Consider the following 70,298-nt stretch of genomic DNA (forward strand, 5'->3'; position numbering starts at 1 on the left):
AAACTGTCTTTATCTCAGCTCACGGGCTTCACTTTCCATTTCTCTCTCCCGTCCCAGAGAGGGAGGGGGGAGGGTGAGCGAATGGCTGCGTGGTGTTTAACTGCCGGCCGGGTTAAACCACGACAGTCTTTTTGGCGCCCAACGTGGGGCCCGAAAGGTTGAGATAACGGCAGATCTGATCAGAGTGTGTTAAACTAAAACTGGTGTAAGGATTAGACCTGCATAATAGTCACTTGTCATAATGCTGATTGCTTTAATCTCAACTCTGCTGCGCCTGTTTTCCAAATTGAGTATTATAGTACATTATTTTCCGTATTTGCTCTCTGTCGTGTTGTTTATCCTCTCCGGGCCCTGGTTTCAGATCATTATGGTACTGTGTGTTGTAGCAATGGCTTATGAGACGATGAAATATGTGGTCATGACTCTAACTTGTTATTTGTATTCAGTAACATCGTCGACTCTGTACTTTGGAAACTGTATCTTGGAAACTATTAGCAATTATTCCTATTGTTTTTTTCCATTAGGGAGTCAATCTGTGGAGGGGAAAGGGGAGGATATTTTTCCTTACTTGCTTACTCTCCCTTTCTCCTTCACCACCCCTGTATCCTCCTGGATCACTCTGCCTTCCTCCTTCACCACCCTCTTATCCCCTGAGCTTGTCACAATAGCTCTCCAAGATATTGAATATTCTTGGGATACTCAGACCACCATAGTCTTGTTGTTCTGCCTCCTGAATGCACTTCAGGTTCTGCTTAAAGTTAAACAATTACTTAGGAAGCTCATCCGGAGATCTGCCCGGAGGCAGTATAGTTGTGGGTGGCAGGGAGTATGGGTGGATATGGGCAGGCATCTAGAGCAGTTGGCACCCCCAGTGTGTTGGAAATTCACCCCTGAACAATGGCAAAATCCTCAAAAACTGGCAGAATGCTTGAAAAAAAGGTGTCATGATTCTGGCAGTTCCAAAGTAACACAAATCATTGTAACGTGCTGGGGCCTGGCTCATGCCTATCGAGCTGCCATTGATACTGCTATCAACTTAGTGACAGACCCTGCGGCCACTCCAAGCCCTGTGACAGATCCAACGGCCACTGTGACCCCTACGGTGGACTCTGCAGCTGCTCCAGTCCCAGTTCCTGCAGCCGCTCCAGTCCCAGCTCCTGCAGCCGCTCCAGCTCCAGCTCCTGCACCCGCTCCAGTTCCAGCTCCGGCTGCTACTCCAGTCCCAGTTCCTGCAACTGCTCCAGCTCCAGCTCCTGAAGCTGCTACAGCTCCGGTTCCTGCAACTGCTCCAGCTCCTGCAGCCGCTCCAGCTCCTGTGGCTGTGTCAGAGAAACGAGCTGTAGCAGTGCAAGTTGACCCTGCAGAGGGTATTCCAACCTCTGTGGCAGACCCTGTAACAAAGTCAGAGAAACGAGCAGTAGCAGTGCAAGCTGCCCCTGTAGAGAAGGTGAAAAAATGGTATAGAGAGTCAGGTCGTTTAGAACGCAGAGAGTCTTCTGCCAATCCAGGTGAGGCTTCTGCCAAAACTAGGTATAGAGATGACGAGGATGACGACGATGCTGGGCCATCAAGGATTCAGGAGGAGGAAGATGAGGATGCCGAAAGAGCAACAGTAACTACCCGAAGCCTAAACGAGCGCGAGCTACGAGATGTGCGAAAAGATTTTGGTCGCTGTATAGGTGAGCAGCTTGTCACCTGGCTGCTCCGGTGCTGGGACTCTGGAGCCAATTGTGTGGAATTAGACGGCAGGGAAGCCAAGCGGCTGGGATCCCTTGCTCGAGACGCCGGCATTGACAAAGCAATTGCAGATGGAGCACAATCCACCAGCCTCTGGAGGCATCTCCTCAGCTGTGAGGGAAAGGTATCCCTTCAAGGAAGAACTTTTATGTCTACCAGGCAAGTGGACCACTATGGAGAAGGGAATCCAGTACCTGAGGGAATTAGCCGTACGGGAAGTGATTTATGACGATCCAGACCTCAGACAAACATCCAAAGATCCAGATGAAGTCAAGTGTACACGACCCATGTGGCGGAAGTTTGTACAGAGTGCACCATCATCATATGCCAGCTCATTGGCAAAAATGGCCTGGAAAGAGGATGAGGAACCCACAGTGGATGAAGTGGCTAAACAACTCCGGCAGTACGAAGAAAGTCTCTCCTCTTCCTTACAGGCCTGCGTCTCAGCTGTGGAGAAACTTTCTGAAAAGGTTCACCAACTTGAAGAGAATCTATCTTCCTCCCCACCTGAACCAACCAGTGTCCAACGACCGAAAGAGAACACCTGGGAGAAAACACTTTCTGAAAAGTTTCACCAACTTGAAGAGAGATTATTCTCCTCTGTACCTGTACAGAGCAGTGTCTCAGCTATCAGGGGTAGGCGTTCATCTACACAAGGAAGACGGTATGGTGGGTACTCACCCCGTGCCACCCTGTGGTTTTACTTACGAGACCATGGAGAGGACATGAGAAAATGGGATGGAAAATCTACCGCGACCCTAGAGGCACGGGTACGTGAGTTGCAAAAGAAAACAATCAGGAAAAAGGGATTCTCTGAAAAGTTTGCTGCTCCAACTTCCAGCAGACAGTCCTTCAAACACAGAAACGAAGAAGATTCTGACCAGGATTAGGGGGGCCCTGCCTCCAGCCAGGGGGAGGAAAGGGACAATCGAGTTTATTGGACTGTGTGGATTCGATGGCCTGGCACGTCACACGCACAGAAGTATAAGGCTTTAGTAGACACCGGTGCACAATGTACTATAATGCCATCGAGCTATAAAGGACCAGAGCCCATCTACATTTGTGGAGTGACAGGGGGATCTCAGCAGTTGACTGTATTGGAGGCTGAAGTGAGTCTGACTGGGAATGAGTGGGAAAAGCACCGCATTGTGACTGGCCCGGAGGCTCCATGTATCCTTGGCATAGACTATCTTAGAAGAGGATATTGCAAGGACCCAAAAGGGTTCCGGTGGGCTTTTGGTATAGCTGCCTTAGAGACAGAGGGCATTAAACAATTATCTACCTTGCCTGGTCTCTCAGAGGACCCTTCTGTTGTGGGGTTGCTGAGGGTCGAAGAACAGCAAATGCCAATCGCTACCACAACTGTGCACCGGCGGCAATATCGCACTAACCGAGACTCCCTGATTCCCATCCATAAGCTAATTCGTCAATTGGAGAGCCAAGGAGTGATCAGCAAGACCCATTCACCTTTCAATAGTCCCATATGGCCAGTGCGAAAGTCTAATGGCGAGTGGAGACTAACAGTGGACTATCGTGGCCTGAATGAAGTGACGCCACCACTGAGTGCTGCAGTGCCGGACATGCTGGAACTTCAGTACGAACTTGAGTCGAAGGCAGCCAAGTGGTACGCCACAATTGATATCGCTAATGCATTTTTCTCCATCCCTCTAGCAGCAGAGTGCAGGCCACAATTTGCCTTCACTTGGAGGGGAGTCCAATATACTTGGAATCGGCTGCCCCAGGGGTGGAAACACAGCCCTATCATTTGCCATGGGCTGATCCAGTCTGCGCTAGAGCAGGGGGAAGCTCCTGAACACCTGCAGTACATCGATGACATTATTGTGTGGGGTGACACAGCAGAGGAAGTTTTCGAGAAAGGGAAGAAAATAGTCCAAATCCTTCTGAAAGCCGGTTTTGCCATAAAACAAAATAAAGTCAAAGGACCTGCACGAGAGATCCAGTTTTTAGGAATAAAATGGCAAGATGGACGTCGTCAAATCCCAATGGATGTGATCAACAAAAGAACAGCTATGTCTCCACCAACTAACAAAAAAGAAACACAGACTTTTCTAGGTGTTGTGGGGTTTTGGAGAATGCACATCCCAAATTACAGTCTGATTGTAAACCCGCTCTACCAAGTAACCCGTAAGAAGAATGAGTTTGAATGGGGCCCTGAACAACGACAAGCCTTTGAACAAATCAAGCAGGAAATAGTCCATGCAGTAGCCCTTGGGCCAGTTCGAACAGGACCAGATGTAAAGAATGTGCTCTACACTGCAGCCGGGGAGAACGGCCCCACCTGGAGCCTCTGGCAGAAAGAACCTGGGGAAACTCGAGGTCGGCCTCTGGGGTTTTGGAGTCGGGGATACAGAGGATCTGAGGCCCGCTATACTCCAACTGAAAAGGAGATATTGGCAGCATATGAAGGAGTTCGATCTGCTTCGGAGGTGGTCGGTACTGAAGCGCAGCTCCTCCTAGCACCCCGATTGCCAGTACTAGGCTGGATGTTCAAGGGAAGGGTCCCCTCTACACATCATGCAACTGATGCTACATGGAGCAAGTGGGTTGCACTGATTACTCAGCGGGCTCGAATAGGAAACCCCAGTCGCCCAGGAATATTGGAAGTGATCATGGACTGGCCAGAAGGCAAATACTTTGGGATATCATCAGAGGAGGAGGTGGGTCGTGCTGAAGAAGCCCCGCTGTACAACCAGTTACCAGAGAATGAAAAGAAATATGCCCTGTTCACTGATGGGTCCTGTCGTATTGTGGGGAAGCATCGGAGATGGAAGGCTGCTGTATGGAGTCCTACGCGACGAGTTGCAGAAGCTGCTGAGGGAGAAGGTGAATCGAGTCAGTTTGCAGAAGTGAAAGCCATTCAGCTGGCTTTAGACATTGCTGAACGAGAAAAATGGCCAGTTCTCTATCTCTACACTGATTCATGGATGGTAGCAAATGCCCTGTGGGGATGGTTACAGCAATGGAAGCAAAACAACTGGCAGCGTAGGGGCAAACCCATCTGGGCTGCTGCATTGTGGCAAGATATTGCTGCTCGGGTAGAGAACCTGGCTGTGAAAGTACGCCACGTAGATGCTCATGTGCCCAAGAATCGGGCTACTGAAGAACATCAAAACAACCAGCAGGTGGATCAGGCTGCTAAGATTGAAGTAGCTCAGGTGGACCTGGATTGGCAGCATAAAGGTGAATTATTTATAGCCCGATGGGCCCATGACACCTCAGGCCATCAAGGTAGAGATGCAACATACAGATGGGCTCGTGATCGAGGGGTGGACCTGACCATGGACGCTATAGCACAGGTTATTCATGACTGTGAAACATGTGCTGCAATCAAGCAAGCCAAACGGTCAAAGCCTCTTTGGTATGGAGGACGGTGGCTGAAATATAAATATGGAGAGGCCTGGCAGATTGATTACATCACACTCCCTCAAACTCGCAATGGCAAGCGCCACGTACTTACAATGGTGGAAGCAACCACCGGATGGCTGGAAACATATCCTGTGCCTCATGCCACCGCCCGGAACACCATCCTGGGCCTTGAAAAGCAAGTCCTATGGCGACATGGCACCCCAGAAAGAATAGAGTCAGACAATGGAACTCACTTCCGAAACAACCTTATAGACACTTGGGCCAAAGAACATGGTATTGAATGGGTGTATCACATCCCCTATCATGCACCAGCCTCCGGGAAAGTTGAACGATACAATGGCCTGTTAAAGACTACCTTGAAAGCAATGGGCGCTGGGACGTTCAAAAACTGGGATACGCATTTGGCAAAGGCCACCTGGTTAGTCAATACTAGGGGATCTACCAACCGAGCTGGACCTGCCCAATCAAACCTGTTACGTACTGTAGATGGGGATAAAGTTCCTGTAGTGCATGTAAAAAATATGCTGGGTAAAACAGTCTGGGCTACTCCTGCCTCAGGAAAAGGCAAACCTATTCGTGGAATTGTTTTCGCTCAGGGACCGGGATACACTTGGTGGGTGATGCAAAAGAACGGAGAGGTCCGGTGTGTACCTCAAGGAGATTTAATACTGGGTGAGAATAGCCCATGAACTGAATTGTACCATGTTAATTAGTATATTATACTGTATGTTATCACTACCATGATTACTATAGGTGACTAATTAGAATGTATGGAAAAGAGTGTAACCTGAGCATGACATAAATGGTATGGAATAAGGGGTGGATAGATGTCCTGGTTTCAGTTAGCACAGAATTAATTTTCTTCCTAGTAGCTGGTGGAATGCTGTGTTTTGGCTTAGGATGAGAAGAGTGCTGATAACACCCCGATGCTTTAATTGTTGCAGAGCAGTGCTTATACCAAGCCAAGGACATCTCAGCCTTTTGCTCTGTCCTGCCAACGGGCAGGCTGGGGGTGCAGTAAGAGCTGGGAGGGGACAGACCCCGGACAGGTGACCCAAACTAGCCAAAGGGGTATTCCATACCATCTGACGTCATGCTAAACAATATATAGGGGTGGCTAGCCGGGGGGAGGGGGCTGGACTGCTCGGGGTGAGGCTGGGCATCGGTCAGCGAGTGGTGAGCAATTGCATTGTGCATCACTTGTTTGTACATATTATTATTTCCCTATTATCACCATTGTATTATTATTGTTATTATTATTTTGTTATTATTATTTTCCTGTCTTATTAAACTGTCTTTATCTCAACTCACGGGCTTCACTTTCCATTTCTCTCCCCCGTCCCAGAGAGGGAGGGGGGAGGGTGAGCGAACGGCTGCGTGGTGTTTAACTGCCGGCCGGGTTAAACCACGACATTACTGCATGGGATCAATCATGCACGAGGAAGAGAGATTCCTTTTGAAGCTCCTGCTTAGAATAACAGTAGGGAGCGCTTCAGAAAGCCCAATGGATGTAGCTGTAGGGGGAAGGAGCTGAGCCTAAAGCCTTCCTGCCTCCAGCAGTGGCAAATCCTGAGCTCAGTTCCCACCAAGGTATCAAAACATGTAGTGAGCCAAGCTGAGTGTGGTCTGGTTGTAAGGTTAGCAATGAATATGGTCAACTGCTGTCCTGCCGGGCGGGCTACCCTCCTGGTGCTGCAACCAGTGGGGACAACACGGTGCCAGTTCCACAGAGATGCTGACCAGCGTCAAGGCGCTTGACCTGGTCTGCATGAAGGCAATTTCACATCACGAAAAGCAAAGATTTCCTCCAGTGACTCCTGAGCCAGCTCTCAGGTTCTCCTCTGCACCAGCGCTAAGACTTTTAATCCTCAGCCTGGCAGGTGTTGACAAACTTTGTAATCCTCGTCATTTAAAAAGAAGAGGGGAAAAAAATGCTGTTTCTTCTTATGGAATTAAAGCCAATGTGTAAAGAAATCCCCATTAATAGGGCAAATAATAAAACAGAGGGTTAACTCCGGCAGGGTGTCAGGTGGCTGCTGCTTACAGAAACAAGGTGGATACTGATTAAGGAGGTATTGGGGAGGCATTGGGGAGGCAAGGACAATCCCCAGACATGGACTGTATATCTCGAAACAAGACACTGGAACTCATGATAAGGAAGCGGCAGACGGACAGAGAAACAAACGTAAGGACTATAAATCTCAAAATTGGACATTGGAATTCATTATAAAGATACAACAAACGGAAGAATTGGCAACAACCAGCTCTCGCAATTAAGAAACGTGCCAATTCAGCAGATTCCTGACCAAAGGTGAAAAGTACACTGTGAGGAAGACTCGGGGTCTTCCTCCCAAAGACCCCTGCCCACGTCCCAAAGACCCCTGCTCACAATTCTTGGGAGGCTCTACGCAGGCGCAAGGTGCCAAAAGGCTAATTAGCATGAGAAGCGAGGGAAGGCGGGGATAGGTAATGCATATGTATAGGCGCTTGTAGAATATTGATAGATTGATTGTATAAATTCAAGACTGCTTTCCGCTTTGGGTATGCACGATAGGTGGAGAGATCCCCCGTGCATCCAGCGCTGCAATAAAGAATATACCACTTAAAGGAATTTCGGCTTCGATCTTTGAATCAATACTTTATTATTATTTTTTTTTTTATAAAGGCGGGAGGAGTTGTGGGTAGTGCTTAGGTCCAGCAGGAAACTTGTGCATGTCAGTGGGACGCTAGAGACTGAGGAGGGGATGAATTTTTAACGCAGCCTGTCCACAGAGATATCACACCGTTTGGGGACAGCCCAGTGGCCTCCATTTGACCAAAGTGCCTGGAACTTGCAGAAAAGCGAGAGGGGCACACCTCCAGCAAGCCGCGGGGCAACCGCCTTACGGCTTACAAAATTAAATCAATCAATCCAAAAGAATAAGTTACAGCTCGTGTCTCAAACTCTGCAGCCTGCGCGTCTTCAGGGCTGCTCCCAGCTACTTTCTGAGGGACCCTTTGCAACCTCAGTTCCTAAAGCCCTGTCAGGGAGCCCCAGCGGCCGCCCCGCGCATGCGTCACAGCCTCGCCCCTCCCCTCCCCGCACTGTGGCAACGGCTCCTGCGCATTCAGCGGGGGCGTGCGCAGTGTGCGCAGTGTGCGCAGTGTGCGTAGCGCGCTGCGTGCGCGGCGTTCCTCGGGCGCGGCCGGTGCCCCGCCTGGAGCTGTTTGTTTGTGCCGCTGCGGCGGCGCGGCGCGGCACGGGAGCGGAGCGGAGCGGAGCGGAGCCCGGCCGGGCTCGGCGCTGCTGCGGTCGCCATGTTGAGGCGCAGCAAGGCCGAGGTGGAGCGCTGTGTCGCCTCCGTGCAGGCCTCTGCGGCTTCTCGGAGAGAGGTGAGCGAGGCCTCGCCGCTTCCCTTGGCCGGCGGGGGGGGAGGCGGGGGGGTCCCGGTGGGGGTCCCGGTGGGGTCCCGGTGGGGTCCCGGTGGGGTCCCGGGTGGGGTGGGGGGCTAGGGGGGTGGCCGGCGTCGTGAGGGGAGGGTTGGGGCTGCCCCTGCCCCTGCCCCTGCCCCTGCCCCGCGGCGCCTCACGGACAGGAGGGGTTTTATAGCAGGGCTTTCCTCGGGGCCGGAGCGAGGGAGAGGTACTTTCCTTCACAAACGAAGCACCGCGCCGCCTTCAAGTTTCAGTGTCCTTTCCGTGCGGCGCCGTGGAGGTTTCTGGCCGGCCGCTCGCTGAAGCGACAGCGCCGAGCGAGGGGGGCTGGGGGCGCACAGCTCCGCTCCCTGTCAGCCAGCGGGCCCGGGGGTGACAAACGCCACCCGTGCCCATTTTAGCTGGGAAACGCTCAGCCGCCTGATGCGATTCAGCGGGCCCTAATCCTGAAAGATCCCGGCCTGCCGCTCGGAGTTGCTTTGAAGCGGCGTGAATGTGCCCGAGCTAAGCGTGATCCGGTAGGGACTGCGTGCAGGGGCTGTGCCTTTGGTTGGTGCCTTTCCCAGCAGCAGCAGCAGCAGCAAAGCTGTCCTGTGACTTTGTGGGTTCGACTTGGGCACTGTTTGGGCTAGACAGCGTCAAGTGCATCGCCGCCAGGTGCACAGATACGTTCCCACAGTGTTGATACTCCCCGGTGGCCTCGACACAAAATATTTCCTCTCCTCTTCTTGTGCTCAAGGCCACCGGACGCGTTTAGTTTTGACTTTCGAGCGATGCTTACAGCTGACTGTGTAGCACAGTCCACCGAGGGAATAGTTACTGGTTTCCTTGTTGTGTTGATTTCGGAGGGAAGGGTCTGCCAAGGCTGCAAGCGTTTCTTTTGAGGTTGCTTTTCATCCCTGTCCGCAAGGTGTCAAGCGTGAGTCCGCTCTGGCGTGTCAGTGATACCTGAAAAGATGGACCGAAAACGCGGAGGCCTGTTTTCATTGAAATTCGCTTAAAGTTTTACATAGATCACTTGGGGGTGGGGGAGGGGTGGGGAGTAGCAATTTGAGTGTATTTCGAATGCAGACCGTTGATTCATGTTTTGCGTCGTTGGGCCTAACTACCTCCAGTAGTTTGGAGTTCACAGACAAAACCTGCTTTTTGATCCGATGTTGGGAGCTCGGATTTTAAATACATATTTAAAAATAGCTTCTAGTTTGATATGAGAATTTGATATGAAGCCTGTCTGCAAAACCTGCTATGAGAAGCTTCCTCTAGAGCTGAAGAAAAGACTGAAGAAACTAGCTGAAACTTTGGGAAGGAAGTGAAGACTTTTCTGCTCTCCCTGTTCTTTATGGAAATGTTATACATCTTACTCGTGGGGAGGGACTTTGAGGCTGCAATGAGATAATAGATTATGATGCATGCCTTTCAATCAGACTGAGATATTTTGAAATTTTCCATTCTCTGTACGTGTACATGTATACTTATTTGTTGATAAATAGACCACACTTATAGACTAAATTAAATATCAGCTCACCTGAAAGGTTTCAGACCCTGATAATGCAGTAGAATTGGTACAAGTGTGCCACTGTGCACAGTAATCTCTGTGGAATTTTAGATGGAGAATATGCTTGTGAATACCGGCAAAGACACACTTTGCAAATGTGTCCAATGTTACGGACACAGAGTGTCATTTATATTAATGAAAGTATTGATGTGCAGATTAAGCATGAATATAAAACTTCAAGTGTCTAGGGCAAGAAACCAAACATACCTCACCTCATGGAAAAACAAAACAAAACAAACATGCCCGGATTTCAGGTCAAATAGTCTCATTAAGGAGCCTGGTTTCAGATGGTTTGAAAAGTATCTTATTTCTAGATACAGTCACTGTACAAATGACCTGCTTCTGATCGTTTGTGCTTACATGATGAATCTGTACATCGGACTTAGCATGAAATATCTGTATGAAGTCTATATTCCTACTGCAGGAAATGAGCATGCTCAGAACTACTTGAATTTTGCTATATTCCATTCAGAGTAACTCATTAACTTTTATATATGCTTTTGCATTGTATTCACTTTTTGTGCCTTGTTCTGCTGGACCATACATAACAGTGTTCCATTAAATATATATATATAGTTTTATTTTTATTTCATATTTTTATGCAGAAACTATATACAAGGTATTTTCAAAAGATAACATACTTTGCCTTAATTATTCAGGATGCAAGAGGAATTTTGTTACAAATGTGAACACCTGAGGTTTAAATTTAGCTTCTTTAACGTCTAGAACAGTAATGGAAATGCATATTTCAATTAACTGGCAATATTACTTTTACACTGTGAGTGTAAATATATGTGGTTTGATTCTGCTAGGATCTATTTCTTTAGTCATCCTCAAGAACTGAGTTCACAAGTCATCAGAATTCCTTATAACATACACCTGATTGTTTTATACCGTTGAGTTCTGTTCATGCACACCTGTTTTATTTTTCCCTTTTCTATTGAAAATGCAGTTGCTCAGGAATTCCTGATGGTACTGTGTTACCAACTACACGTGTTTGTTTTTTCCTTTTTATACTAGTGACTTACACAGATTTTATGTAATTACATCATAGCAAGCAAAATTTCCTTTCCTGTTTATGGAAAACTGGTTGCTTCAAAACATCTTTCCAGTGTCATCAATAAAGGCTATGTTATTAAGACTTGTATCAGCTCTCTTCAATGAGTGTTTGAGATGGATGGAAAAGCAGCAAGGCAGCCTTTCTTCCCTATGCTTCTACCTGTGCCTATGTAAATACTTCCTTATCCTGATTTAAAGGAGACACACACCTAACCTATGTATGCACTTTAGTTATTAGGTTTAAGACAGAAACTGCAGTTTGCTTCGTAATGAACAACTTGGTTCTTCTGGCTGTTTTCTGAATCGGCACAGTCAGGAGGTTTTCCTAAAGAAAATACCTTGTCTGAGTTTAAAATGCGTACCTTCCTACCACATCTTTCTCTCTTGTTTTCAATGTAATGCGGCTTTCACCTCAAGCCTATAGTTTAGTGCTAGGTAAGGTCTTTTTGATTGTTATTATTTGTTATTATTGTATGTAGTTATTCAGTGCAGTAACAGTTCAGTAGCTGAATGCAGTCCTTACTGTGTTCATGACGAGAAGCCCTCTTCCCCCCCCAAAAAAAGTTTATATAACTAGCCTGATAACACCGTTGGGATTTCGGACTGTGCCATGGGTTCGGGAGACCACTCTCAGCAATACTTCCTTTAAATTGTAATTCAGTTCTTCTAGTTTTTTCATGCTCCGCTGACCGTATGCGCAGCCCTACTGTGGGTGGAAACAGCCCCTGACCCCAAGGGGTATGGCCTGCCTTGTGTGGTTATATCCCAGAACGTGGCAGCCTCGTTTGCACCTCCTCCAGGCTCCGCAGTAACCCCGTGGCCCGAACTCCATGGTTTTTGCTGTGTTTCCACGCTCTAAACTGAGAGTAGGTGGGATTTCTTAGGTGGGAAGAAAACATTTTACCTATATTGAAACAGTTGTGAGTGATATGTACTAGACCAGGACTAAGTACCATCTTTTTTGTTTACTCTGTCAGATTTTAGGGGTTCTTTTTGCAACATTGTTACATTGGGGGAAAAAAACAGGCTGTACTTTAAATGTAGCAGACTCTCTTCTTCTACTTCTTCTACACTCTTCAGTAAGAAGTGGTTGTGAAATGTCACAAGTATTAAGGCTTGTTGCTTGCTTCACCAGTAACCTCAATTTCACATTTGTAGCCTTGGCCAGTTACAGGAAAAGCATTGTTTTCCAAATCCCACATCTTTCAAAAACAAAACTTTGGTTATGAGGAGCGGACTGGAGCTGATAACTAGTTATCAAATTCAGTCTCTCAAAAAGTATCCCCATAATTTCTGAAGGCATAGGAGATCGGTATCTGCTCACGTATACCTTCCCTTCGTTCCTAAAAGTCTTCCAAATATTCAGTAGGAGGTATAATGACTTAAAACAGGTAAAATAAACTGAATTCCTTACATGCTACAAGAATGCTTTTGCATAATGCTACATCCTTCAAGGCAGGGCACAATCGTTTCCAAATTCAGAAATGGATAGCAATATACAAATGGCTTGTCATCAGAGTGAAAAACTCTCCAGTCTTGACTGGGTATTAAGTGAATCTGAAGTATGACTCTCCTTGTTCTTTTCTTTAAACTTTCTGCACAAAAGCAGGAAAGTTCTGATCAGTGGTACCATGACTTTTTCTGGGTGGTCAGTTTTGTGCCTGCAGGGACTAAGTGAGAATAGAGATAATCGTGGTTGCCAGTTGTAAGGGCCGAGTGAAGCAGGAAGCAGAAAGTGGGAATGACCCGCTTAGAGTAGTTGCCATGTGGAACAAAGATAAAATGCTGTGTTCAGGATAAACGAGGAACATTCCAGTAATGCTTTGTTACCACGAGCAAATCTGCTGAAGGTGGAAAGCCTTATATCCAAATAACTATAGTACTTGTGATAACTAAGAATGAGGTTTTACCTGTGTTTTTTGAACAAAAACTCTTATTTTGGAAAGAATGTAACTGTGCTATTGGTCGATGTTCTTGAACATCACGATGTTCGTGATGATCTTGTTCTTTGGGACTTGAAAGTAAACGCTGTGCTTTTTTTTTAAGGGAGGTGATGTAACTAACCATGATGGAACAGGTGGACGGTCTATTTATGGAGATGCATTTGAAGAAGAGAGCTTTGAAGTGAAGCACACGGGTCCTGGATTGCTGTCGATGGCAAATAGGGGTCGGGCTACGAATAACTCTCAGTTCTTCACAACACTCAAAACAGTAGAAGCCTTGGACTTTAAACACGTGGTGTTTGGTTTTGTGACAGATGGAACGGATGTTGTGAAAAAGCTCGAATCCTTTGGTTCTCCCAACGGGTTAGTAAGTGGAAGAGTTGTCATTACAGACTGTGGGCAAATAGAGAATTCTGGCTTTTGAGTATACAGATGTTCTAGCAGTATAAATCAGTATTTAGATGTTATTGATTAATTATTTCCACTTCCTTAAAAAGGACACTTCTGATGTATAAATGTAAAATTGCAGCTTATGGTTGTTTTTTATGTGTTCTAATTGATTTTTTTTGCATGTTAAATAAGTTCAGACACTGGCATATTTTGGGTGTATTTGTGTTATGACATATTTGTATGGAATGTCAAATTTTACAAATTAAATCTTAGTCTTGTCAAAATAACTATTGTCTTCACTTCGGCTTGCTGAAGAGCAATTTGCATCGCGTTGTGTACTTATTTTGAACGTGCTAATTGATGTTGATGGTCAGTAGACTGAAGGCCTTTGAAATGTCATTCTTCCTCTGATGAGCAGTGAGGAAGCTGAGGCAGCTGGGCAGGTGCTGGTCAGGTGGATGCTGTTTTGTGCTGTCTGCAGGCTCTTGGGCACTTGAGGACTTTGAAAGGTAAAGAGCAGTTCTTATGTGCAGTCTGCCACAGGATTTAGTTCATACTTGCTCGGGAGATTACCTTCCAGACCCACGTTGTTTTTGTACATGGTATGTTAAAGTGGCTGGTAACTTTTCGTGACAACCATCTCCTGGAGTGTTATCTGGGAAGCTGTGGTGCAGAGGGGGAACGTGCATGGGTAAGTTCTTTTTAACTTCTCTCTTACAGCTCGGCGCCAGGACTATCAGTATTTTTTTCAGAACAGCCGACTTGCTGGAAAAGCATTGTTTTCCAAATCCCACATCTTTCAGAAACAAAACTTTGGGTATGAGGAGCGGACTGGAGCTGATAACTAGTTATCAAATTCAGTCTCTCAAAAAGTATCAGAAGGGTCTTCCTATGCAATTACTTTGAAAGTGTTGTACATCTAAAATGTGCTTGTTGTGTGTTTTCCGTTCAGAAATCGTTGAAAGGATTCCAGTTCGCTAAGCTGTATTTTGAAGTAAAGGAGTATGAACTTGCTAAAAGGTAATACGCGTTGCTGTATTTTGCTATTCTGTTCTCTAAAGTACTTTAGAAAAGCTAAGTGAATATGAAGTAGACTGGAGAAATCAAGATCACTATCATGCTGCTTTACAGTAGCAGTAGATGTGGGTATCAAGTGCTGTTTAAATCTTTATAAAACAGCAACTTAGATAATAATTATTAACTAATAATTAGTTAGGCTTTTATTCCATTGTATTATGAAGTAATTACAGTTACAGTTTCTTTCTCTTTTTTTTTTTTTTTTTAGTAAATACCAATACTTTGTGGCAAATAAGTAGCGTCTGTACATGTAAAAATAATGTTGTTCTGTACTTTAAGGTCCAGACCAGGTATCTGGAACCAACCATGACTGCATTTCCTGTATCACATGTTAAATTCCTGCCCTGCTTCCGTGGACACTGGGGGGGGGCGGGGGAGGACAGAGGGACTCGTATTATTGAGGAATATTGATCCTTTTTTTCCTGCTCCATAGGTATATATCTACATACCTCAGTGTGCAAAAGAGAGATGCGAGAGCACACAGATTTCTTGGACAAATTTATGAAGCTGAGGACAACATAGAAGAAGCTTTTGGATGTTACAGGGTAAGTACTCCACCGACCTCCGATGTCCTGCTTTAATCCATTGTAAAGGGACTTTTAAAATCATTCTGTTCTGGACTTTTCTTAAATGCATAGAAGAAAACATGTTTGTGGAAGAAGTGTAATATGTATGCTTTCTGTTGCCAAAGGTGTATATGACGTACTGCAGAGGGGATTCTTCATTTGATGTGTTTTGCTTCATCAGTATTTTTTTTTAAGATGATTCTTTTGTGACCTAGACTGGGTCTTTGTGCTAGCTGCTACTAAATTCTTTCCATATCTTACATTGCCCTTTGGATTAGGGAATTTGACAGCAGTGACAGATTCTTAGCAAGGGCTCAGGTGACAGCAGTAATCTAGTTGCTACTGGAAGACTAGACCTAGGGTGTTTTCTAGTTGTTCGTATTTATTGCTTTTTTGGGGGGTTTTGTTTGGGGGGGTGTGAGATGGGGCAGGGCGAACATAATTGACATTTATTTGTATGATTGCCCAATGAAAAATTCACCATCAGAATGCCTTTGTTCAGGTTTTGGGGAGGGAGAGGATGTGCTCAAAAGTTTTGCTGCCAATACATCCCAGCTTGTCGTAGGGTGTGACTTAATTATATATTTCTTCAAAAATGTCTATATGGAGTTAGACTAAAGGTACGTAAGAGTCCAGCTGCCTGCGTATAGCTGGTGGTGGGGGCAGAGTAGCTGGCTTCTGCGTTTTTTCCCTTGGAAATTCTTTCTTTTCTGAATTTTTGCTCTTTTGAGTTGCAGCAGATGTATCTGGGTGCTGTAGACTAGTGATGCATTTAGCAACTGAGGTCTTTCTTAACTCATTCAAAAAGTATTTACTAATAGATCTGTCTAATTTGAATACCTGTGTCTTTTCAATGACTGTTATAATTTTCTTTCCCATTCTGTGTGGATTGCAAGATCAGGTTACCTTTTTTTTCCTGCCTTTTTTTCCAGTGTGCGTGCATGGGGAAAACTAGCGTTCTGTGGAGTTGAACCCAATGCAGAAAGATCTAGTACTGAAGATAGCGGAGTTACTGTGCAATAATGCCGTCACTGATGAAAGAGCAAAATACTGGGTTGAAAAATCCGCTAAGTTGTTTCCTGGAAGCCCTGCTGTTTACAAGTTGAAGGTAAATGCCAATTTCCAACCTCTGTTCTGTGACGTTCAGAAGCTTCTAGCGTCTGACTGGAGGAGCACTTTTCCCGTGTCATCTTCTGTAAAACTTCCTGGCTAAATTATTTTAGAATCTTGAGTATTAAATCTAATGGAATTAATATTCTTTAGATGTAATTCTTCTAGAATGTATTCTATTTTTCTAGATTTCCTATTCTTCTATTTAAAGAAATGTTAATTTCTCTGCCATTTGACACTTCGGTCTAGCTTTCAAGAAAACTGCAACTGCAGGCTTTCGTACACTTGTCAAGGTTTCAGGGTTGACAGTCTTCAAAAATGCAGGAAAATCATGTTAGTAGTCACATCCAAGAAGTTAAGACTAGGTAGGCAGTTCTCTATTTATTGTGTGACTGGCAGGAAGGTATCAGGCCTGAGAACTCAGACTTCCTTGCCCTCTATGCTGCTTGTTTGTTTTCTAAATTTGGATTAAATAGAGCAGAAAGTAAGGAATGCTCTAACTCTCGATTGCTGCGTAAAAGCCTTCAGTCGCACAGTCTGACTTTTGCACAGGTATTAGTTTTGTGTAACACAGCAGCAATGACACTTAGTCTTAAGATGTTTGTTTTAGACAGGCTATTCTGTGGCAGGGTATGCTGCCTTTGAACCAAATGGTTTCACAAGCTGAACATGCCATCCATAAGAGACAAATTCTGATTTTTTTTCCCTATTTGAAATGTTTGAGTGTTTCATTAAGCTTCGTAATAACTGGAAGCTTTTCAGCTTTAATAGTTTAAGTAATGTAGTTTGTGTGGTGGAGGCAAGAGTTGTCTGTTAATGTAGTTGTTGAAAAGGCCCACATGCAAGATGAAATATTAATGCGTTGCCTTCATGTTCAATAGGAGCAGTTGCTGGATTGTAAAGCACCATCGCTAGCGGAACTTCATAAATATGATGTTGGTAAGAGGCGTTACTCTCTGAAACTCAGCATAAACATGACTGTCTGTACCAGAGGTTCTTCTAGAAATACTTCGTATTGCAGTAAGAGACAGATAGCAACACTGAACAGCTAGTATGGCCCTAATCACTCCAAAAGAGGAGTGAATATGTAAGGAGTTTCAATTTATGCTGTAACATGTTGCTGAGAAGCAGTATTGTTATGCTTGGTTCTTAAGAATCTGTCACATACTTCCCTACTTCTATCCTTTCTGTGTTCTCTAGTCTGTTCTGATCCATTTTCATTTGCTGCTGCCTGTTTAGCTCTTTGTGTTTGGACATCGGTAAGCGTCAATGGGAAGGCAGGTCTGTCTTCCTATGTGACCTATGAATATAGGCTCCGAATATGTTTCTAACCACCTAAGAATGAATTCAGCTCTGTAATAATGGCAGTGTCGGACTAATACTGGTTTGGAACAATGGGCAGTAATGTTTGTGTTATCGTCATTTGTGCCAAAGATGTACACTTGGGTCTTCAAGACAGAACAAGGGAGGACCAGGAATGACAAAAAGGAATTTGCATTGGGGCTATATGGGTGCTCACGCTCATTGCTAATGTAGTCGGTTAGGTAGGACTAAATATTCGAGCAAGAGGCGTATCTATTAGTATTTTTAGAGTCGAGTGTGAGGCAGCCTTTATCAGAAATGAAAGTGCTCAGGTTCCCTAAATGGTGGACTGGCTTCTCTTTATTCTAAACTAGATTCTTAACAGAGAAACTGTGACTATTGTACATCAATTCTCATTGTATACAACTAAATTCCTCTTAATTTACTCGGTAGCAATTTGTTAAATTGCAGTTCTGAAGTGTTTCACTCAACGGGAAATAGGAGAGGTCCGGGTCTATTCAGCAGTTAATCACTTTCCTGAAGCCATAACAAAAAGGAAACTTTGGCTACCTCATGTTTCAGTCCGTGCATAGATTGATTCAAACAAGTCATGGAACAAAACTTTGAGCATTTCTCCGTAATTCTTTAGGAGATTACTTTTTCATTTCAATATGTCTTGCTTTATGCTGGTCGCTGTAAACGCTTAAAATACACTTTCGCTGGTTTGGATAAGCAGTCTTTATTTATTTAAGACTATATTTTTAATGTAAAGTGTGTTCTTTTTCTCCACAGATAACACCTTACCATCCCATTTGGGTAAAAGTCAGAGTAATAGCGAACTGCAAGTCGCCCGTCAGAATCTCCAGGTAGGAACTGTAATGGCCTCAGACATTTTGTAATGATCAGTAATGTTACAAAGATTCTCACTTTTGACAGAGAATTCAGAAATTACTAACTATATCACTGTCATCATCCACCTCTTCCCCTAAATTAGTTCACTGACTTGGTAATGACATGGGTAGTGGTTAGATCAGATATTTGCTCTGCTGAAGGGAGTTTGAACACAGTGCTATTATTCCAAGAGTTGTGTCTTGTGATGCGGCGTTGGCATGGAGAGAAACACCTGCAAGCACTGCTTTTCCTGACAGCACCTGAAACTATGCTCTTCACTCTGGGCATTCAAGAGCACTTGCCCTCTTGACTTGATCTTCTGTGAAGACCATCCCTTCTGCCTTTACTTTTCTGCTGCTGGTGACTCCCAATAGTTTATCCACCAGCAGGCTTGGGCCACTAACTAAAGAGCTCCCAAACCTGCATTGGTTTTATTCTGTAACAGCTTCTGTGCTTCTGCTAGATTTCCTGCTGGGACTGTCTTTTGCACCATCCAAGATGAAAAGAATTGTGCGTATCTTTTTTCTCACCACTTTCCTAGAGGTGCTTTCCACTAACTGAAGAAACAATACAGCAATCTAGTGTTTAGGGCACTGGACTCTTTTGTCTTACAGATAATAGCATTATCCAAAACTTCTGGAAACAAAATCCTACTTTTAATTGTCTATGCTGTTACTTGAACAGCCATGCAGAGTTGAATTCTGCATTTTGGAAGGCCAAGCAGTCCTGCCGCAAATCCAATTGAATGTAGATGGCCATTAGGATACTTCTAATTAGTCAGCTATTGTGTAACACTATAATTAAAAACAAAACCTAAGCATATCTGCAGAGGAAAGAATTCTAGTTCACTATAAATCGGTAATTTCATGTGTTTCGAAGGCGTTTCAACATTTTTTTTCCTTGGTATAGAGGGAGCGTTCAGCACAGGAGAAATATGCACTGGAACTTGAGAGACGAGAACGTGCTCTAGTTGAGCGAGAAGAATTGCTTCACAGATGTGAAGCAGCTTTCGCTGCAATAAAAGATGCTGATGAAGACGTTTAGGCAGTACTTGGAACTATGAAAAAAGTACAATAACTTACTTAGTGATTCTTATTGTTCCCCATACATTTTAACTTGCTTGTAGTTTCCTTAAGCCATCATATGTTTGCTGGATATAATGCTTATTTCTTTAAAGTGTTTGAAACCCCCAAATGAAAGATTTAGCATAAAAAGTGCCAAACTGTTGTTAGTGAGTTTGGTGTGGTTTCCAGTTCAGAATGGTGCAATGAATTGTGGGATGTGTAGGTACAGATTACTGTTGAAATTTGGGAAAACTAGATTAAAATGAAGCAGTTAACCACTGGGTTAGAGAGGTCAGTAAGACTGGTGCTTCCAGTATTTGCAGGTCTTCGGAACAGACTAGACAAACATTTGGCAGGAATGAAGTGATGCACTTTATTATGATACAGATGGTACCCGATTTGATAATGGAATTGGATGGTTTAGACATCCTGGCACCACCTACAACAGCCCTGTGGTCTGTGAAATTATTGCCAAATCCCTGAAGAACTGTGAAATTATTGTCAAAACCCCAAATATGCAAGCCTTATAAAGCATTGTGTAATGTGGTTTGGAGAAATTGAGAATATTAATTCTTTTTTTTTTCCTCTCAAAACCTTTCACTTATAATTCTGCTGTCCCTGACTGTTTTGAAAGTTTATGGTCAATTTCAAGCCACCTTGCTCCTGTTCCATCCCAAGCTGGGCAAGCTTTTCCTAGGCTTGGTTAACTCTAAAGGTTTGGCCTTTTCAATGGAAGTAATTGAGCACTCCGTTTGGAGCCTATCTGTAGCATTTTCTTTGTTGATGAGATCATTTCTATATTTACCGCTTAAGTCCTTTTTGCAGCATGATAACAGTCTGAGAGTGAGGCTTAAGAAAATGTAGTGGATGGTTGAATTCCTAGTGCAGAAGACAACACTTCTGAACAAAAAGCTATTTTCACATAGAAGATTCTCACGGTTTCTGAGAAATGGAATGTTATTTTCTGAAAACATTTGTTTTATACTCGGCTTCAAAGCCTCAGTGTTGGTTTTTTTTTTTCCAGAATCTGCTGGAAAATATTTAATTATATTTCAAATTTCCAGTGAAGGGGAAAAAAGACATATTCCTTGGTTTCTTTTTCAAGGCACGCAGGTTTTTGACTGTTACAAGTAATTGTCACTTCAATTTTCCTTTGCGGTTTCTTTTGTCTGTTTTTGCTTATATTTTAATGGTATGTACTGGTATTAAATTATATTGTGGACTAATAATAATAACAAATATTAAAAGATTACTATCTTGAGTTTCACAATTATTTTTTTCCAATTCGATGAAATGTAGCACGTATTGGATACATTCCTGGACATTGCAGGACAGGTGTTTAAGTACAGGTGAACTAAAGCATCTTAACTATCAGCAGTGAATAGTTAGAATATTTGAAAGATTCAAAAAAGGGAGAATTGGGCATATTTGTGGTTAAAATGGATGCTAAAAGAAAAAAGAGCTAAGTGTAAACAAAAGCTTTGACATTTGTTTTCATTCACAATTCTTTCCCACACCTGACTTAACTGAGGAATGTACAAGAGGATCAATGAGAAGATCTAGGTATTTTCTGGAAAAAAAAAAAAAAAGATCCATAGGCTGTACACCATGGCTCCCATTTTCTTTATATTTCTTCTTAATATGTGGTGTGGATGTTGCTTTCTTCACTACTGGTGGTATGTGCAGATTGGACCATGAAGAATTACAAATTTGATCTTTGAAAGTTTGTCCTATTTTTTAACACTGAAATGGAACTTAGTTGAGAATTATTTCTAAAAAGACTCTCTTGTTAATCACGTTTTAAAATTTGATATTTCTTTAGCAGCATGAGACAAAAATGAGCCAACTGAGAGAAACCTTGAGAAAAATGACTGATGAAACTAACGAACTGAGGTCATCGCTTAACTCTCTGAGGGAAAATATCGAATTGCTAAAAACCCAGGCAAGATTAATTATTTCCTGTTACTAGCTTTACGAGTTACAGTCAAGTAGTCAAGCAGTACAGTCAAGTTTATAAGTAGCTTTGCAAGTTACAGTCAACAATTTTAAATGTTTGAACAAGTTGTTTGCAAAATTGCTGATTTTGTTTCTTTAAGACAAGAATTGTGTGAATGGTTGTAAATACTTTCTGCTTCGTTTTCTAGTACATGAAATTTAGTCTCTCAGAGCTTTTGCAGTATTAAAGACTTTAGAGTTAGTTATTTTTGAAAGTGTTAATTAAAGGAGTATTTTCTCTGTTCTTAAAGGCACGCTGAGACAGTGGTTCACAAGAATACAAAGTTAAAGTTTTCTTCTCACTTGACTTAAATCTGACCTAAGTGCTGACAAGCAAATTGCTGCCTAAACTCTTTTGACCGTTGCTCCTTCAGTGAATTGCAGTTCTGATGGACTTGAGTATGATTAAAATCATCTGCTTCCTAGTCTCAGTAAAATCTTTCTTTCTCTTTCTCTTTTGTGCAAACTGAAGTATTCATAGAGGACTTACATGATGATCAGGATGCTTGTTGTATCCATAGAGTATGCTACTTATATTTAAATGGTGGTTATAGTTTGCCCCATATTCTTTTCTCACAGTCGCAAGTGATATATGAGCAGTATCAGTAGTTAGAATTCTGAGTGAAGAGAAGAACAGTTGTCTGAAGGTAGATACAAAAAAACTTGTGAAGGTTTTAGAGAGATGTTCGTGTAGTTTGTCTTCAGGAACGTCTGGATACCTTTCACAGAGCTTTTCTGTACAGTTGTAGCAGAGGGACAGAATGACAATTTCACGAAATCTTTATTCTTCCAACAATGCTAGTTACACAGTTAAAATTTAGCCTAAGTAGATTGTATGAAATAAAGCAAAGGAGTGTATTAAATGTATTAAAATGAGGATCATGCACAGATCATTAAATATTTTCTTTCTCCTATGATCCATTTAGTTAGAATTATAAAATAGAGTGATTTTGTATGTGAAAATCTCTTCCCAAGGCTTTCATAAACATTTGTTTAAGCACAAAATAAAGCATGTGCGTATTACTAATGTACTCGTATATTTTAGTCTATTGGTATTGTGGTTTAGAAAATCATAGACTTGAAAACTGAAATAACTGATGTTGTGGATGTGTTACAGTTACTACGGATTTCAAAAGTTTACGACCCCTTAACTATTCTTATGGACTGGATCTCAGACCAACACCTTAGCAAAATAGAAATACATGAAGAGAGAGAGGGCAGTGAGAAACCTCAGTGTGCTAAAGAAAACTACACTCTAGAAAATTGTATGAAGGTAAAGGCATTTGAATTTGTTTAGGTTGAAATGTTAAGATTCTTTGTATTATTTCTGAGTGTAACAGGTCTGCCTGTTTTACACACGCTTTGAATACATGAATTAAAAGAAAACAGCAGTTAATCCATCAGTATTAATTCCAACAGTGAGATGTAATAGATAATTTTTCATACAGATATTTATACAGATCATTTTTAAGGAAATGTGTAGTGTGCAGTCTGACCTTGAGATTCCACCTGTCTTTCTATTTTAAGTCACTTTTCTCAGCTGATAATTTATCTCGTGTTTTATCTGTAATACTGTATGTAATTCCTTTTTCCTAAGGAGACACACACGTCTAATTTAAAGTATTTTAGTGCTGATACTAGGTATTAAAAGTTCAAGTTATGTCTTATAAAAGATGATACCGTGCTATACTTGTAACGCTTTTTTGGGATACCGAGGCTTGGAAATCAGTGAAGCGTTCAGGAAATCTGCTTTTTCTGTTTGTTTGTTTGTTTGTTTGTTTAATTATTATTCTATCTAAAATTTGTAGCCCTTGGTATTAGACTTCAGAGCTTGAGCTCACACAATGTCTTTCCACTTTTTGTGTAAACCTGTGTAAAATGTAAATTCAGTATATAATTCTGTTACCTGTACCAGATCTGCCCAGTGAGTATTTGTACATGTAGTCTGTTAAACTCCGGGAATACGTTGATTTTAGTTTGGTTTAGTTTTGCTTAGTTTGCTTTTTACTTGTGGTTAGCTTGTACTGTAAGTTCGTATACTGCACGTAACTTTGCCATTCTGTATTTTTACAGCTTTTGCCTATGGTCACTGGACAGCTCCAGTGGATGCCATTTGTGGATCCTAAACTACATATGTCTGTGATTCAATTTATCTACTGGTCTCTAAGGCAGATAGACACTGGTAGTCAGGTAAATTCCCAAGAGATATTTTGCATTATAAATGAGTATGAAAAGTAGATATTTTCAGGGAGTATATATAAAAGAAACTTTGCTGTCTTTGCAAAGCATAAATGCCTACCACAGATACATAGCAAATGAAAAACTAATTCTCACCAAATTAACTTTCTCACATTCGTTGTAATATTTTGCACCGTGTCTGTAAACATATTTTTGCACACATATGTGATCTTTGTTGCAGTAGTGTGTAGCATCTCAGAAATGGTATTTTCCATATGTGCTTACAAAACGTGTGAACTAGGAAAAGAAATATATTTTTGTTCGCTTTATGCATGAGATTTGTTGAAATTGATGGCAACGTGTGGCAAAGTAGCAAAGGTATTTTGATTTCTTTGTTCTCTACTCAGTGTCTAACTGAATAGAACTAAGCTGGTGGTTCCAGTGCTAATGAGAAGGTATTTTAAATGAGCTTGTTATTAAGTTTGATTCTGAAGTAATATTTCTGCACCGGTTTTTGAAAAGTCCAATACATCTTACCTGTACAGTATTCTTAAGGGTCATGTTTAGACCTTAGTTCTGTAAACGCTTTTGTAGGACCTAGCTTCAGGCATCTTCACAAAAGAGGGTAGTGTAGTAGGCAGCACTGATTAAAGCTGAGTTTGAACTGACTTTATTCTGGAACCAGAGGCAAATTAAATAATGTCAGCATATCAGGGGCCCTGACTACCTTGTTTCTTTGTGAAGTGTGTGTTGACTAGGCCCTGTGCTAATGTTGTTCAACTGCTTGTGGAACGCAAAGTAGTATCCCATGTACAGACTATATTGCAATACACGGTCACGACATCTGCTATTTAATATTTAATCCTTAGGGGAACATACGTACTTAGCAGACAGGATTTTCATGTATTTTAATGTTTACGCTAAATGTGCACGTTGTTTGAAACAGGATGCAAGCATGACAGCAACAATGGAGAGACTTGCAGAAGTTATTCTCAAAGGCGCAGTACAAAAGGGAAGCATGCAAAAATGGACTAAAAAGTCTACACAGAGTAAACCAAAAGCTGCACATTTCTTTAAAAGCTCCTCTATGCCTTTGAGGTTTCTGTCAACTTTAGTTGTGCTTAGAACAGCAAAACGAAGTAAGTTCTGGTTTTTATTATGTCTTTTTTAAATTATCTTTTTCTTTTTCTTTTTTTTTTTTTTTTTAAATCTTATTTTCAGGTATGTGCCCAGACAAAAAAACAAATGTACAAAATGCAGCAGTTCAATGATACTGTAGCATCTGTAATGCTTTAGTAGTAAAGGATGTTTTATTTGAATTTTACCACCTGATGAAGCATAATATAGGGAAGCAAGTATGAACCTTGCTATTATTCATGTCATAATTTGTGTGGTCATTTTAATATGCTTTATTTATGTCAGTGAGATCAACGTATTTTGTGACAAAGGGGAAAAGAGATGTTGGTAATTCTCTCAAGCAATCACCGTAGCAGTGATTTGTTTGTCAAGATCTGCACTGCATATAATGGTACAGCTAATTGCTCCTCAGTAAACTGAAATCAGTAGCAAATTCAGAACAGTTCTAGAATTTCATTGCTTTGTCAAAGTTTAATGTAAAGCTCATACTCTATCTAGCTCTTACCTCTCTGCTGTCTCCCCTTTTCTCCTACCAAGTCTGTCACTGCAAGTGGCTACCCATAAACATTATCAGCATTGAAGAATGCTACCATATGCTGATGCAGTATAGTAATGTATTTTGTTAACAGGCAAAAGCAAATGAGGTCGTACTTGTCTGGAGATATCGCAGTTCTTAGTGACTTTTGCTTCAGTTCATGAGAGTTACTCCGCTTGTGCAATTTCCAGGATGCCGTAGTATCTCTTCTCAGCAGCAGTTTCTTTAAAAACAAACAGGGCCTGAAAAGACAAAAAACGTTTTCTTTGAAGTGATGACAAAAATACTGACCTGTGCAGTATTTATACTGGTAGTACTTAGAATAAGTAGGATTTAAACATTCTGGAAGACCACCCTGTCACCATTAATAAACAAATACAGTATTTCAGCTGTTGGAGGGAAGAATCAGTGTATTTTCAATTTCAGTATCATATAGTTTCAGTCAGAATATTTTGGTGAAGCATGATTACCCTGAAATTGAAACTCACATTTCTAGAAATGTTTGATGAAAATGATGCAAATGAATTACAATACAAAAAAAGTACTTATTGCAGAGATTAACTATAAGCAGATGAAAGCTGTTGATCAGAATGAATCAGTTTAGCTTCTCATGGTCGGTTTTTACTGCGAGCCTATAGAACATGGAAAAAAATTACCTGTTAAATTTATGTTGAAACTTACCGTGTATGAATTTTCATCACTGACCACATGTCTAATGATCTAGCGATGACAAAGCAGCACATTCAGTTTAAACATATATATCCTGTTCCCTTCAAGATGCTAATATCCAGCAGATGGCACTGTAATTAAACTTTTGCTATGTGATAAATTTTTCCCTTACTCTTAATTTTCTGTGCTCCAGATGATCAATGCTATTCCAAGATATTGAGGAAGATTTGACATCATGAAATTAAGAAAACTGAATTGATTCACTTAATCTAAATTCTCTGAATAATTTAGTGTTCTCCAAAATGGATGCATATATAACGTGGATGCATATATAACGTGGATGCATATATAACTTAAACTACAGCTTTTTATGGAAAGGAATGTGAATAGTTGCTGTCATGACAGTAATTGCAGTTATTCAGATGAATGAGCCTTTTACTCCTTTATTAGAGGCTTCCCAGATGTTGAAACCAATATAGTCCCAAACTATGCAGCTTGTGATTTCTTTTCTCTCTTAAGGAAGAGATTAGAAAGGTGTTATATTTGCAAATATATTTTGCTCAATTTGTGAGTTGTAACTTGTCTTTTTTTCCACTCACAACAATTTTTGTAAGGAATAAAAATAGGCAGAAGATGCATTTAAACAAATAAGTAAATTAATATTTTCAGCCATTTAATTTTTTTTTTTTAATTAGTATATATCTGCAACAGTAACTCTTAGGATAAATATTCATGTATTTGTGATCATCTAATGGAACTGTGATTACATAATTTTTATTCCCTGTTTTCTGTTATCTTTCAGTGAATTACCTGACTCAGGCATTTCGTTCCCTTTGCGTGGACTTGAAGACAGATGAAGGAAAGATCTTATTTTTGCAATACCGATGTGTGCCTATCATACTAAGCCACTTAACTATATCCAAAAAATGTCTCCTTTTTATTGCACTTAATGCATTAGTTGAGATGGCCATGAACAACGATAAAAGTGAGTAATTGAAAAAAATACATACAAAGTTATGATGAAAGTAGGTGAGGTAAGCATAAATACCAAATCAAAAATAACGTGCTGCTTCTCTATAAATAACCTGATCTAGCATTAGCATTCATTTGTGTCATTTAAATTCATTAGAGATATAAAGTATGTTTCTGAATTGTCCGTCTCTTCTCACTGTCAGCATCCAAGCTTTACATCTTGTCCTGGTTGCTTTCTTAGTGGTGTGATTTTTTTTGATGTTTAGTTTAGCTTTTCTGTTTATTCCACTGGTTTACCTTGCTGATGTTTTGCCAATGAGTAATTTTCTTTTGAAGTAAGGCTGTGCCAGGGCAGCCATTTCATGAAATCCTGTTAGCAGGTGGAGATAAAATAAATAAATAAATAAATAAACTTTTATCTTTTTTTACCCCCCTAATGTGAACAGCTCACCCCTAGCCATTTTTCACTTTAAAGTAATTGGAAATGGCACATCTGTAAGGGATGGTTATGTTTCAATGAGTTGTACTGTGGTGTGGTCCTATAAAAGGGTTAATAGTCTCCTTCACAGTGGTTTTCCAGGTGACACAGGCAAAGAATCAGTTGATAACAATCTGGATGAACACACAAGTAGTGAGCCATTCCAGTGTCATGTGGAACAATCCTTGTTAATTTTCTTAAAATAAAAAGTATTCATTGTTTTTTGGAACAGAAAAGGGAAGGAGAAGGGACTGCTGCTATTTGTGAAATGTATATTGTTGGCTTGGGGTATTTTGTTACCATGTACTATAGGGGCAAAAACAGAAAGCGTGTTTGACTTGGGATGGAACAACGTTGAGTTAGAAGGCATTTTGTAGTGAGATAAGTGGCAGAAAGATTTACCTGATGTTGTTTTCATCCTTTCAGACCGTGTGGTTAGTTTATCTATTTGTTTTTTTTACACTAAAGTATTTCTAATCATCATAATTTTGATCGGTATAGTAACTGGGAAAGAAAAACCTAAGCAGGGTTGATGGTATCTGACATTACTTTGAAGAAAAATTCCACTAACAGTACATGTTCTGTTATCTAGTAGTAGTCATTTCGATCTGCTGGATGCCTAGATTTGGAAGAATAATGGAGATAAATTGTGACAAGTTCACATTTTGCCATGTTGCTTGTAACCTTGTTGCATGTCAAATGTAACCGTTCAGGTATTGGTACCATCTGTTTCCTATCTATAGGTAGTATCTTAATGACAAATTAGAATTAATAGTCTTATTGCTGTTCATCTTTACTGGCACGCAGCTTTTCATGTACCCCATCCCTGTTTGGTTCAGGTGTTTCACATCCAGAATCCTGTCAATCTGTCTTGTTATAAAGGTAGTTCCTGGCTTCCAAGGTGTAGGTTTTTGTTCTGGTCTTTTCTGATCTTTGTAAACTTCTGTTCAGTCCAACTTACTTCTGTGACATAAGGAATCCTGTTCTGTTTTTAACCTTTTTTATTGCTTTTTTTTGTGTGTGTATGTTTGTGATGGTCATTTAAGAATGAGGGTGGCCTCCCGTACATCCTGTGTCATAGCTGCGTGAAGGTCTTGCACATCTAGGAAGCTGAAGAACAATTGATACCATCCTGAGGTCAACATGTACTGGGTGATGGGCTGGACCTGTCCTTGGGCTCTCTTAACTCGGGGTCACCCACGAAGGCATCCACACTCGAGGGGCCTTGCACTGACTGTTACCTCGCCTGCCCTCCGTTGTGCTATAACCACTGGCTCTTACCAGGCCCAGCTGTTGACGACGAGAATCAGTTAAACTCAGCAAATGGTTCCAATCTTGCCAGTGACTGTGTAAGAGACAGCAGCTCATCAGCAAGCTGTTCAGTGTAGTTACTGGTTCTTTTTCTGTGGTCCTTATGTAACTTTTCCACGAGCTAACTCTCCATCACTCTGTTGGGTTGGTCCGCTCTCCTGGCAGATCCACATGCAATTAGAAACGAGGCAAAACCGTAATGGTTAATTTGTTAAAACATGAACTTCAAGCTGGTGTTCCTGACAGTCTTCATTTTCTGAGGTGACAGAGCTTTAGCTATAAAACAGAAATTTCTGAATGACAATAGCTGGTGAGACTTGATGCTGTGAGTGACTGATCACTTTGAGGGTAAATTTCAGATGAGTTCTGTCAACAGTGATAAATTGCTCATTGTTCATTACAGTCTACCAATGAAGTTAAGTTAATGTAACTACCAAATGCTGCAATTTTTTATGGCTCCTATGGGAGGCTTTTGCAGATTATTTAAAATTGTGTCAAATCCTGACCGGATAGATTCCAAGTTAGTTTTTCTACAGTAGTTAATAAAAACAAAATCTGTGCAGAGATGATGCAGAAAAATATGTAAAAATACACAGTTTTTATTCTTCTAGTTCATCAGATAGACAGGCATTTAAATTATATGCTTATTTTGTACATTTGTGATGATTTAAAATCTATTCTGCAAAAGCTTATTTGAAATGAATATATAAAATGAATAGATAAACAATGTAGGAAAAATCTCTTTAAATGCATGTCTTTATCAGTTTGCTTTCATGTGATTGAACTTTGTGAAACTTGAGGTATTATTTCCACTTTGGCTCTTCTGCTTTATGGTAAAATTCCCTCAGCGTATTTTTTATATTGTTTTATAAACCTCACAGTTAAAACATTTTACAGTGTATCTGTATGTATATGTGTGTGTGTATATATATTAATAAAGTTTTTTTAAGATACCTTAAGACCGGTATTTTTAATAATAAAATAATACAGTATTATTGAGACCAGTAAGAACAAGCCAGCAAAGAAATGCCCAAGTAAGCAGAATATGGTATTTGTTTACACCTACAAAAAGGAATTTAAGGCATTTTTAGATATTTATAGGAATAAATTGTAGGACCTCCTTCTTCTACAGTAAAAGTAGAATAATATTACAATAACTATTAATTTAATGGCATATTCTAAGTAACTATATCCTGGGGCATACCAAGTGTGTTTATACGCTAAGGGCAGAGTGCAGTGAATAGTGACTTGTTTTGTTGGATTCCTAACAAATGTGTTCAGTTCTGTGACCTATTAAATCGGTACTTATGTTCTTTATGGTGTTGCTCTAAATCAGTCTGTACTATTAGAATCAAGAGTGAAATAACACAAGGGAACAGATTTTACTTTATTCTGAATTGACTAAGTTTTGGGGAGCAGGATAAATAGAAAAGATTATACTATATGGCCATGTTTAAAAATTATCCAGCATTTTACAGGAATTGTTTTGATATTCAGGTGTTCTTATCCAACTCTGACCTCTCAATTACGATTCTGCCTGTCTTGAAACGGTACGGTGACAGTTTTGATAATGAAAAGCTGTCTAGTCATCAGTGTCTACATGTACTATTTCCGTACGTCATTTTGCAGCAGCTTAAAATATTTCCTTGTCAGTTTTTTTAGCATAGCTTAGTGTTCTCCTCATGTCATCATAAGAAAAGGAGCATTGAATAAACATGTTGAAGATGAGATTTTTTTATCTGAGTTTAAAATTGCTCAGTGTCCTGTTTTCCTTTGTTCTCAAGGGAATAGGCCTTGTTTTAATACCACAAGTGCTGGTAATATCAGAATTCTTAGGAACTTGGGTGAGTTTTGTTCGCGGTTTTACCTGATTTTTGCATCACATGCCTAGAATATACCCAGTTAGTACATTGTTCTCATGGTTGCACAGCATGAGGCGCATATAAAACCCTCAAAAGCTATAAATCAATGATTTAGTTTTCCATGAGCCAAGTGCTGTGATTAAACTTTTTAACTATTTTCTTTTACAGTTTACTTAAAGATTTTCCTGGAAGACTGCAGTAATGAACGCTTTTTCCATACTTTGGCTGCATTGCTTCAGAATCGCGAGCTAGACATTTCGATTTTGGAAAGGATTTGTTTTATATTACAGAAACTCTCCGAAATAAAGTAATCCTTTAGTACCGTTTTTCTGTTAATTGCCATTAGATCACTGAACTTGGGGACCTTTCTCTTTTTTTAAAAGCTCATCTCTGTTTTGACGTTCGTTTGCTCCAATACAAATAATGCTGGACTTTCATTGTTAGCAATTATGTTTAAAATTTTTGTCACAGATATGTAAGATGAATCTCTCAATTTGCCTATATATCTGTGTAGTTCAGAATATGAACTAAAAAATAACTAGCCTAAAGAACATATATTCCTCATTTATTTAGATGACGAGAATGCTTAGAAGAAAACCCTTCTTTTCTTCCCCCGACCTTCGGTTTTACTGAGTTACTTGGTAAAAATGTCCTCTGAAAATTGTTTTGTATGTGACTTAAATTTCAGTTTTGTCAATTTTCATCTCTATCAAAACAAACAAACAAAACAAACAAAAAAACAACACACGGTTTAAAGTCTTGAGCCATTTAAGACTTTGGGGGAATGTTAACCTTTACAGAATAGGTTTCTGTTGCTTACTGGTTACTAATTTATTATAACAAAGAGCTTCAGCATGTCAGTGGTAGAATGCTGCTGAGTTCCGTTGATGTACATTATTTAATGGGATTGTTTCATTTATAAAAGCAGGTATTTACACTAAACTGTTGCTTACATTAGAGTTAGTTATTTACAAAACTGAGGGTTTTGTTTGATTTTTCTTAGGAACAAAATTGAACTCTGGGGGAAAAAAAAACAACAAAAAACTTCCTGTAAAATACTCTAATTTAAATCATATTTTTCATCGGAAATAAACTAAAAGTGTACTCAGAAATCCAGATTTTTTAATTTGTTTAATTAAAAGGCAACCTCACAGGTGGTGCCATAAATCTTAAGAAATGAACCTTGAAATATTCTTTAATTTTTTTATCCTTGGTTTTGTAATAGTTCATTACTGTATTTGCCTCGATGTTATTGTGGATTTTCTGTACACGTCCTGTTTCTGAAATCTTGCTTCTCACTGGGGAAATCTTTTTACAGGTTTTCCTTGATCTTCCACTGTACTACATGTAAATACCATTTAGTCAAGAGAAAGCATAGTTCTTGATGTGAGGAATGTTTTAACAATTCCAATTCGTGTCCATAAATTCGTGTCCATAAAGAATAATTCTGTTTGAATCCTGTCTGCCTCTGGGCCCTGCACTGGCAATTTAGTTCTTGAACCACAGATGCAGTGTGTCCCAGTCTCCCCCTCATTCCAGTCAATTTATCACGTCTTCAGAAAACACTCCTTAAATTTATGAACCTGTTTGCTTTTGTTATTCCTGACTTCTAGTTCTAACAGTTACAGTTTTTTTTTTCTGTCTTCTTCGAGATTGATTTAACACTGCTATAGATGTTATGTAGATGACTGTAAATAGCTGGGAAAGAATGTTTTAATTGCTCGTGAGTCGTCAACCTGTTTGGGAGTTTCAGAACAACTGATAATAACTGGTGACTGCTGGTGACTGTTATGAGATCCTTGGTATCTGGCCAGGGGGGGCCAAGAGATTAAGAGGAAGGAAAAAGAAGCTGAAGGACGGTTGGGAGACAAGACCTGTGGAGAGTGTACAGAGAGTGTTCCATAAACTTGGAATAGTGCCGAGTAAGTACAAAGGGTGAGAGGAAGACTACGAGCCTTCAGCATGAAAGACCCCTAGAGACCCCCAGAGGAGACTGATGCGCATGCTCCAGTAGGAGGAACTGGACCCCGGAAGCTAATTATAATAATCTATTTTTTTAGAAGTAGTAATGAATATGTATTAGTCTAGGAGCATAAAAATCAGCTGCTTGATGTAACTGGTGTGCGTCTTGGTGGAGCGGAGACTCCCGGTGCAGCCAGCGCTGTTTGCTTACCTCTATTCCTTTATATTCTTTTAATAAATCCTATTTTTTTATTTAATCCTAATTTGAATCCTGAGCCATTTATAACAGGCATACTCGGGTTATTATGTAAAGCAATGTTCTGTATACATGTATTTAGAACGTTTGATGTTTGTGTGTGAGTGTTGGTGGAGCGTAGACTCCCTGCACACCCAGCGCTGTTTACTTGACTTTTATATACCTTTAGAAATATTTGTTTCATAAATATTACAAAATTCAGACCTCATTTATAACAGGAAACAAATGGGGATACATAGGTTTTTATATCTACCTGGATCTCCAAAATCTCTATTAGGTTGAGATCTGTTAGAACAACTAGAAGCAGAAATTATCTTCGAAAAAAGGAAAATGGAATTAAGGATAGGAGAAGAACAACTAATAAATGTGTTAAGCCTGGCACTAATACAAACCGACCCTAAAAGTGAAATACCCTTAGAGATCATAAATCAAGTATATCCAGGAGTTTGGGCCACTGAAGTCTCTGGAAGAGCTAAAAATGTGACCCCAATAATTATTAAATTAAAGCCAGGAGAGAAACCCATTAAGGTTAAGCAATATCCTTTGAGGATAGAAGATAGGAAAGGAATTAAAGAGATAATTGATAGATTTATACAGTATGGATTATTGATTGAATGTGAATCAGAATACAATACACCCATATTGCCAATTAAAAAGGCAGATGGAAAAAGATATAGGCTAGTTCAGGATCTGAGGGCCATAAATAAGATCACTGAGGATATACATCCAGTAGTGGCAAACCCTTATACTTTGCTGACTAAATTAAGGAATAGTCAAGTCTGATTTACCGTACTGGATTTAAAAGATGCCTTCTTCTGCCTACCTTTAGCCACTGAAAGCCAAAACCTATTTGCCTTTGAATGGGAAAACCCTGACTCAGGCAGAAAGACACAGTTAACGTGGACAGTGCTACCACAAGGATTCAAGAATAGCCCCACTATTTTTGGAAACCAATTAGCAAAGGAACTTGAAACTTGGATACCTCCGGACACTGAAGGGGCTTTGTTACAATACGTAGATGATCTCTTAATAGCTACCGAGACTAAAGAGAGTTGTATTCAATGGACTATAAGTCTCCTTAATTTTCTGGGTTTAAATGGATAACGAGTCTCTCAACAGAAAGTCCAGCTGGTTCAACAACACGTGACCTACTTGGGATTTGGAATTTCGGGAGGTCAGCGAGAACTAGGAACTGAACGTAAGGAAGTCATTTGCCGGACTCCAGAACCCCAAACGGTAAAGGAGCTACGAACCTTTTTAGGAATGACAGGTTGGTGTCGCCTTTGGATTTATAATTATGGACTAATGGTAAAGCCTCTATATGAATTGATAAAGAGTAATCAGTCAAAGTTAGTCTGGACTGGAGAAGCACAAAACGCCTTGAAACAACTTAAACGAGAATTGCTGCAAGCTCCAGCTTTGGGATTACCGGATCTTTTGAAACCCTTCTGGCTGTTTTCTCATGAGAGACAAGGGATAGCTTTGGGAGTACTAGCACAAAGATTGGGTCCCTATAAACGAGCAGTAGCTTACTTCTCTAAACAATTAGATGAAGTAAGTAAAGGATGGCCCGGATGCCTTCGAGCTGTTGCAGCTGTTGTTATCAATATACAAGAAGCTCGGAAGTTTACAATGGGACAGAAAATGACAGTGTTAGTCTCCCATACGGTCTCAACAGTTTTGGAACAAAAAGGAAACCATTGGCTTTCACCACAGAGATTTTAAAATATCAAGCAATATTAGTAGAACAAGATGATGTGGAAATTGTGGTCACTAACGTCGTAAATCCAGCTTCTTTCCTTAGCGGAACTCTGGATGAACCTATAACTCATGATTGTATAGAAACAATGGAGACTGTGTATTCTAGTCGACCCGATCTTAAGGAAGAACCTTTAGAAGATGCTGATGAATCTTGGTATACTGATGGGAGCAGCTTTGTGAAACAAGGACAACGTAAGGCAGGGTACGCCATTACAACCACTCAACAGGTAATCAAGTCCAAACCATTACTCCCTGGGACGTCCACCCAGAAAGCAGAGATAATTGCTCTTACACGAGCACTGGAACTAGCAGCAGGAAGGAAAATAAGTATTTGGACAGACTCTAAATATGCATTCGGCATGATACATGCTCATGGAGCGATTTGGAAAGAACGTGGATTACTGACTGCTCAGGGAAAACAAAAAAAAAACATGCTGAAGAAATTTTAAAATTGTTAGAGGCTGTAAAACAATCAGAAAAGGTAGCTATCATGCATTGTCAAGGACTCCAAAAGGGAAACGCTGATTTTGAAATTGGAAATCGATTGGCAGATCAGGAGGCTAAACAGGCAGCTGAAATAACTGAGGTGAAGGCATTGTCTTTAATACCAGACGGTAAAATCCAAACTATATACATGAACCAAAAAGCCAAATTATACAAAAGAAGACTTAAAATTAATTGAAGATTTGAAAGGTAAAAGGAAACCAGATAGATGAGTATATTTAAAAGATAACTGTGTAATAATACCCTCTAATTTGATATGGCCCATAGTTTTTACAGAACACAATAAAACACATCGGGGAGCTGACACATTGCATAAGAGCATGAGTCAGACATTAGTGGGATGAAATTTATACACAACAATAAAACAAGTAACTTAACAATGTAGCATCTGTTTACGTAATAACCCCAATACCAGGAATAGAATAAAATTTGGAATAATTGGTAAAGGAAATTATCTGGGACAACAGTGGTAAATTGATTTTTTCAGAACTCCCTAGAAAAGGGGGGTTTTGTTATTTACTGGTTCTGACTGACATGTTTCCAGGATGGCCCGAAGCTTTTCCTTGTCGAACAAACAAAGCAAGAGAAGTGGTTAAAGTCTTGTTAAATGAAATAATACCATGCTTTGGGATTCCAGTAGCAATGTCTTCTGAGAGAGGTTCACATTTTTGTGTGCAAGTGGTACAACAGATAAGTAAGATTCTAAAGATAGATTGGCAACTGCATACTCCTTATAGACTGCAGGCAAGTGGACAGGTAGAAAAATGAACCATTTAATTAAACAACAAATAGCTAAAATCGGACAAGAGGCTAATTTGTCATGGCCTCAATCCCTCCCTTTAGCATTACTTAGAATTAGAGTTAAACCTAGAGTAAAGAAGAATTTGAGCCCCTTTGAAATTTTATATGGAAGGCCATATCAATTTATATTTAGTGGAGAGGATCTAATGCAGCTGGGATCAGAATATTTATATACTTATATAACTGAACTTCAAAAACAATTAAATAAAGTACATAAATTTGTGTTAGGGACCAGGGCTAGAGGGTTGGATCAACCAATCCACCCCTTTAAGCCTGCGGAATATATGTATAAAGACTTTTTCAGGACAACCCCTACAGGAAAAATGGAATGGACTGTATCAAGTGTTGCTGACAACTCACACTGCTATCAAGATTAGAGAACAAGCCGCTTGGATCCACTATTCCCGAGTGAAGAAGGCTCCAGGAGCTCCCTGGAAAGTAACACTAGGTGACAATGAACTGAAACTAAAGCTTAGTCGATCAAGATGAGGACATTATGGTCGGGAGTATTTGGTAATATGGTTGGTAGAAAATTTGTTCATCGAATTGTTTTGTTTTTATGGCTTATAGTTGTAATTGTGATTCAAGAAGGTGCCTCTGTGATAATAGAGAATGGTGGGTGGCCTTGAACTAAAGCTGTAACAACAGAGGATAAGAACTTTAATGGAAAGTTATCAGTTATGGTCATCTGGCGAACAAATGGTAATTATTTATATAAACCATCAGAATGGTGAAAATTAGGAGAAGAGTGGACACAAGATAATGTATCCTGAGCTCTTAGTTGTATGCAAGCACAGTTATGGTTGCAGGCAACGGCTGCCTTGATCATTAGGGAAGGAAGTAAAGGCATTTTTCCGGCTGAAGTCCAAAAGGCAGTCTGGGACAATGCCAATGATTTTGAGAAGTTCCAGTCCTCGTGGACCCTGGTAAATTGTACTTATGCCCATTATTAACATGGCTACTGCCTTCGTGCTTACTATACGGATGGAGAATGGGAAATGGCAGTCTGTAAATCTAGAATCATGTGTTACCGGGGAACAACGAGGATTTATTTGTGAAAGCAATACAATTGAGGCTCAGGATGTATGTTTTGACACGGAGCAAGGTATCTGTCACTTTGAAATTCATCCAAATACTAGCCAAAAGAATGTGCTTGTATATGTTGGTCAAGGGTGTGTGTGTTTAAGAACTGTTTGTGATTTTGTAGAAGTAGATAAAGAGAACATAACTCTCCATAGCAAACATCATTCTAATTTCTGTATTTGTAACTTTGTTAGAATCGTCGGGTGTGATATTCTATATTTGGCACCAGTGGTATCCCACCAGCTGATCAAGTCTAACAACACAATGTATCATAAGTTACTACCTACACCTATTGGGATGAACCTCACACTAGTGAAGCAACTAGTTAAACACCAAGACCTGATTAGAATTTTAAAAGGCATTCAGGAAAATGGAGAGAAGACTCTAATTACTGTCCATCATGATACAAAGGAAATAAGCAGAGTTTTGCAAAGAGTAAAACGAGACACAAGTCACAACTGGTGGGATACACTTTTTGGATGGTCGCCAACTGTAACTGGGATTTTGAACACATTGAGTCACCCAATTATTGTTTTATTGATATTAGTGCATCCAGCGCTGCAATAAAGAATATACCACTTAAAGAAATTTTGGCTTTGATCTTTAAATCAGTATACATGCATGAATTTACAGTTAACTGGCAAATGTTCAAACACCACAAAGAAATGAGCAGCACATCACAATTTAGGACTCTAGGCTGACGTTAGGAGCAGACTTTCAAGCATTTGTGGAATAACCACATAGCTTTAAATGCGGTGATCTACTGTTTCAAGGAAAATATGCTGAATAGCCCAAAAACACATCTCAGTTCCTCTAGAACCACTTCCATCTTCAACTAAACTAATAAAGCCACAGATTTCCAAGAACTTTGAAAAGAGCATCTTCCCACACGCTGTCTCCTTGTGTCTATTACTAACATGCTTATTTGCCACCATCTATCATCGAAACACGTGCTCAGCTAACACCTGAAGTACTGACTGATCCCAGCACTCGCTGCTAAACCTAAAACACCACCAAGATACACAATAACTGAAGGAGCACGTCCATCCTCTGCTGGCACCGACCAACCTTGGCGCTGCCTGCACACGACAGTATTGATTTTGGCAGTTTGTACACTTTATCACGGCAAGCCCCATCTACTATTTATTCCTTATCAGCGCGTTTACAGGAAGCTTTGATCCACCCAGCGGGATCAGCTTTCTCACTTTTAATAACCTTTGTTTATTTAAGCCATCTGATCAAAGGCTATCAAGATACTCTATTTAAAACGCTCTAAATCCTTAAAATCACTTAGGATCAAGCCACCAGCTCGCCCCCGAGCTCCAGGAGCAGCTTCCCAGCCCCACGCACCCTGCCTCGGGAACCCGCTTCAACCCGCAGCAGCGGCGAGCACATGGCAGGCAGCGATCCTGGCGGTTTAGAGGGCGAACAGGTTGTGAGTGAATTCACCAGAAAAAATAACTTTTTTTTTTTTTTTTTTTTTGAGGAAGAACTTCAGGAAAAAAACAAACAAACAAACAAACAAACAAAAGCACAGTTGAGGTGCACTGTTAAAATGTAACAGCCACCGGTTTGCTGGCTGACCCACGAACCCCCCTTGAAGCCCTCCCACCCCTAAAAAAAAACCCAAAGCTTAAAGGGCATTTCTTAAGCTCGCAGCTGCTGCCTGACGGCGTTTTCCAGCTCACAGCCGACCTCCTGCCCCAGGAGCCGCCCAACGCCCGGCGGCAGCGAGCCGAGGCAGCCCAGCCGAGGCACGTCCCGGGGCAACTCCGAGCGCTGCTCGCGGCCGGGAGCTTTTTATTCACCTCTCCCCAGGGCAGGGCAGGGCAGGTGGTGAACAAACAGAAATGGTTGCTGGGCTATCCATGGTCAAAATTAGTTTTGGAAGCAGCGTGCTCGCTGAAGTGGCGCACCGCACGTTGCCCTTGTGCTTGGTGATTCGCTGGAAGCCCAGCGGGGAATAACCCGCGCAGTCAGCACAGCGGGCCCGAGCAGCAGAGTTCCCCCACTGCTGCCTGCTAATAACACTGTGCAGGATAGAACTCCCACTCTCTGATTCAAACGAGGATCTCCTGTTTGAAGAAAGTTCAGCCTTCCTGGAGCGCCCTGCCTTTAGAACTGCCTCCCCGAGGACTCTGTCAGCCAGGTCTCTAAACAGGCCAGTGTCTGCCCTCTGGAAATCCACGGCAGCGGTTCTGCAAACTGCCTTCCTTACTTCGCCAAAGATGAAAAAAGCCTATCGCTTCATGATGGCTGTGCCCAAAGAGACCTCCAACCATCATGTCACCCACAGGTCCTTCCCTGATTGCAAACAACAGGTCAAGTGGGGCACCTTCCCTTGCTGCTTCCCTCACCACCTGTGTCCACACACCCCAGGAGTCTCTCAGACCATTTCCTCCTTCCTGCACTGTATTTCAAGCAGACACCTGGCAAGCTGAAGTCCCCCATGAGAACAAGGGTAGCAAACATGAGACTTCCCTTGCTGCGTATGCAGTATTTTATCTGTGGGTCTGTGGTTTTTGTTTGTTAGTTTGCTGGGGGGGGGGGGGGGGGAGAGAGAGATGTTCTTTTTTTTCTTCCCCGTTTTTCTTTCTTTCTTTTTCTTTTTTCTTCTTCCCTCTTCCCCATATGATTGACTTGCTGTCCTCTCTCTCACATTGTTCTGTTTGTGTATTGGAATTGTTAGCTCCTATTCATGGTCAACACTTCATCCAGTTCTCAAAGATCACAAATGTACCCAATGTATTTACCTCCTGTAGTGCTACAGGACATTGTACTTATGTCTGGAAATGGATACATATGGCATACAGAATCTAATGTTTGAATGACTACCTAATCTGTAGTGTCACAGCTGCAGAAACCTGCGGAGCATCAGCAGACATCTCCTACCAATTGAGTTGTATGTTTCCTACATTACTTCTTGCTTATTTTTCATCCATGAAGAACAGAATTTCCATTTATGCAGACCTCAAGAGGAATTCATCCTTAGTTGTAGAGTAGTGACAGGTATTTGATAATACACAGTGTCATCCGAAGAAGAAATGCCTTTGGCAATTCTTTCACCTCATAAAGAATAGTAAATAAGTGCACATTTTAAACTGTATTTACTTGTTTGTTTATTGCTCTTTGACAACAAACATGGAGTGAATAATAGAGACACTAATATTAAACTTAACATTAGCAAGACTTGTTACTTCCATGCAAGTAGAAATAATCCAACAAAAAGATGACGATTCTTATCTCACAATTGAGATGAACAACATAGAATAATGAAGTATGGTTTACCTAACCGTTTAGAATATAGTATTTTGCAATCTACTCAGAAAAATTGTAAATGTGCCACAAGACAATAGGCCCATTTATCCTGTTGTAACAGCCGCCTCATGATGTGGACAAATTTATTCTGTGCTTGCAGCAAGGAAAAATGCAGTCCTTTCATATCTACAGCCACACATGTTATACACTACTTGCCCAGATGACAGCAGAGTAAAAATCCCTTTGCTAAGTACATCTAATAATCCACAACAACACTTTCAAATATGCCCACTCGTAGTCCACCACTAACATAAAACTAACCTTACTTTCAAAAGTGCCTTTTTTGATATGTTGGAGAGAGTTATGGATAAAAGTTAGATTCAGTTAAGTGCGGACATTCTGCTCTCTGCATTCAAGTTTGTGCAGCTATTAAGTGTATGCTTTTCAGTGAGTACTGTACTCTTACAAAAAAGGTTTGCTTTTCATCCTCAACTGATTACCAACAGAAGTCAATCAAAGGATACATGTAGCCCTTGCAGATTGGGAATTCAAAAGAATTATCTATCTTCTAAAAAAAGACATGAGTAATTAGTACAAAGAAAATACTGTACTTGCCCATCTAGCTTACCTAGAAAATGCTGAATTTGATCCTCTGTTTTGCTTGGTTTGTTTGTTTGTTTGTTTTCTACAGTAATGTTACAGAAACAAACAACACGCTACGATATTCCAAAGTGCAATTTTTTTTAAGCCCCAACAAACAAAACCTTCAAGTGAAATAAGCAGTTCCCTTAATTTCACAACCAGACCATAACAACCATAACAATTATTTTGACTTTTTTTTGTTTGTTTGTTTGTTTTGGTTTTTTTTGTGGAGAAACAAAAAACTTCTAGGTCGTGCAATAGGACACAAAGTAATTTTAGATGTGATATTTTTTAAAGTACTTTCACGTTCCTTTTCAATAACAAATTGATCTTTAGGCTATTTTAATATCAAGCATGGCTCGTATAAAATGTACGAAGTATTTAGAAAAGAGAAGTCAGAGGTCAGTCATTATCAATACCAGGTAAGATTCTGGAAACTGTATTTTTCTAGCTATATAGTGAAATAAATTATGTAGTTTGTTATTGTTTCTGACCCAATGAAATGAAGCAGAATGTTCTTTCAGAAAACCTAAATTACACAGGTACAGTGCACTTCACAGTGCAATTTTTGGAAAATATTTGAAGTTAGTGAAATAAAACCAAGTAAACAATATAAATTACTTCTTCGATGTTAAAAGGTCTTTGAATGATATGTCCATAGATACTGAATTAATTACAATCCATCTCAGATTCACTCAAACTGTGTGAACATCACAAGCACCTCATGATTTGATCATGACCAGAAGAACTAAAGGGCATTAAGTGGTTCATCCATGGCTGCTACTTACCAAGACCATCTGTAGTGGGTTTACATGGCAAAGTTTTGGTAGCAGGGGGCCATAAGGGTGGTTTCTGTGAGAAAGATCTAGAAGCCGCCCCATGTTTGGGAAGGGCCCCATTGTTTTCCAGAGCTGAGCCAATAAGCGATGTTGTTTTGCGCCTCTGTGAGAGCATATTTAAGACAGGGAAAAAAACGCTGTGCCACACAGCAGCCGGGAGAGTCAAGGGAGTGAGAAACAGCCTTGCAGGTGCCAAGGTCAGTGTAGAAGGAGGGGGAGAGGTGCTCCAGGCGCCGGAGCAGAAGTCCCCTGCGGCCTGTGGTGAGGACCATGGTGAAGCAGGATGTCCCCCTGCAGCCCATGGAGTACCACGGTGGAGCAGGGTTCCACGCTGCAGCCCGTGGAGGAGACCACGGTGGAGCAGGTGGCCCTGCACCGACGGAGGCTGCCGCCTGTGGAAGACCCCTGCCGGAGCAGATTCCGGGCCGGACCTGTAGCCCGTGGAGAGGAGCCCACGCAGGAGCAGGTGACCTGGCAGGAGCTGCTGCCCGTGGGGGAGCCAGGTTGGAGCAGTTTTCTCCTGAGGGATGGAGCCCGTGGTACGGACCCATATCTGGAGCAGCTCTGGAAGAGCTGCTGCCTGTGGGAAGCCCACGCCGGATCAGTTCATCAAGGACTGCATCCCGTGGGAGGGACCCCACAGCACAGGGGACGAGAGTGACCGAGAAGGAGCGGCAGAGAAGAAGCGCTGTAGACTGACCATATACCCATTTCCCCGTTCCCCATTTTCTCCCCATTCCTCTTTGAGGAGGGGGAGTGACAGAGTGGCTGTGGTGGAGCTCGGCTGCCCACCTGAGTAAAACCACCACAGTCCTTTTGTGCTTTCTTAAATTCTTCACAACTAATGCATTCCTAACAATCATCCTGCACATATTTTGCCCATTACTTCTATCAACTATCATCCTTATCTGAAATTCCTCGAGCCCCACGTTGGGCGCCAAAAAGGACTGTCGTGGTTTTACTCAGGTGGGCAGCTTTTGTGCTTTCTTAAATTCTTCACAACTAATATATTCCTAACAATCATCCTGCACGTATTTTGCCCATTACTTCTATCAACTATCATAATTTCTTTTTTTATCATTTGTTTTTTTTTTTTTTTTTTTTTTTTAGGATCTGGGTTGATTTTGGGGTGGTTTTGAGGTGGGTTTTGTTGGGTTTCCGTTGGGTTTTATGGTGGTTGGTAGTGGACTGTACATTTAGGAGAACTTCAGGTAGGTTTAAGGTTTTTTTGGGGGTTAAATCACGTTTTTTCTTCTAATCCGGTTCGCTTTTGGGGTGTTTTTGACGTGTTATGGGGTTTCCGTTGGGTTTTAGTTGGGTTCTTGTTGGTCATCATTGTAGAAAAGGGTAAATTGCAGGTTTTGGAGAACATCAGGTAGGTTTCGGGGGACTTTTGGGGTGGATTCATGGTATTTGGGGTTTTCTTTCATTTTTGGGGGTGATCCTGTTCTTTTTTGGGGTGTTTTTGACGTGTTTTTGGGTTTCCGCTGGGTTTTAGTTGGGTTCTTGTTGGTCATCATGGTGCAAAAGGGTAAATCGTGGGTTTTGGAGAACATCAGGTAGGTTTAGGGGGACTTTTGGGGTGGATCTATGGTTTTTGGGGTTTTCTTTCATTTTTGGGGTTGATCCTGTTTTTGTTTGGGGTGTTTTTGACATGTTTTGAGGTCTCCGTTGGGTTCTCGTTGGTCATCATGGTGGAAAATGGTAAATTGTGGGTTTTGGAGAACATCAGGTGCGTTTAAGGTTTTTTTTTGGGGTTAAAGCACGTTTTTTCTTCTGATCCTGTTATTTTTTGGGATGTTTTTGATGTGTTTTGGGGTTTCCGTTGCGTTTCGTTGAGTTCCTAATGGTTTTTATGTTGGTTGGGAGTGGACCTTGGGATTTGGAGAACATCAGGTAGATTTAGGGTGGTTTTGGGGTGGATCTATGGTTTTGGGATTTTCTTCTGATTTTTAGGATTTTCTTCTGTTTTTGGGGTGATCCCGTTCTTTTTTGGGGGGTTTTGACGTGTTTTGGGGTCTGCATTGGTTTTCGTTGGGTTTTCCGTGGTCATCGTGGTGGAAAAGGGTACATTGTGGGTTTTGGAGAACATCAGGAAGGTTTAGGGTGGCTTTGGGGTGGATCTATGCATTTGGGGGATTTTCTTCCAGTTTTGGGGGTGATCCCGTTCTTTTTTGGGGTGTTTTTGACGTGTTTTGGGGTCTCCGTTGGGTTTCGTTGGGTTTTCCGTGGTAATTATGGTGGAAAATGGTAAATTGTGGATTTTGGAGAACATCAGGTAGGTTTAGGGGGACTTTTGGACAGATTCATGGTTTTTGGGGTTTTCTTCTGTTTTTTGGGGTGGTCCCATTCATTTTTGGGAAGTTTTTGAGGTGTTTGGGGGTCACCGTTGGGTTTTGTTGGGTTGTCGTTGGTCATCATGGTGGAAAATGGTAAATTGTGGGTTTTGGAGAACATCAGGTAGGTTTAAGGGTTTTTTGGGGTGAAATCATGGCATTTTGGGTTATTTTAGGATTTGGGTTTATTTTGGGGTGGTTTTGAGGTGTTTTGGGGTCTTCATTGGGTTTCGTTGGGTTCTTGTTGGTCATTATGGTGAATGGGAGTGAAATGTGGGATTTGGAGAAGATCAGGTGAGTTTCGGGTGGTTTTGGGGGGAAATTCATAGTTTTTGGTTTTTTTTCTTCTGATCCATTTATTTCTTGGGGTGTTTTTGACGTGTTTTGGGGTCACCGTTGGGTTTTGTTGGGTTTCCATTGGGTTTTATGGTGGTTGGGAGTGTATTGTACATTTAGCAGAACATCAGGTAGGTTTAAGGTTTTTTGGTGGGTTAAATCACTTTTTTTCTTCTGATCCGGTTCGCTTTTGGGGTGTTTTTGAAGAGTTTTGTGGTTTCCGTTGCATTTCGTTGAGTTCCTAATGGGTTTTATGGTGGTTGGGAGTGGACTTTGAATTTTTTTTTAATTTTTTTTATTTTATTTCTTCCAAAACCCATATATTTTACATGCAAAACATTGTACATAGAGATTAATATCAAAATGCAATACAGATCAGGTGCACTTTAAGCTGGACTCTAGGATTTGGGAAACACACCAGGGTACATATTGCTTTGAAACCACCATTTTTTTTTTTTTAATGTCATGCATACCACATAATATTCAGTCTTTTGTTTTGTATTTTTCTGTTTTTATACAAAAATACCAGTGCTTATTATACTAGTTACTGGGAAAAAAAAAAATCAGATCTGTGTGCCCTCTTCAAATCAAAATTTTGTTGTGAGAGCACTGGATAAATATATATACACACACCAACAAGTGTCATAAACTTTGCCTTTGCTGAAGGAAGATAAATAACACAAAGAAAATCTGTCTAGTTTGTTTTACAGGCTTGTCTTTCTCAGTATGGAACAAACTGACCTCCCTGGTCTAACTTTGCAGTTGGCTATTCTGCCTTTGTCCTGGAGAGAAGAGCAAGAAAGGAACAAATCTATTTTTGCACTCCAAAAACGCGTTAGAGGAGGATTATCACACCCACCTAAGGGTACTTCCTTGTTTGTTTATAAAGCACCAAGTATTTCTCTTGGACAGTCTCTGTTGCTGGCTTGTTTTGTGCCTTCCATTTATAATAAAGATATTCAAGATGCTTACCCCTTGGGTTTTTGTTTTTTGTTTTTTGTTTTTTTTTAAAGAACAGTGGAAGTGGAGAGTCAGATGACAAGCAAGAACAAACACCAGAAACTCCTTGTTCTGCCCCTGCTTTTTAATCACCCAGCATCACCCCGGCTGCAAAACAGCCTCTGCTGATTTACCTGCTTGTTAAAGCACCCCACAGGCTGCAAGTGCGGTGTGCTAGGTGTCAAGTTCTATTTCACGGTGCACAGGTAACCATTCGTCTTCCCACAGTCGAAGCACAGAACAGCCTCTTGCTAACAGAACTCATCCCTGCTGCTGCAAGAAACCTCATGGCCTGCAGGAAAACCTCAAGCTAAGAGTTCCAAAGCAAAAGCAGAAAACGCATGATTTGTACTCTTTATATTGGAGTGAATTCTAGCTGCTAAACGCTGCCTACATCTGAGGGCACGTGCTGAGGCTGGGAGGAAGGACACTCAACACCCACTGACAGCAGGAGTGCAAAGATGCCAGCCAAGAAGGCAAAGGTTAGAGCTGAACGCTGCCTCAGCTTCCTCCAGCAGCCAGCTGGGGGTCACCTTTCAGCACGCTCTCTGAGACTCTGAGCCCCGAGTTACCGCAGCCGCCAGGTACAGCTGCTCCTTGCTGGCCCAAACTATTTGAAGAGTCTTCAAACTTCAGGGACCTGTTTTATGACAGCCTCAAGATCAAATCAATCTGTTCTGAAGGCGCTGATCGTCCTGGTGTTTCTGCAGCTGTCAAAGAACAATCCTGAACCGAGGCACTCGTCTGATCAGACAGTGCTGCAGCACAGATTTCTCTTTAGCTTGACACATCAAGGTGAAGAGGAATTGATTCTTGCAAGCACCCTCTCAAGCAGGGATCTAATAAGGTGACCAGAACGACAGATCTGTTGTGCAGATCTGAGAACGTCCCTCTGCAGGGAATCACTTTCAAGCCTAAGATGTTTCACCCATCTCCCTGCCCCAGAGCGACACAAGTAAAGCTCTTAAGCAATTGCTAACCTGTTCTCAGTGCTCACGAGTCCCAAATCACTCATTTTACAATCTATAAACCATGGCAGCTGGCACCTAGTTGGCACACGGTGACACTGCACACGTTGGCAGTGTCGTCAGGAGCTGCAAAGTCAGGGCTGAGGGGGTTAAGGGAAAACCACACATCAGTTTAGCAACTTGGCTCCAGTAGGATACTTCCTACGGCAGGAGTTTCAGCAAAGCCACTCAGAGGGACCTGCTGGCTAATTCAAACGGGACTTCTGCTGGAGCAGTCAGAAGGCAGCAGGAGATATCCAGTGGGCATCACTGTCAGTCTGTGGCAGTTTGGGGTCCAGGTACCAGTGGTTATGCGTGGTTTTCTCTGCTTCACTTTCTCCAAAGCTGTGAGAAAATATTTCTTTTACAGCACTGTACAGTCCCACGTTACGGATGGAACCAGCTGCATCAACTTCCAGTACGACGGTGTTGGAAAAAGGTGCCTTTGGTGGTCAGGAGCACAACAGCTCTGCTGATGTGTTATTTAAGTGTGTTCTTACATCTGAGTTTCCTCATAGCAGTATGTAGCTGAGGGGGTCCAAGTTTCCCAGGGAAGGTTTATGTTTTTTCTCCTACCAAGCACCAGCTCAGTATACAAAGCTCTGTTAATAACACCCAAGCATGTAGATGTTAAACTGAAACTGCTTTTAAACCTAGTTGTTGTTACAAAAATAGCTTAATACACCATCTTCAGAGGGTAAAAATTCACATGGAAGTACAGAAAAACCCAGAAGCGCTTCCTGAGCTTCAGTTTACCAACAGCACCATCGGATTTAGATCCTGGCCTGGCAGCCAGGATGCAGGGTCTGTAAGCATTGCTGCGATGTGGAAGTGCCAAGGCAGGTTTCTGGCCTGCCCTGACTAAAAGACCTTTTTTTTCCATACAAACAGCGTGCCAGGGTACGCTGTAATGCCAATGTGCCAGGTCAATAGAGGATGTCAAACAACAGAGGCGTTTCTCCTAATTTCTGGCATGAAAACACTTTTAACAGCATTCTTTTCACCAAGAAACCCCTCTCTATCTTCTCCAATACTCCAGGATCTGCTGCAGCTGCAGCAGCCGCGCTGCTACAACCCACATCTTTGCCAAATCTTTTCAATAATTGTGCTTTACCTCGGCAATGTTGAGGTCACTCCTCTTCCTCCTCCAGCTGAGGAAGCAGCTCGCTGGCTCTGCCACATTGCAGGTGCGCAAGCGAAAGCTGGGAACACAGGAGTCAAACTCTCAGTGCTCACAAAGCCACCAGGGCACAGGCCTGACACAGAGGCACCCTGGATCCGCTCTCCCTCCCCGCTGCGAGGCTCGCAGCAGCCCCGACCCGAAGCGCACACAATGCTTCGCATGGTGATGTCACCGCTGATTCTGAGTCCCCAGGTGAGGATCTGCCTCACCACTCTCAACGCTGGGGTTGGGTTTTGTTGTTTTTTTTCTTTTAAACATTCACAGCTTATGGGAAACCATCAGGTAAACCACAGATCGCTAGGGAAGAAGTCCCACACGAGGGAAGAAGTCCGTGCTTTTCTTCCAGGCAGTGTCACGTGCTTTAACACGCCGCGTTCGACAAAGCAGCTCTCCCCGTTTTGCTCAGTGGCAACAGGCACGACTGCAACGCACACAGGTGTAGGCAGCACCTGCAGGTCCCAAACCCTTAACCGGTTTGTAGAGAGCACCAATTTTTTAAGTAGTGGTTCTCCCTTAATCCATGAGCCCTTCTTGCCTTTATTTATATCGGGTGGCTCTCCTCTATTTTCCTCCTCAGTGTCTGAGCAGACACTGGGAATCATTTCGGGAGGAAGGGCACTGCTGAAGCTCCTACATCTACTCTCCGAGAAAAGAGAGTATGTTAAAGAATACAGATTTCCTTTCTTTTTCCTTTTTTAAATACAATTTCTGAAATCAACGCTGCGGCCTGGCAGCAAATACCTACGGGACTAAAGAGGATTCCTCATCCTCACTGTAACGTTGTAGTTAACTTCCCAACGAACCCATCTCCCCAGGAAGCGGCCATTTGAGATGGGAAGGAGCAGAGCAAGAGGAAGCTCTCCTTAGACTAGCTCCTCCCCCAACACCACCTCGCCACCCAGCACCAAATTCAATTCACCTGCTCCACCCGATCAGTCGAACGGGCGTCCGACGCTGGCACATGCCACAGCGGTGTTTCTGACGTGGCTTAAATCACCTATCCGCAGAATATCTCGGCTCCGTACGCTCCAATAACGCAGTAGTTGAGAAATAACGCCCAGAGCTCACACTCTGAGTGCAGCCCAACAGCACCGAAGCACCGGGAGGCTAAACATTCCCAACCTGGCAACAAGGCTGACCCAAGCAACAGCACGGAACCCTTCTGCACCTTCAGCGTGGACATCAGCGGAAGGAAACACAGATTTTTCTTTTCTCCTGGGGCTGCACCACTCAGGGCCAGCAGAGCAGTGCTTCCCCTTCCCTTCTCTGTCTGTGCCAAGATCATGCCTCGTCTCTCGAGTCCTGCCCGTGATGGTGCCTGGCCTCAGCCCCTTGAGGCGGCCATTCCTCCACCACCGCAGCTCTCTCGTGGCAAGCTGCGAGTCATTTTATGGCTTGTCACGGCTTTCCAGAGCCAGGCACACAGGTTCTGGAGAAGGCTGGGGCAGGACAAGCCTGCTTTAAGCCCCAAACCTGCCTCCTTTACTGTCTCCTCTCAGGCCAGGCCTACCCTCCGGGCCCAGCAGCACTCATCCTGCCTGCCCCAGGACCCGCAGGTTGCGCCCTGTGGTAGCAGCAAAGAGCCCCCCAAAGGTCTGTCCTGGGGTACACAGGGGTCAGGCAGCCCCGTCACTGCACAGACACCCACGGGACACGTCACCAGAGCCGCTACCGGCTTGGCAATTAAGGACGTGGGAGAGGAGCCCACGTCACGCAAGCATTCGTGGCTGCCCTGGACAAAGAAATAAACATTGGCTGGTTTTCTCCCCATTTAAATAGCTAAAAGCACCGCTAACAGTTTCTTTCTTTGCGTCCAGCCTGTACTACGTTTAAAGAAAGAAGCAGCTTCTGCTGAGGAGGTGGAAGATGCTGTCAGCAGAAACACCGTGCCTAGAATGCGAGCAGGGAAGACAGCGATGCTGCGAAATAAAGCTTTTATAGCCGCTTCAGATCAGTTGGCCCGGGCTCCAAGGGTCAGACACCCAGCTGGGAAGATTGAATTTCCTCCTCGATAGCCTTGCCCAGCTCAATCTTGCCATCCTGACTTGGCTCCAGAGAAAGCCTCTTATTAAAGGCACAGAGAAACAATAGCTTCTCGGCCAAAAACTAGGAGTTCAAGCAATCCAGTGAAAAAGCTGTGCTTGGGAACAAGAACGTTTCAGAGTCTAGTTGATTTTAGTTCTCATCGTCACTCGTGTCATGGCAAAGGGCCTCTACAGAGGCAAAAGAGTCTCAGCACTGAGGTAGGACATAGCTCAAACACCAGCCCCAGAAGGTGGAGATCATAGCCTTGACTCACCCTAAAGGAATCGCAGAAAGGGCACCAGGTAAGAGGACAAGGAGGGTTTTTGCTCTAGGGTTAGTTTGTCACATAGCCCAGGAGCCACTGGCTTTGGCTAGCATTTGACAACTGATTCTGGACCTTGAATGGACGAAGCCATACTCTGCCTCTGAATAATGAGGCTTGCATAGAGAGAAAACCCACACTGCCTATAGGGACTCTGTCATAGCAGTGGGCTTGCTTCTTGATCCCCATCCCTCAACACAGAGACGCGTGGTTTTGTCCCAACATTAAGTATTTACAACAAATTCGACAAGCGCTTTTCCTCTGCCAGCAGCAAACACCTGAGGGCCCCCACAGCTTCACAAATCATAGAGGGAAGAGCCTACCGTGCCGCGAAAAGTTCGGAAAATAATTCAAAATTGATCTGCTAGGGGAAAAAAAAAATAAAAATCGATGGCTGGTGGCAGGGTACACAACACACCCGAGTCTCAGCTCTGTCCTCCGCAGGGTCAGTGCCCACGCCCAAGCGCGATGCTGATGGCACCCGAACATTTGCTGTAGCAGGCAGCAGAGCCAGTGGCTCAGGGGAGCAACTTTTAAAACCAAGAGGCACTTAAACAACCCTTCATCGACCCCGTGACTGCGGCAGAGTCCCGACTGCTCGCCCCGGATTCCTCACACCAACAAAAAGCACCAACCAAAGCCTGGGGGAACTTTGGTACAGCACAATCGGCATTCCCTTGCCTGCAAACTTATCTTGGACTGATTTGTGGGAAAACACATCTTGGGGGCAAAAATATGAAGAAGTTTTGGAACTAGAAGTTAGTAGCTTCGTGCCATTGGAATCTTACTATGTATGTGTACAAAGGCGTAACCCGCCTAAGGGTATGGGTAAACAGGATTGTATAAATACGGGTACTACTTATGTGGGAAATCAGACATCTTGTAATCAAACAATTGATATTAGTACAACTAGCAGTTGGGCAAATTCAACCAGCTGGCCAGTTCCAGAAGGAAAAGGGTGGTATTGGCTATGCAATGATACAGCCCGTAAGGTCTTGCCCGAGAACTGGAAGGGAACTTGCACTCTTGGAGCAGTAGTCCCCAATATGACAGTACATGATGTAGTGCCTCGAGGTTACTTGAGAAATCATATCCGGAGAATCAGGCAAAAAATTAGCAATCCATTGATAGAGAGACACACCGCTTTTCATAGTTTTGTTCGATGGTTTATCACATGGTTAGGAGTGAGTGAATTGGAAAAGGCAATAGTTAATATTTCTGCAATTATAGAGAAGTTAGAAAACAAAATTTCGGATGCTATAAAGGCTCAACAAGAAGAGATATCTAGTTTATCACAGGTAGTATTACAAAATCGGATGGCCCTAGACTTGTTATTGGCCACTCAAGGGGGAGTCTGTACAGTAATAAACACAAGTTGTTGTATGTATGTAGATCAGAGTGGAAGGATCTCTACTGACCTGGAAGAAATATGGAAGCAGACAAGGATCCTACATGAGATCAGTAAAGATGATCTTTCATATTTAGTTTAGTTTTAGTGAAATATGGAATAAGTTAACCTCCTGGTTGCCCAATTTCTAATGGTTGAAACAAGATTTCATTGCTCTAATCGCAGTAGTAGTGTTAGGAATATTTGTGTGCATGTTGTTTAGATGCCTGCTTTGTTGTGTTACTGCAAATGATAGAAGCATCTGATGCAAAAGAATTTGCATGGGAAAAGAAAAGGGGGGATTGATTAAGGAGGTATTGGGGAGGCATTGGGGAGGCAAGGACAATCCCCAGACAAGGACTGTATATCTCGAAACAAGACACTGGAACTCATGATAAGGAAGCGGCAGACGGACAGAGAAACAAACATAAGGACTATAAATCTCAAAACTGGACATTGGAATTCATTATAAAGATACAACAACTGGAAGAATTAGCAACAACCAGCGCTTGCAATTAAGAAACATGCCAACTCAGCAGATTCCTGACCAAAGGTGAAAAGTACACTGTGAGGAAGACTCGGGGTCTTCCTCCCAAAGACCCCTGCCCACGTCCCAAAGACCCCTGCCCACAATTCTTGGGAGGCTCTACGCAGGTGCAAGGTGCCAAAAGGCTAATTAGCATGAGAAGCGAGGGAAGGGGGGGATAGGTAAGGAATATGTATAGGCGCTTGTAGAATATTGAGAGATTGATTGTATAAATTCAAGACTGCTTTCCACCTTGGGTATGCACGATAGGTGGAGAGATCCCCTGTGCATCATCCAGCGCTGCAATAAAGACTATACCACTTCAAGGAATTTCAGCTTCGATCTTTGAATCATGGTAGAACAGGGCTTGGGGTGAGGGGAAAGCGAGGGCAGGTGGGCGCAGCCTCTGAGCTCTCCTTGTCCTGATTTTTGTTTTTTTTTCCCGGAGCCGGCAGAAGTCCCTGTGAAGTCCTTCAGCACGATGAAGGCCTGCTTGAGCTCCAGCAGCAGTTTCGTTGGTGGAGGTTTTCCCTGGTGGGGCCGGGGCATCACAGCACACACACACACGCACAGAGACGCGTGGTTTTGTCCCAACATTAAGTATTTACAACAAATTCGACAAGCGCTTTTCCTCTGCCAGCAGCAAACACCTGAGGGCCCCCACAGCTTCACAAATCATAGAGGGAAGAGCCTACCGTGCCGCGAAAAGTTCGGAAAATAATTCAAAATTGATCTGCTAGGGGAAAAAAAAAATAAAAATCGATGGCTGGTGGCAGGGTACACAATACACCCGAATCTCAGCTCTGTCCTCCTCGGGGTCAGTGCCCACGCCCAAGCGCGATGCTGATGGCACCCGAACATTTGCTGTAGCAGGCAGCAGAGCCAGTGGCTCAGGGGAGCAACTTTTAAAACCAAGAGGCACTTAAACAACCCTTCATCGACCCCGTGACTGCGGCAGAGTCCCGACTGCTCGCCCCGGATTCCTCACACCAACAAAAAGCACCAACCAAAGCCTGGGGGAACTTTGGTACAGCACAAGAGAAGGGAGTGGGGGTAGCGGAGCCACATGGCAGAGCTGCTGCTTTTCACCAGTTGATCATCCCTGATAATTGAAAGTAAGGCTGGGTGGGCTGACCCCCACCCCCACTCCTGGCAGCAAGTTTGGTCCACAACACACTGGAATAACGATTCTGCTCCCTCCCACCCCTACAGCTTCATCATCTGACACAGGTATAGTCAAAACAATGGCATACACGAGTAAAAGTCAAGAGTTGACATAGTAACTCCAGGATTTGGCTATCAACTGTCCGAGAAATCAGAACACCGAAGCTTCACAATGTGCCCAACATCGAGTTGTGCCAAGGGGGGAGGAAGGAAGAAGCTTTACCTTTAAGCCTTCAGAGCATCGCTCCATCAGAAGATCGATTTGCAGCCACCGTGGCGTGCCAATGGAGATCTTTCTGTGCCAAAAGAAGTGCTTTGTCCTCTCGATAATGAAGGTAGCCACCTATAGTTACAGAACGGATGCACAAGACCTTAACTCTGACCAGCAGGGAAATTTAGGACAACTGAGTGCAGATCCTGCCAATTTCTATCACTTCGGACTGTGCTTTAAGTCTCATTGCAAAGCCTCAGTTAGAAAAAGGATCACCTCGGGGTATCCAACTGTGGTGATTTTACCGTGCTGGGCAGCTAAACCCCACAACCGCTCTCTCACTCCCCCTCCTTTAGATGAGGAGGGGGAGAAGTAAAGCAAAGAACAACTCACGGGTTGAGATAAGGATAATTTAATTAAAGGGAAATAATTATAATAATTAAATAAAGACTACCATGAACTAAACAATTTAACTAAGGGGAAATAAAAAGGGAAAGGGGAAAAGGGAGGGGAAAAGGGAAAATAAAAAGAAGGGAGGAAAACAAACAAACAAAATAAATGAAGGCTATATGGAAGTGCAGAGGAAAGAAATTACTCTCTACATCCCAAAAATGAGCGCTGATTGACCATGTCCTTGAAGCAAGGCCTCAACGCATGCAGCCGGTGTTCAAGAGGAGGACCGACGTCTTCTCAACGAGAGCCCACCCTTCCCCTCTTCTTCCCGTTTCCACCTTTTATTGCTGAGTGTGATATCACATGGTATGGAATATCCCTTTGATTGGTTTAGGTCAGCTGCCCTAGTGATGTTTCTCTCCTCACTTTTTGCCCATCCCCTAGGAGGGTTAGAGAAAGGCCCAATACTGTGCCACCGCAGCTCAGCAATAGACACAACACTGGTGTGATAAATCTGTTGTTCCAGCTACAAGTACAGAGTACGGCAGTGTATGGGCTGCTGCCGGGAAAGTTAACATTCCAGCCAGACCCAGTACACCAACAAGAAGAACAGTTTTAATTTTTTTTTTTTTTTTTTAAATATACCATAGGACTACGCGGTTCAACTGTCAATCATCTCAGAGAGTTCAAGGAGGAGGTCATCCTCGTCCTTCCCTGGGTCTAAGTCGATTTCGGCTTCCAGTCTGCCTCCTGAGATTTCCCAAAGTAGCTTCTCAAAATCTTCATCTGCAGATAAGGGCGCGTTCCCCGTGGAACTCAGCCGGCATGTGCGTGCCTCTTCTAGCTGGGAAGAAGCTGAGGTTGAGGTCTCGAGATCGATCTCCATCTGCTCCTCAAATCTTGCCGGGCTTCCAAGACGCACTTCAGGTCTTGGGAGAGCAAGAAAGAACAATCAGGATATGCCATTTCTTAACAGGAAATCCCTTTTCTGCAAACCGGCTCTTAAAACTGTAGGCAAGCCCTCCTACGCTTCAATCTTACACAGGGATTGTTATCAATCAACCCAGGGCTACATTTAGAGCCCGATGTGTTACCAGCTACATTTTTCAGTCTGGGGCTTTATCTGTGAAGCCAGGGCACCTGGAGTTGAGGTGGCATTCTTGAGGACCAAAAGGCAGAGGACACTACTCCTCATCTATCACCTCACGAGGAAGTAGAACTTCACCTCCTCCTCGTTCAGGTATTCAGACAACCCAAGAAGTCACTGGAAAGCTGTGCTGACTTGCAGCATTTAAAGAAAGCCTAATTAAGCAATCCTGCTAGATTTCCTGCTAGAAAGTGGTTTCAGGTGACTTATTCCTTTGATGGATTTGGGCTTTAATTATCTCAGAACCCTCCTTTTTTCCCACATGTGACAGAACTTATGTTTCCCTGGGGATATACACTGATTAAGAGAAAGAACAAGTTGGGGTTGTCACCTGTTTGGGGGATTTTCTTCAAGTCTGATGGCTGGGGAGTGCTCCGGCACGTCTGAAACACCCTAGAAAGCAGCAAAACAGTATTTATGACACATGGGTAAAAGATTCCTTAATAGCTTTTTCCTCCACACTGCTTCTCCTCTGGCATTGCGGAGCCGTGGCCAAAATACAAAACCAAGGTGCTCCTGAAGAAAGTTCACATTCACCTGGAGGTTACTCATGATCTTGTGTCTTTTAAGAACGTGGCATTCATGGACAAAATCCCCCCCACCAGAGAAATCACAGCATCAGAGTACCGGTTAAAGAGTGCCATTCAGCTCATAAATACAGAAGGGTTCTACAAGCATCCTGTAGACAGCTACTGGATTTCCAAGGAAACAGAAGGCCTGCAGAACGTTTGCCTTTTCCACCTTTTCTCCTAGAGGAGGGTAGGAATTTAACAAGGGATCCATCTCTGCGTTAGCTCCTGGCCTTACCATGGCTGCTTTTTTGGCTGGAGGTCCCATCATGTCAGCATCCAAGGCAGTCCGGAGTTCCACAGCTGCTATGGCAGAGGGATAACTCCCAGGTGCCTTACGTTTCAGTGCCTTCTTCTTGGGGAAAGTGACTTTCCCACCCGAAGGCTTCGCAGATGTCATCAAGTTGGCTAGAGTAAAAGGAAGAGAGAACTGATACAGTCTTGCTCTGCCTCAGGAAAAATCCAGGTTCTCTTCATCATTTCCACAGTCCTTCTACACAGTTAAATGCATTTGGCCAGCAGAATTGCACCACCATTGCCTGGATTCTCAGGAATGTTTTCCACATAGTAAACTCTGTCTACCAATAATCCATACAAAGGAACCAAGAAACCGAATAGCTACAGTAAATAAGAATCCAGGACAAGGGAAACCTCAGACACATAGCAATCCTAAGTGCAAGCTAGGTTCACAAATATAGACAGCTTTTATATTTCAAGTCCTGCTCCCTCTAGGAAAGGGAAAAGCAGCAGTTAGAGTAGGACAAGAGCGTATGCAACTGTTGTACCAGCTTCCTCTCCCTTGCAGTGATGTCCCACAGTTAAGTTGTTCTACAAAGTCCAAATTTGTAGTGTCATTTTCTAGTCTCCCGTTCCTTACCTAACATCTGGCTGGCAGGAAAAGAAACAAACTAAGAAAAAGAAAGTCCACACTTCGCTTCGTAGCATTGCGTGGCAAAATGCACCCAGCCAGAGTTACAGCATGAGAATTGTCATCTTCTGTCTGTATTTCAGAAGACAACCTAAGTAACTCTTAACCTTCAACACTTACTTTTAGCTTCCCGGCCCTGAAATTGAGCTGCCACTTTCCCTGCTGGTTCAGTATGAAAGAAGCCAGCAGTAGATTTGACAGCAGCTTCCTCCTTCCCAAGCTTCTCTTGTTGTTCTCGCTGTTGCCACTTCTCCCACCGTCTCTCTTCAAAGCTCTTCTCTGGACATTTACGAGTTCCACTCTGCTGAGTGGGCTAGAAGGAAAGAAAAGTAGTGCATGAATAGGACAAAAAAAAAAAAATCCGTGCGTGGAGATTTCGTTAAGAAAATCTGATCAGCAATCCCTCCAAAATGGTCTTGATGTGGAACAGCATATTAATATCGTTCAGGTTACTGTTGTGTCTTTTTTTCCCTAAAATTCTGCCTGTAACAAGAGCCATGCTTTACTATGGACACAGTCTCACATATCTGCAATATCCACTATGGCAAGCTTCTTTAAACAGCTAGGGTGTTCTGCTGTACATCTATTTATCCCATTCTTTTTAAGCAGCAGAAAGTCATACAAGTTCCCCTAGACAGTACCCACAGACAGATTGATTTCCTTCAACACAGAACTCTGGCCTTCTGTATTAAATCCTTCATGTCTGACAGATCAAGTCAGTAAGAACAAAAAGAATTCCCTCCACGTTAACTGTGTAGATTTCAGCTGGTGCTAACAGGGTTTCTTTGTTGCTGTGGTATAAACAGACTGATTCCAAGTTTGAGGAGTACAGAGTTGTCTGGAAATGCTGCTGGCGATAGGATTTAGACTGCACTGCAGCTCCTACCAGGTGCTAAAGGGTAAGAACACACTCAAGAGGGTGGCACACGGTGAGTAACCAAACTTGTCAGAATGATCAGAAATTGTACGAATGTATGTGTGTCTTCACAGAGGACTCACCTGTACATCAGGTACAGAGGAAAGTTTAGGACAAGGCTGGTTCAATTCCACTGCCTTCTTTTCTTTTTTTAAAGCACCTGAAAAAGAAGACCAAAAAAAGTTTGGTCAACGGCAGAAATAAAGAAAGCTGGGTACTTGTTTCCTTTGTGCATTTATTTCCTTGTGCCCCATGAGAGAGAGAGAGAAAGGCTACAACGTGCAATCCATTCAGCAATTATCCATGAAGCAGATCCTGAGCAAACTGAACTTGCTCAAGATGGAAAGCACCTCACTGGGGCAGGCATTAAAGCATCTGTTTATGGAGCACCTGTTAGTTTTGTGCTCCATAAAGATTTCTGCTCTGCTGGGGCAGGTCCGGGTTGTGCTGAGGGAGCTGCACGAGCAGGTCTTGCCCCTGCGCTGGAATCTTCAGTTTTACCATGCCCTTCAGCCTCGGCTTTGGCTTGAGTTTCGCGTCTCTGAAGAGCTTTCTCACGACGGATTTCCTCCAGTGTTTTCACATGGATCTCTCCCATCGGCTTAGCAGCCTTCCCTGTCATCATCAAGAAATGAGGAGAAGCACCAACATTTAAAGAGAGTCCAGCAATAGTTTCAGTCTCCAACATTTGTCAGAGCACTAAGGAAAACTAATCTGGAGTGTTCCCAATAATGCATCTTAGAACAATATCCTTAGAACAACATTCTCCTCCTCCTCTGAGCCACTTGTATTTTGAAGACCAGCCCTATCCAGAGAGAACTGCTACACAGAAATGCTGCTTTACTTTAGTACTTTTTCAGACTGCATTTCAAATTCCTGCTCCTGGCAGTGGTTCTATTCTAATTGTACGGAACGGTTCACAGAAGCAGCTAAAAACCTTGACAAGGCACAAGTAGAAAAGAAACACACACCTAGAGCCAGATTTCTGATAGTGGCTGTCAGAAGAGCTTCAGCACTCAAGAAAGAGGCATCAGTTCTTTGTTTTCATTTCAATTAGTTTTTGGGGATGGATGAAAACAGTCCAAGTTCATGGAAAGGAAGGAGGAGAAAGCATATTTAATATCTAGCTGTTACCTCTCTCAGTACTGGTCTGTTTAGGAGGTAATTCCAGCCTGTCCTTCAGAGACTTGGCAACTTGAACTGCAAAACAGAAACAGAACGAATTAGGGAGGCTGCATAATGTCAACTTCAGGTTCACATTGCAAAACAAGACAGGAAAGGGAACTTTGAATCCCAGTGATTACCACCTCAGCCAACATGCAAAAAGAAACATCACTGGAAAAGGACAAACAGAAAGACTAAATACAAAACCCAGGAATCCAATCCAGATGACTGTTTAGTACCTGGATCTCTCTTGGGTGCTTTGTCAGCATTTCCCGGAGCCTCTACCTTCTTCCCCAGCCTTTCAGCAAGGCGGCGCTTCACTGGAAGGGTGCTTACATCGTCTTCAGAGAAAACAAGGAATATTGTAAGAACTTTTCTTTGCAGGAAGCTTTGAGAACAGTCAACAATAAGCTTCTATTTTTCAAGCATATTTTCATAGAATTGCCTTTCAGCTGATAAATGATTTTTTTTTTTGGCCATTTCTGCAGTCAACACAGATCTCCACTGCAACGTATTTGCCTTTCATACATCAAAAATACTCTTTAATGCAGTCATATATAGAAGGCAGCACCTACGTAACAGCTCATAAAAAGTTCTTACCCGCGGAGGCTTTCCGTTTTCCTTGTCTAGCAGCAAGATCTAGTCGAACCACAGGTTCCTCTCCTAAAACAAAAGGGATTTTTTTTTCTATTTCACAGAAACCAGTAGCCAACAGAAATATTATCCTGTTAGCCCATCTCCACCATGTCAGACACTGTTTTGACAGCTAAACCACATAAACTCATATTTTAACTATAATTAACATAGAAAAAAAATATTAATAGTCTCAGTGCTTGCTTCAAATTCCAGCTGAGATAGTAGAGAGTGAATCTGAGTCTGCTTGACAGCTATACTTTGTGCAGAACAAAGCTGCATAAGCAAGCAGAATATTATTAGGTACAAATGCTGACAAATAGTCCTTTCGAAGGTGAATGTCTACGAGTAAAAGTACTTCCACACTTTTTTCCCTTTCAAAGGCATTTGCACAGCTCTAAACAATGTATACACAAACTCCTGTCAGACTGTGTCCACACCTGCCACTGTCAGCCTCTTTAATGCTTCAGCAATTGCGTCTTATATAGCACTGTCTTCTACAGCTCTTTCTTCTCGTTACTCTTCTGTTTTTCAGTTACCCCCCTATTTGCATACTGACACTTTTTTTTTTTCTCCTGCCACTGCACTTAACCTGAGCACCAAATCTTGCCAGTACAACCAGGGACTTGAAGCATAAAAGCACGTTTTGAACAGAAGGCAGCACCAGAAGGCTAACATGGGTGAATTGTTTTAATTATTGCTTAACCCTCCAGTTTGGGAGTAATGAAATCAAAACAAAAGCATTCCTTACTACCTTTCTTGGAAGACAGTGTCACAGTTCTCACCACTGTCCGGACGTTTTCCTTTTCTGGAGCAGGAAAAATCATAGAATCAACGGGACGAAGAGAAGATCTTGAAGAACCTTCTGTTCAGAGCAACCAAAACATAAGGAAGTTTACCCAACATAAAAAACTATCACAAAAAACAAAAAACTTTAAATTATTTGTTACTGTCCAAAATACAGCAAGAAGAGCATGTAAATAAGAGAGGTGACTAATTTGCCTCTGGTTGCCCTTTGAACTCCCATTTAGAATACCAGCTGGCTGAGAATCAGGTTGCTTGATGCCCCCAGCTAAAAATGGAAGTCTGTCCCTCAAGCAGCTCCCACGCACCATCACCTGCCGTGAACAGGATCAGAAAGTAGGGCATATTAACTCACCACCGTGTCTCTTATTTTTTTCCTTCATCTTCTGAGATTTGATTTCCTCAAGTGTTTTTATTCCAAAATTCAGATTGCCCTCTGAAAACAGGAAACAGTTCATGAGACTGGCTTAGAGGCACTAACTGAGGGACCACAGGTCCTCAGGCTTCTTAGCGCTCAGGAACTTTCTGAGGTATTTAGAATAAAGCCTGTCAACACTCCTCACAAGTGAAAGAGCCAGAGAACCAAGGGCATTTTGCCCCCCCTATCATCCTTCAGGCTTAAAAATGTAGTTTTAATTTTAATCCATTTACACGATATTAGATCCCTCTATCGTTAGATATGGCTTATCAACAGTGGTTGCAAGGCTGCACGTGCAGCCATTTCAACTCCGTGCTGTGGCCCTTGTTTGTTCTCCAAAAGTAAAGAAAAGGAGTTCACCTTTCTGACCCAATGGGCACGTGATGGTATTCATGGCAGAAATGAGATCATGGAAATAACCGAGTCCATTCAGCACCCCTACATTTTGTTGTGTTTTTACACCACACTGCTTTTGAGTTAACTGTCAAGTTCTTCTGATTTATCCTACTAAGGTGCTGGAATACCTTGTTTAGTAGTAGTAGAACTGCCTTTGCGAGTGGAAATCACCCGTAATCCATTTTTGCCTTCCGCAGCTGGTTGCTGGACGGGAGTTCTAGTTTCTTCTCCTTCCTCAGAAAGCTGGTCTGAAGGGGAAAAATCTATTCAGTTATGCATAGACCAGATTGTTCATGATTACGTAGCTCATGCAGTGACACTTCAGCCCATGCTTCATATAAAAAACTTTGTTGCTCTTTTGTTTTGTTTTGTTTTTTAAAGAGCTACACTGACCTGATAAACTCCTAAGTAGAATACACTAGGACAAAACATCTAGGACTCTAGATTCTCTCTGCAGCTTTAACTACTACACAACACATTGCTCTTCAGACAGAAAAAAGAAATTTCCTTCCTAGTTTCACACAGAACTTTACACAACAGACCAGCTAAAGCCAGGAGTGGTTCTAAGCTTTCCTCCAACGTTTCAGGTTCTGTCCACTGACTGCCAGACAAAGCCACCAGTGACCTGGCCACACTGCCTGCCCTATCGCTAGTCAGACCTCAGGTCATCTGTGATTTCTACATTCATTTACAGCACAGATTCCTTCAAGAACCAAAGATTTAACACATTCATTTACAGCATGAATTCCTTCAAGAACCAAAGATTTAACACATTCATTTACAGCACAAATTCCTTCAAGAACCAAAGATCTACACATTCATTTACAGCACAAATTCCTTCCAAGAACCATAACATGCTCACCATCATCATCTTCATCATCATCTGCAGCATTGATTACAACTGGAGGGTGTGTAGGGCTTGGGACATTTTCAGAGTTTTCCACTTTCATCACCCCCTTAGCTGTGGAGAGGGATTTGACTGGACAGAAAATTTGTTTTGCTGCAGTGACATCTGAGCCACTTTCAAATCATCGTCCGCGGACTCAGGCGGACTTGGCAGTGTAGCTAGAGGAAGAGGAGGATCATCGGTAATATGGCAGTTTAAAACTTTGACCACAATTTAGCAAAGAGGTGGTAGGAAAGGCAGATAACCCGCATAGACAATGAATTCATCATCTCCTTTTGCCCATCCCATCACTGTTTACACCGTCAACAATGACTTCCCTTCGAACAGCAACACATCTCCCTACCACCCAGCAAAAGATGAAACAACAGGAAGCAAACTGCAAGGCAAACATCACACAAAGCCAAGAGAAGCTGAGCACGAAAGCAGAAAACAAACACCAGCAGTACACTCGGTGCAGTACACCTATGACTGCAGACCTTTTCCTGCACTCACAAATGAACAGTTACCTGATGCCCCCTACAGGATTGGCACCCACTAAGTAATACTCCAAATTAAGTCTTCAGCGCTTCAAGAAAAAGGACCTAAACTCACTCTTGCTTGGTGGGAAGAATTGTCCATCGATGTAACATCCCTTTGCATGATGAAAAGCACAGTTGGCTTTCTGACAGCCTCCCGGCTGCTTCTCCCAGTAGCAAGGAATCTCACTGCGCTTTTTCTGAAGACAGAAAGAAAGAAAAGCTCGTGATAACATGCACCTGAGGCTTGCAAAGAGATGCGCAGCTCCAGATCATGACACCTGTCACAACACAGTGCTGAAACATCATTCCAAAGGTCAGTTTCTCAGTTCAGTGGAGTATTTCTGGGCATATTCACAAAGTTTGCATAAGCTGCAACCACTATGCACATTTAGATTTGTCATCATTCAGTTAGAGAAGACAGGCACTCTCAGACACCAGTTGAGGGTGGGTTAAACTAATACACCTAGGATTATACTAGCATTATTCAGAGGGAAAAAGAACATCTGAAATTGCCTACGTTAACCCTGTCTAGAACTACTTCTTGGAGACTTAGTTCTTCTGCACCTTTAACTTTCCCCACTTCCTACCCCAGGCAGCTAGAACAGCGTTATCGGAAGGACTGTGGGTCAGAAGAGACCTGAGAGTTCATTATCAAGCCTGCTCCCATGACGATAGAACAGCCTGTTTATTACCCCCCTGCTCCAGCAGGTTTTAGCAGTCTATTTAACAGCTATTCTGCATCTGTTGAGAAAACTGTCAGCATCTAATAAAAATATATATATATATATATCTTGCTAAGACACACCTAAGGCATTGATTTTATTTCCCTCTGCTTCCTCCCACCCCCTCTCTTGGTAACAGAAACCAGTATGATTTTGAAGCAAACGAATCTATCCTGCAAAAGCACAATCAGTACACCTACGGCACTGAAAAATGCTTTTGTTGATTGATTTTGAGAACACATCGTTAGGCACTCACGTCAATTTCCATGTGTCTGAATCGGCAGACGTTCCTGAAACAACGACCCTCCTGCCACAGCTTGCAGACCGTCTCATTGCCCAGAGCAGCTTCGCAGTGGCGGTAGGCGCACTTGTCTCCCTGGAACCAAAAGGAAACCAACAAGGAAAATAGAGTACAGCCTCAAAAATGGCCATGCTGCTGCCTAATGTTGCTACAACTGAATTCAGAATCTATCTGGTTCTCAAGTTAACCAAAGACCAGCGTGCTTCCTCCTCCTAATCTACTCCTTCCTGAAAAAAAATGGGAAAAAAAAGCAAAGCAAAGGAAAGCCAGCCATACCTTGGTACAGGTAGAATAGAAATAGAAGTAGCAATCGTCTCCTTGTTTAGACATGCCGACGAGTTCTGCTAACAAGCTCGGGTTCTCTCCACAGGGACTTCCTCTGCTCTTGGAGAGAGCTGTCTTCACCCTTGCTTGGGCTGAAAGTCTTCTACTGGCTTGTGAGCAGGGAAATCTTCTTTTGAAAAGTAACCCTAAAGAAAGTAACAAGTGAAGAATAATGAGGAACCAACATTTTTCCAGCTTTCTTCAGTTAATCAAATCAAGTTATCAGTCTCTCGAAGAGAGCAAAGCCTTGAAATCAGCTGTTACATGAACTAACTAAATATGAAAGTTCCGTAAAGCTGCCAGGAGCTTTGTCAGCAAGCGTTCTCTTCCACATCCTCAATAAGATGACTTGGAGCACATCTGGAAGCCTGAAAACGGAGTCACTCCTTAAAAATCCACCTGATCATACATGCAAGTCAATAATCAACTCTGGCTACAAATAACTTCTCTAGAACACAGTTAGGACGCATTAAACAGCACTTTCCAGGCACTGTGGGTCTTCCATTTCACCTACCTGGACAACCTCAGCAAAGTTATCGATCTTCAAAGACTTCCAGTTAACTTCTCCTGTAGGCCAAACCAAGACTGAATCCGTGAATTAATAATAAAGGGGTAGGAAGAATTTTCCTCCTCACTTTGCCAAGGGAACCTCTCATCCACAATTCAAACATAGGATGTGCTTTTAAACAGCTTATAACTAATAGAGGAAGCAAGTCCATTTGAATGCTCTCTCAGACTGGAGACAGCCAGGGTTAGTTAGCTCTTCAAAAAAATAAAAACCAAAAAACAAAACAAAACAAAAACAAAAAACCCAGCGCATTTAGAGATGAACTCGTGATTCAAAGTGGCTGCAAAAATGAGGCTCCATCTTCCACAGCCGGACAATTTAACTTTTTTTTTTTTTTTTTAATTTAAAATTCAGTATGTTCCAATCTCTGGTCTTCAAGATTTCTTCACCTATTAAGAAAACACAAAAACCTTTCCCCGTCTTTATTACCTGTACAGCAAAAAACATACCAGTGCATATAAATCCACAGATGTGCATACGCATACACACATCTGTGTTTATACACACACGAGGAGGGAGTGAGAGAAAGTTAGCGAGAGCGACAGTGAAAATCAGAATTTTTGCCTTTTCGACACAGAGAGCGCATAAAAATTCTCTCATTTTGAGGGAACTAGAAAAAAATGGAGGCTCTACAAAAGATTTTGATGAGTATGCCTTCGAGGCCGATGCTTTGTAACATGAGTGATCTGGGGGCCAGCACACAAATATGCAGACGTATGTACATGCATACAGGATAAACAGATCTATACACACAAGCGTGCACAGTGTATGTTGTATGATCTCCATAGCGAGAACAACTCGTAGCCCTGATCAGACACGTAGAGTTGCAATCAATTAACAGCAGGAAGACAGCAGATCAAGGGTACAGCAAGCTTTGAGAGGCAGAGGAATGCTCACTTTGCCAGTGGCATGACTGCGTGATGCCAAGGATTTTGAATTAGTTGGATTTTTTGGAAGCAATTGGGTTTTTCTTTCTGCGCTGTAGCAAATACCACAGGTTTGCCACCACGTGCTGTTCCCTAATCCATATATCCATCCTCATCCATTGCTGCAGGATCATGAAAGGTTAGAGAAGACGACTTAGGTCCAATTTAACAGCCAATGATTTTTCGATGAGCAGAGCTGCAACAGATTTTATTTAGCCACAAGCATTTTTTTTTTCTTTTTTCTGAGATGAAGTCAGAAATTTTAATTATTATTTTTTTTAAAGACACTAAACATAAAACCTGCAACCAGACCAGATAAAGTTCAAATTAGAGTGATTCTGAATCCTTTCATTAAAACGCTGCACATTTCTGTGCAAATTATTTCTGACTCTTCTGGACAAAAGTGGATGAAATAGTTCTTACAAATTAATAATAAAAGGTTGGAACCTTTTACTCACACAAACACTAGTGAATTTTCCAGGAAATATTTTTTTGGCAGGGAATTTTCCCACATCTAAAATAAAGAGAGGAAAAGTTGGCTTCTCATATTAGTTACTGCTTTTGACTGCTGGGCAAAGGGAATAAAAACAGTAGTTAAGTGCAAGCTTTCCTTCTCTTCTTTACTATGGATAGGAATCGGCACTTCGCACCTTTAGCACCTTCAGAAACACACCCAGTGCCATGCAGGTTCCTCTGCATCTACTTCTAACAATTACTGGTGCTCCTTAGCATGGAAGTTTGACTCAAAACACTCTCCAGATTTAGCTCTTTTGACTGCCCAAGGAGCTCATCATTTTGCTTGTTGCCTTCCAGTTTCCTGAACAGACCAGGAACGCTGTTCAGAATCTGAATGGATCTGGTCTAAGGAATGGGAAGAAAGCAAAACCAAGCATACCTCACAGCCCTAAATTCCAAAAAAGCAATCTCATTTTAAAAAGGACCTCAAAAGCTTTTTTTTTTTTTTAAACTGACACCTGCTAACACGGCAATCCGGGCGCTAAACCAACTGAAGTTGCCCCTGAAAGCCTGAATAAAAATGAGTAACTCTGGTGCACTCAGCAGGTCTGTAATAGAAGTTGGTAAGATTTTTAGATTTCTTTTTTTTGCTCCAGGGTGCTGGTAAAATGTTTGCATTCAGAGATTTTGAACCTTTTGTACCAAAGAATTAGAGATGTGCTACAGTGCCAGTAGCTGGGGGTCTGGAAATACACACCAACAAGTGTCATAAGCTTTGCCTTTGCTGAAGGAAGATAAATAACACAAAGAAAATCTGTCTAGTTTGTTTTACAGGCTTGTCTTTCTCAGTATGGAACAAACTGACCTCCCTGGTCTAACTTTGCAGTTGGCTATTCTGCCTTTGTCCTGGAGAGAAGAGCAAGAAAGGAACAAATCTATTTTTGCACTCCAAAAACGCGTTAGAGGAGGATTATCACACCTACCTAAGGGTACTTCCTTGTTTGTTTATAAAGCACCAAGTATTTCTCTTGGACAGTCTCTGTTGCTGGCTTGTTTTGTGCCTTCCATTTATAATAAAGATATTCAAGATGCTTACCCCTTGGGTTTTTGTTTTTTGTTTTTTGTTTTTTTTTAAAGAACAGTGGAAGTGGAGAGTCAGATGACAAGCAAGAACAAACACCAGAAACTCCTTGTTCTGCCCCTGCTTTTTAATCACCCAGCATCACCCCGGCTGCAAAACAGCCTCTGCTGATTTACCTGCTTGTTAAAGCACCCCACAGGCTGCAAGTGCGGTGTGCTAGGTGTCAAGTTCTATTTCACGGTGCACAGGTAACCATTCGTCTTCCCACAGTCGAAGCACAGAACAGCCTCTTGCTAACAGAACTCATCCCTGCTGCTGCAAGAAACCTCATGGCCTGCAGGAAAACCTCAAGCTAAGAGTTCCAAAGCAAAAGCAGAAAACGCATGATTTGTACTCTTTATATTGGAGTGAATTCTAGCTGCTAAACGCTGCCTACATCTGAGGGCACGTGCTGAGGCTGGGAGGAAGGACACTCAACACCCACTGACAGCAGGAGTGCAAAGATGCCAGCCAAGAAGGCAAAGGTTAGAGCTGAACGCTGCCTCAGCTTCCTCCAGCAGCCAGCTGGGGGTCACCTTTCAGCACGCTCTCTGAGACTCTGAGCCCCGAGTTACCGCAGCCGCCAGGTACAGCTGCTCCTTGCTGGCCCAAACTATTTGAAGAGTCTTCAAACTTCAGGGACCTGTTTTATGACAGCCTCAAGATCAAATCAATCTGTTCTGAAGGCGCTGATCGTCCTGGTGTTTCTGCAGCTGTCAAAGAACAATCCTGAACCGAGGCACTCGTCTGATCAGACAGTGCTGCAGCACAGATTTCTCTTTAGCTTGACACATCAAGGTGAAGAGGAATTGATTCTTGCAAGCACCCTCTCAAGCAGGGATCTAATAAGGTGACCAGAACGACAGATCTGTTGTGCAGATCTGAGAACGTCCCTCTGCAGGGAATCACTTTCAAGCCTAAGATGTTTCACCCATCTCCCTGCCCCAGAGCGACACAAGTAAAGCTCTTAAGCAATTGCTAACCTGTTCTCAGTGCTCACGAGTCCCAAATCACTCATTTTACAATCTATAAACCATGGCAGCTGGCACCTAGTTGGCACACGGTGACACTGCACACGTTGGCAGTGTCGTCAGGAGCTGCAAAGTCAGGGCTGAGGGGGTTAAGGGAAAACCACACATCAGTTTAGCAACTTGGCTCCAGTAGGATACTTCCTACGGCAGGAGTTTCAGCAAAGCCACTCAGAGGGACCTGCTGGCTAATTCAAACGGGACTTCTGCTGGAGCAGTCAGAAGGCAGCAGGAGATATCCAGTGGGCATCACTGTCAGTCTGTGGCAGTTTGGGGTCCAGGTACCAGTGGTTATGCGTGGTTTTCTCTGCTTCACTTTCTCCAAAGCTGTGAGAAAATATTTCTTTTACAGCACTGTACAGTCCCACGTTACGGATGGAACCAGCTGCATCAACTTCCAGTACGACGGTGTTGGAAAAAGGTGCCTTTGGTGGTCAGGAGCACAACAGCTCTGCTGATGTGTTATTTAAGTGTGTTCTTACATCTGAGTTTCCTCATAGCAGTATGTAGCTGAGGGGGTCCAAGTTTCCCAGGGAAGATTTATGGTTTTTCTCCTACCAAGCACCAGCTCAGTATACAAAGCTCTGTTAATAACACCCAACCATGTAGATGGAATACAATTGTTTTCCTTACAACCCCCCAGTTATTTCCATGTCTGTTCTGGACCTTGGGATCTCTTTTGGGAGCTACATTATGCAGAGCAATACAATAAGGCTGAGATCACCGCTGCCTCAATGTAATGCAAAGGTGAAGGCCTTTCTGACAGGCAGTTTGGAAATGAATGCAGCCCCATCTTGTCAGCATCAGAGCAGAGCCAGCTCCAGATGGCTCCAAAAAGGAGCTGCTGCTGGCCAGAGCTGAGGCAGGGAGTGCTGCTGGGTGGGCTTCGGGGGAGCAGATTTAAGGAAGGGGGGAGAATACTGCTGTGCAACAGCAGCTGGGAGAGAGGATTGTGAAAGCGTGAGAGAAGCAGCCCTGCAGCCCCCCAGGTGAGCGCCGCAGGAGGGCAGGAGGTGCTGCAGGCAGGCAGCAGCAGTTCCCCTGCGGGCTGTGCAGGGAGAGGCCCCTGGTGGAGCAGGCTGTCCCCCTGCAGCCCATGGGTCCCCCATGGAGCAGATCTCCACGCTGCAGCCCCCCCATGGGTGGAGGAGCCCCCGGTGGAGCAGGTGGATGTGGCCTGGAGGAGGCTGCGGCCCATGGAGAGCATTGCTTGTTGAAAAAGCTAAGAATTGTTCATAACTTATTACAAAAACAAAGAAATTTAACACGAGATGGAGCTTCTGAAGGTTAGACTTACATGTAATTGGTGAGTAGCCCCCTGTAAGCTGTGCAAGGACAGCAGCTACCAGCAGCTGTTAGCACAAGCAACTGCCAGCTTAAGCAGCTCTGCAGCAAGGTGGAATGAACAACAGTGGGTGACAACCTTGTTTCAAGTTGTCCTTTCCAGTGGTCAAACCTCCTCAAAATTCCTCACAGTATATTTGGTTTAAAAGAAACGAAGCACAGAACCAGCAAGAAATTCAGTGTCATTCTACTTTACGGATGGCAAATCAGACCCTTGTTTTGAAGGAAAACATAATAAAATAAAATTAAAATAAAATAAAATAAAATAAAATAAAATAAAATAAAATAAAATAAAATAAAATAAAATAAAATAAAATAAAATAAAATAAAATACTAAGCTATTTCTCCACCATAAAATAGATTATTGTTTTCTGAAAGAAAGAAACTACAAACACCTTGGTCTTAGATTCAACTGACAGAAATGCTTGAGTTACTCATAATGTTTCACTTCATTGTATATATGACTGGAAACCAGAGACAAGACTGGTAAAATCATTCCTAGAACTCTGTGTTGTTTTCCTTCAGGTACCTTGTCTCTCAAGTCGGTGAGGGCTGGGACAGAATGAGATTGGAAAAGTCAAGTGTAGTATTCATTGTTACAGAAGTAGTTGTCCTGTATCTTCCATGGCAAAAGAATTTTCCTGAATAAATATATAAATAAATAGATAAAATTCCCCTGGCAAAGATTGGAAGCTGACACTTACCTGAAAGTTACCAAAGCAACTTCCTCCCGGCAAGGTAACATAGCTCACAAATGGTGGGCCCAGGGAGCTCAGTGATTCATACGCAATGATGCCTTCGCTTGGGAATATGGCCTTCTGCTTCTGTTTGCTTTCCCAGAACTCCTGCAATATTGCTACGACATTCACTGTCAAAGACATAAAAATGCTGAATGTAGGATGCATACATGTCCTTGATCTTAGTGTTTTCTGTGTTACACAAGAAATGCAGACATATGAGCTTGATACATTTATTATTGATAATAAAATGTCTGTGATTATCTCTGCTGGTGTGAAAAATATGATTTTGTGGCAATTTTGGACTTTCTGGGATTGCAGGCTACTGTAGTACATAAATTGCAGGTCAGCAATATTGTACTATTAAGTCAATGTGTTGGAACTTTGATATCACAGCAGCCATTAAGCTGCTCACTTTCAAACATGAGAAAATGTTATACTCAGATTCCTCTTTTCCATTCTCAAAAAAAACAAAAACAAAAACAAAAACAAAAACACATGGTCATGCAAGGAAAGCAGCTGACTTTTAATGCAAAACTTTATGAAGTAGCTGGAAAAAAAGGTGTTGTATATTATGATGATAATAGTTGCAGGCTAATGTGAAAATAGAAATGTGAAAACCAGAAATCCAATTGACATTATGACTATTGAGCCAGTACTCCAAAGTTTTACGTTCTGTGTTGGGGTTTTCTCAACACTTTTCGGCTTGGACTCGAAAAGAATTTTAGTATAGTTTATCTAGACT

The 70,298-nt window shown here is 42.4% G+C and overlaps 4 protein-coding genes and 2 long non-coding RNA genes across 8 annotated transcripts in view; 3 read left to right on the forward strand and 3 right to left on the reverse strand.

The window, feature by feature from the left end:
• The first annotated feature begins 8,219 nt into the window (after window positions 1–8,219).
• On the forward strand, window positions 8,220–13,772 carry LOC140001236 (peptidyl-prolyl cis-trans isomerase-like). Its single transcript, XM_072032404.1, has 2 exons — window positions 8,220–8,496; window positions 13,199–13,772. Exons 1-2 carry the CDS (start codon window positions 8,422–8,424, stop codon window positions 13,517–13,519), a joined length of 396 nt encoding a protein of 131 aa, XP_071888505.1. The 5' UTR covers window positions 8,220–8,421; the 3' UTR covers window positions 13,520–13,772.
• Window positions 13,773–13,909: 137 nt separating this feature from the next.
• Window positions 13,910–20,782, forward strand: LOC140001237 (ranBP2-like and GRIP domain-containing protein 4). The gene is made up of 5 exons (XM_072032405.1): window positions 13,910–14,505; window positions 14,996–15,107; window positions 16,061–16,236; window positions 17,120–17,177; window positions 18,333–20,782. Exons 3-5 carry the CDS (start codon window positions 16,105–16,107, stop codon window positions 18,437–18,439), a joined length of 297 nt encoding a protein of 98 aa, XP_071888506.1. The 5' UTR covers window positions 13,910–14,505; window positions 14,996–15,107; window positions 16,061–16,104; the 3' UTR covers window positions 18,440–20,782.
• A 970-nt stretch (window positions 20,783–21,752) lies between these two features.
• LOC140001235 (uncharacterized) lies at window positions 21,753–30,954 on the forward strand. Its single transcript, XR_011806325.1, has 2 exons — window positions 21,753–23,680; window positions 24,615–30,954. It is a non-coding gene; the product is annotated as an uncharacterized lncRNA (long non-coding RNA).
• Window positions 30,955–44,954: 14,000 nt separating this feature from the next.
• On the reverse strand, window positions 44,955–48,790 carry LOC140001256 (uncharacterized). Its single transcript, XR_011806334.1, has 2 exons — window positions 48,519–48,790; window positions 44,955–47,618 (listed from the first exon to the last, which is right to left on the reverse strand). It is a non-coding gene; the product is annotated as an uncharacterized lncRNA (long non-coding RNA).
• Window positions 48,791–53,630: 4,840 nt separating this feature from the next.
• On the reverse strand, window positions 53,631–57,875 carry LOC140001227 (zinc finger CCCH domain-containing protein 11A-like). The gene is made up of 5 exons (XM_072032397.1): window positions 57,578–57,875; window positions 57,271–57,347; window positions 56,392–56,584; window positions 55,106–55,751; window positions 53,631–54,556 (listed from the first exon to the last, which is right to left on the reverse strand). Exons 1-4 carry the CDS (start codon window positions 57,873–57,875, stop codon window positions 55,405–55,407), a joined length of 915 nt encoding a protein of 304 aa, XP_071888498.1. The 3' UTR covers window positions 53,631–54,556; window positions 55,106–55,404.
• A 504-nt stretch (window positions 57,876–58,379) lies between these two features.
• LOC140001255 (zinc finger CCCH domain-containing protein 11A-like) overlaps window positions 58,380–70,298 on the reverse strand; it is a 21,095-nt gene continuing 9,176 nt past the window's right edge. Inside the window, exons 2-8 of one of the 3 annotated variants that reach the window (XM_072032431.1) lie at window positions 69,521–69,684; window positions 61,465–62,224; window positions 60,731–60,850; window positions 60,144–60,224; window positions 59,739–59,792; window positions 58,952–59,014; window positions 58,380–58,692 (exon numbers count right to left, since the gene is read on the reverse strand). In XM_072032431.1, coding sequence (XP_071888532.1) covers window positions 58,520–58,692; window positions 58,952–59,014; window positions 59,739–59,792; window positions 60,144–60,224; window positions 60,731–60,850; window positions 61,465–61,552 — 579 coding nt within the window. In that variant the 5' untranslated portion in view covers window positions 61,553–62,224; window positions 69,521–69,684 and the 3' untranslated portion in view covers window positions 58,380–58,519. Of the gene's footprint in view, window positions 58,693–58,951; window positions 59,015–59,738; window positions 59,850–60,143; window positions 60,225–60,730; window positions 60,851–61,464; window positions 62,225–69,520; window positions 70,235–70,298 lie in introns of those variants that run through there. The other 2 variants (XM_072032429.1, XM_072032430.1) reach the window with 2 other exon arrangements.

Source organism: Anas platyrhynchos, chromosome 39, assembly GCF_047663525.1.
Source record: "Anas platyrhynchos isolate ZD024472 breed Pekin duck chromosome 39, IASCAAS_PekinDuck_T2T, whole genome shotgun sequence".
Classification (NCBI taxonomy): Eukaryota; Metazoa; Chordata; class Aves; order Anseriformes; family Anatidae; genus Anas; species Anas platyrhynchos.

Coding starts and splice junctions, on each gene's coding strand:
- LOC140001236 (XM_072032404.1), top strand. CDS start 8,422: ATGTTGAGGCGCAGCAAGGCCGAGGTGGAGCGCTGTGTCGCCTCCGTG. Junction 8,497..13,198: donor CTGCGGCTTCTCGGAGAGAG/GTGAGCGAGGCC, acceptor TTTTTTTTTAAG/GGAGGTGATGTAACTAACCA.
- LOC140001237 (XM_072032405.1), top strand. CDS start 16,105: ATGCAGAAAGATCTAGTACTGAAGATAGCGGAGTTACTGTGCAATAAT. Junction 16,237..17,119: donor CTGCTGTTTACAAGTTGAAG/GTAAATGCCAAT, acceptor CATGTTCAATAG/GAGCAGTTGCTGGATTGTAA. Junction 17,178..18,332: donor ACTTCATAAATATGATGTTG/GTAAGAGGCGTT, acceptor TTTTCTCCACAG/ATAACACCTTACCATCCCAT.
- LOC140001227 (XM_072032397.1), bottom strand. CDS start 57,875: ATGTTGGAGACTGAAACTATTGCTGGACTCTCTTTAAATGTTGGTGCT. Junction 57,348..57,577: donor ATGGAGCACAAAACTAACAG/GTGCTCCATAAA, acceptor CTTCTTTTTCAG/GTGCTTTAAAAAAAGAAAAG. Junction 55,752..56,391: donor TCAGGGCCGGGAAGCTAAAA/GTAAGTGTTGAA, acceptor CTTTTACTCTAG/CCAACTTGATGACATCTGCG.